Raw genomic sequence first — 57,207 nt, 5'->3', positions numbered from 1 at the left:
TAAAAAAAAGTAGACGCAGAAATATCAAGGCAATGTTTATTTAATGTATTGTAGCTGTTGCCAGAAAACGGATAAATAAGTAATTTGGGGTGCAAGTACCTGCTTTTTCACATGCATTATTATGAAGTGGAGAACATCATTTATTTATCCGTGAGAGCCCCAAGACCATTTCTGGAGCCATCCTGGTTTTGGGATGTTAGCCCATTACATTTTTAAAGAGTATGTATATTTTACATGTGATAAACCAGAGTATGCAGACAAAACCTACCATGCATACGTGGGGATGACACTAAGGGCTACACGGGTTTTATTCACGAACCCTGGATTTTGTACGACCATCTGTCCGGTTTGCTTCGGGAGTTTCACAAATATGCATCCTCTTCCAAAATGCTGCATCCACATTGGATGTGCCACCACGCCTGGTTATTCAATAGTTGATGTGGTTGGGTTGGCGTGGTCCCAGTAACCTCGCATTGGTGATGTATCCCACCTCCGATCAGCACGGTGGGCTACGTAACACGCGAAATAAGTTCAACATACCCCTGTGGGCACACGGGACCCGCTCTTGTGACCATGCATAGCCGGTAGCGACTGCAGTGGGGGTCATGACCACGAGATGCCCCCATGGTGCATAGCTCCTTAAGCGCCACTTGTTCAATGATTGATGACGTTGATTACCCTTTCCACAGTAGCCCCAGTAAGTTGGGCATCGTTTAGTCTGCGCCTTGCCTTTAATTATGTATACCTTCCTATTTTATTTCCATCTTAGTGCGGCCGATGTCTCCGCAAACTGCCGGCAGCTTAGCGGCGGGCGGGATGTTCATTTAGTTTTCTTTGTGGAGTGCAGTCGGTGTGTTTTTGAGAATTGCTGATTATGCTGCAAAGGCAGGTTGCAGGTAGGAGCTGTGGTGTATTTATTTCTGTAATAAGGCCAATTGCAGCTAAATAAAAATTAACCCGTAAAAACAAAGTTTTTCACTATAAATCCTTTATATGCGTGGCATCGGGGCGGCTAGAGTCCTCTCGTCCTCTGGCTTGAGATGGCTGCCACCTATGGGTCAGATGATTGTCTGGCAGCATTAAACAATTGGTAATTAAATATTTTTAAAAAATTCCCTAACAGTAACATTTTGGAGAATTTTTTCACGAAAATGCATTGTCACGCACAACGAGTCTTGTGTGCAAAATGTCAGCTCGATTGGATCACGGAAAGTGGGTTAAAAAACGACCGAAAGATTTGCACGGTCCTAAGCAAGCAAGCGAACTTAATATAAAGAATTTAAAAAGGGGGATGCGTATCATTGTACGAGTCGACCCAACCTGCGTATAATTGGGAAGTGTTCCGTTACAGCTTCGACTTCCGTCGTGATGGGTAAAGCCACTTCCTCTGCAGAGAGGTGAAATCGGGTCACATAAAAGTGGCCACTTCAGACAAGTTGATTCCCATCGTAGGCGCGGTTTGTGCATAAAAGACGGTGGCATGTGTGGGCAGCTCTTTGCCAGTCCATTGCTGGTGAGGTCCCCCATCCTGTGCTGATCGTCGGGGCTGTTTGACTATACTTCGCACTTTCACTCTGGTTCGCCTGCGTTAATGAAGGCAGGGTGCCCAGACAATAGTGCAACGATTGATTCTTGTGCACTGTCCCTCTGCTGAACAACGTAGCCCCGCATCAGCCGACAAACACATGATTATATGCATGGCAATCGCCCATCCAAGCACTCTGCGGGGTAAGAACCGATTTAGCTTGTGAGTTGATTTAGTCATAGGCGTATACACGTGGTATACTAGCCTGCACCACCCCCCCTCTCTTTAATATTTTAATTAGCGTGAAAGCAATTGGGATAGATATACCAATCAGGAATGCGCGTTAAATTCGGTGATCCGTGACACCTGATTTTCTAAAAGGGCAAACTGCATGGGAGGCAGAAACGCACGGAACGTGCAAAGGGTGAGAGGGTGAGAGGGTGGTTGTGGCCCGTGATACGACGCGGAACATTCGACGAGGCGATGACCTGACAATTAAAGAATCGATATTTTTTTAGGGGGGGGGGGGTGTAAGTTAATATTGATGGTGTTTCCTTACCGTAAATCCTGTAGTAGGCACTCACTCGAGTTGCGTGCGTTCATAGAATATACGGATGTGATCGATTGTTTAATCTATTAACAAGGATACGTAACCTTTCTCACAAAACGTTACGTAATTATGCGCGCGCGCATGTAGGAATTGATCATTTTATTCCAATATGTTCCAGTTTGGATGCTTTTGATGGTGTAATAGTGAGCACATACCAAGGCCGTAGCCATGGAGTCAACATTGGGGGGGACCAAATCTTCCAGGGGGTCTGGGGGTCCCCCCTAAGAAAAAAAAAAAATCTAAATTTGAAAACGAATTTCCTGCCTAAAATATTAAAAAAATTCACTAACATATGGGATGAACTTTAAAAAATATATTTTTTGCAATAATGTCTAATAGTGTATTGCATTTCATTGCTGTTTTTGTTATTTTTTACCTTGTTTCATTGTATGTAATGGCAGAGATTCGGGATTAATAAAGTACAACCATAACCACAATCATATAAACATAAATCTATTTTATAGCAATATATTGGGGGGGGGGGGACATTTTGAGCATATTTGAATATTGGGGGGGGGGGGGGGGGGGGTGTCCCCCCCCCCCCCCAATATATATTGTAATTACGGCCTTGGCACATACAATCCAGAGGTAGTGTGTCAATTTAAACAATGGGCACTTTTCTTATCCAAACTGGACGAACCCGGCGACCCGAGTTCGATTCCCGCTCGCGGCCACCAACACCCGGTGACGATTATCTGCACCGGTCCTGAGCCTCAAATGAGTGCCTGGTTCGGTGCGTAGACACCGCCACGGGCGTGGTGCTGGCCACCCACCCCCTCGTGTGCCGTGCCGGCCTTCATAGGTGCTGCTCGCTAACAGCACTTGCCCCAGCAGTCTGTTAAGACTATACGGGGGAAATCTTTGTCTTTGTCCTCCCACCTCTTCCCAAGCGTCCGATCAGCGTGTCAGAGTTGGATAACTAGAGCGCTTCTAGATCCCCCTCTAGTGGAGTCCCTTCTGCCAGCAGTGGCGTGAGCAAGCCAATGCAGGGCTGCACCTTAACCTTCTTATTAACTTTGTTGTTTGCAATGGCATGGACACTCGAGGCCTGTACTATCACCATAATGTTACACTGTTAGTGGAGTCATTACTGTGCCCATTTGCGACAGGTGCCAATTATTACACCTTTAGTGAAAGGTACATTTTTAGATTGTCAACCAAAATTCAATCATAAATTTAACCATAACTTACAAATACAGTAATTAACAGACGTTTAAATATATTTATCACAATTATACTGGTTTTGGTGAAAAATAATGTGTCGACATGCAACCGTCTGCTTAATTAATGTAGTCTTTATTGAATGTACGGGAAGAGTGAGCACTTATTTGCATTGTAAATCCTGGAAAATCAAGAATAACGGTGATTAATGATGAAACTGTCAAACCGAGCACGCTTAATTATTTAATCGCTTGGCTACCGCGTGGGCGTGTTAAGTTATTTGTAAAAGCCACTGGTGGTTGCTCTGCTCCTCGTCTTCATAAAAGGTGGGTTTCTTGAACTCTGATGGAACGCCATCCAACAACATTAACAGAGCACGTCCGACACCCCGCGGTGCAACGAGTTGCAACCACGGGGCTTCGCGCGGGAATTCCTGTCACTTTGATTAAACGGGAATTCTAGTGCAAAATAAATACATAATTGGGTTAAAAGTGTGCATCTGCTGTCTTGGAGTGAGTGGGGATTGTTATTATTTTCTGCGCGCGAAGTCGTAACGGCGTGCCAGTCCTCGTGTGTTTTTAAATGCTCGGTGAAATCCTAAAATTGTATCCACTACAACCGTAGCGTCATCTTCAGCTGTGGTCTATCCACTGCTTGACGCAGGTCTCTCTGAGCCGTCGTCAAATGTCACGATGCTACAACCCGCCTGGCTCCTGCACACGAGGCGATTTCAAAACTCCGTCTACGCGGTATCGCATCCCGTTGGATCGTGTGACCTCTTTCGGTTGCCACTCCGCCTCTGGTCCACCCTTGCACATCACCGCACGTATGTGTATGTGTGTGTGTTGAACTTCTTTCGCACCGTACGTAGCCAACCCTGCTAATATATACTGCACAAACTCGTTACGCACCCCGACTTTGGGTCATTATGGCTAACATCATATATGATCAGAATTCCGTTCTGTGTCTTCACATTTCCATAATACAATACAAGATCATTGTATCAATCGTAGAGGGTTATGGGTTAGATCGCGTCAATATAAATGCGTCGTTAAACCCGCAACCACCCGACACAGCCAATTAGTAAGGTTTGTCACGTAAATAAAACATGCTACATCGTTACGAGTACAGCACACCGGTGTGTTGATGAGTAAACTCACAACATTTACAATTCGAGTGCAACGTTTCGCCAGTAATTACAACTAGCTTCACCAGGCGACAGCCAGATGATATTAGACCATCAGTCGATTGTCTATCAAGACCAGTTTTATCAAGCAACATTTGTGTCAAGCAAGAAATCTCTGGACCAGTTTCAACATTATGGATCTCACCAGAAGAGTCGAGTTTGTTGCACAGCCTGTTAAACTCTGGGGAACTGTTACTGTATTTAAATGCGAGGACAGGATGGAGTTCTGCAAACGCATGGCTTAAACCGTACACGCACAGCGTATTGCCAGGCGCGCGTGCATCAGTCCATGTGACTCTTTAGTTTCTGGCAGGCCAAAGTCGACTCGTTAACGAGGAGGCCGCGGTGACCCGTGACACGTTCACAGAGCATCGTGTGGCGAGGCGCATATTTTACCCGCGCGCGATCGCATGCCGTGTCAACCCACGCGGTTTGACCCCGAATTCTTGTCCAGGGAAATTGAGTTTTCAAGTCCATACGGCGTACAGCCGTTTCAATACGAGCAACAATTAAATAGTCTGTTTGATTGTGTTTCTCAGTTGTGATGGGACTTTGTGGGATGAACGTTGAGATTTATAAGAGGCACGGGAGGTGACCAATAAGGTCTGAGTTGGTCCGTAATAAGTTAGGCACCGATAAGGGGTTGACAGGTATGAGATCGTCCGTTGACACATCACACACCCGGGAGGAGCGGTCCAGCATTTTCTTCAACGCTTTCCAACTTGAGAACGAGGGCCTTCTGTGTCTGTTTCGTTGCGAGGAGAGGAAGGGAGTCGCCCTAACTCGTAAATCCGCGAGCCAATATCGGAGAAATATTCGTACAACGTTACGTGCCTCTTCTGAACTGTACCCTAAAAAGTTGCCCAACATTTTCGATACAAACCAGCACAAAGGAAATGTTTTCCAGACACTCACCAATAGCCGTCAGCCAATTATCAATGCCCGACCTTATCACAAACCAATTCAGACCTTATTGGTCACCGCGTGCCCCTTATACATCACAACATTCATCCTACAAAGTCCCATCACAAGAGAGAAACACAAACAAATAGACAATTTTTTTTTTTTGCCCGTATTGAAACGGCTGTACGCCGTACGGACCTGAACAATCACGTGGGTTGACAGGTATGGTCAACCGTCGGCTCCTGTACTGCTAACCAAATACTGCCCTGTATCTACAAAGACAACCAACAACACGTGTTGGAAAACGCGACAAGAGAGGGCGCCACGGTGGCAAGGGAGATGTTAACTACCTCGCCTGGTGTACAAGGAGGCCGTGGGTTCGATCCCGACCCTAACGCATGTATATTTGGAGTGTGAATGTTCTCCCGGTGGTCGCGTAAGATTTGTATTTTCCGGGTCTTCCGGTTTTCCCTCCACAGTTGGAAGCATACGTTTATCGAGTACAGTATTTGGCCGCTGTAAATGTCCACATGATAAGCCACTTACTGGAGTTGAGCAATCATTTGTGGCCAGCTGGCTTCCGGAAGAAGAACTATATAGCTCAGTGGGCCTTACCTGGTAAACGTAATAAAAAAGTTTCATTTAGACATCCATTGGGGCCGTCCATAAATGACGTCACGCACCTGGGGGGGGGGGTCAGACATTTGTGACGATGTGTGACGAGGGGGGGGGGGGTTGAGAAATGTGACGTCACGTAAAAATGCGCAACTTTAAATAAATATAGACAACACGTTCTACTAAATTAAATAGACTTTTTAATACATTTTTCTCCTACAACATCAGAGTGCAGCGCCACATTAAATACGCACTACAATGACAATAGTTTAAAGCGATTTGAAGCATGTTTTTTTTTGGGGGGGGGGGCAGAGCTTTGTGACGTCATATTTGAGGGGTCGGGGTCTGACTTTTTGTGACGCCGTGTGACGAAGGGGAGGGGGGGTCAAAAATCGTCCAAAATCGCGTGACGTCATTTATGGACGGCCCCATATGTGTGCATTCTTTTTTTATGACTTGTTTGGAAGTGGACTTACCGGTGAGACACGTGCTCTGTTATCGTTTTACGACGCGTTAATCATTACCGTCCGTGTACAACTCCCAGGTGAGCGCCGTGCGAACTGCGCAGTAGGCGAAGTCGCCTCTCGAACGGAAATGTTCTTACCCCGTACACACACAGAGAGAGAGAGAGAGGGGAGGGGCACATTGAACTTCTTTCACACCATTATGAGGCCTCCTTTGCCAGTAGCAAGATATAGTAATAATGTTGTGGTTTCACGCTTCAACACACCGGGTGGGCTAAAGCAGTGAACTATTTGTCTTTTCTTCTTCTTGGTTCTTTCGTAAAGTCACGTAGAATGGAAATAATAAAATAATAAAAATAAAACATTAAATCATTCTCACGACGTTTCGGGCACAACGCAAGCAGCCGTCCTCAGGTGGAGAACAGGTCTGTCTTCTGAGACAGAGTCTGACTCTGTCTCCTGAGGACGGCTGCTTGCGTTGTGTCAGAAACGTCGTGAGAATTATTTTATTATGTTTTATTTTTATTATTTTATTATTTCCATTCTACGGTACTTTACCGAAAGAACCAAGAAGATGAATCCCTGCAGTCACGAAAGCTTTAAATCGATATTTGTCTTTTGTCAATGTGACACTTTTTTACTGATTGGCCGTGTCGGGTGGTGGAGGGTTACGACACATTTATAAATAACGCGATCTAAACCCAAAAACGTTGATTATAAATAGTAATAGGGTTTTACCCTTTTATCTGGCACCAAAACTGACACCTTTATACACGGGATCATGTTTGCAATAACCACAACACAAGCAGTCGAAATGCAAACAAGAAGAGACAACTCTGATAATGTATGCACTGTCCTTGAAATTGATTGGTCCACACCCGAGACGGCTTTTCTTAGAGCCTAGTCTCCACTGGTGTTGGACCAGATGACGCCAAAAGGCGTACAACTCAAAAACAGCGCACTATCAGAGTATTGAGAGCTCACAACCGTGCTTATCGGAGGTGAGGAGGGGAAAGGACAACAAACTAGAACGCAACGACAAGCAGTTCTAAATAAATTAGTTTTCAATCGAGATGATTTAAAAAGTGTACGTAAGGCCCCAGTGGATTCCTAATATCGGAAGGAAGAGCGTTCCAGACGGCCGCAGAGGTAGCGATGCCGGTGACCGGAGGTCACGTGATGGTGCGGGGAGCGGTGGCGCCGTGGTTAGCGCACAACGCCACGGAATGAATCGCGGGTGACCCGAGTTCGATTCCCAGCCACGGCTAACATCAGTGGCGAATGATATCAGAAGCCGTTCTGGGCCTTGCCCCGAAGGCGAGTCCATCCTCAAAATGGGTACCCGATGCGGTGTGTAAATATCAACACGGGGGGGGGGGGGAGAGACAAAGGCGGGCGGGCGTGGTTAGGGGCCGTCCATAAATGACGTCACCCCCCCCCAGCCTCGTCACACGGCGTCACAAAAAATCAGACCCCCCCTTAAATATGACGTCACAAAGCTCTGCCCCCCCCCCCTCGTCACACATCGTCACAAATGTCTGACCCCCCCCCCCCCCTAGGTGCGTAACGTCATTTATGGACGGACCCTTAACCAACCAATACACAACCCTTGTCGTGCACCGTGCGGGCTTTGACAAGGTGCACTCGCTAAACAGCAACTTGCCTTGGGCAGCCTGTTGGAGGCTGGAGGTAGGCTGGGGGCGCTGTTTGTCTTCGTTGGTGTTTGATGGCCGAGGGGGACGCGAGGGTGGAATGGAGCAGGCGACAGGGCTTTGAGCCCCCCCCCCTCTCTTCGACAACCCACCCCTTCTAAAGGCTCAGCCCCCCCCCCCACCTTGATATATCCTTAGTTGATATCGGGACAATAACACCAGTTATATGGCAGTATTTATTTATAATCAACGTTTTTGGGTTTAGATCGCGTTATTTATAAATGTGTCGTAACCCTCCACCACCCGACACGGCCAATCAACAAAAACGTGTCACGTTGACAAAAGACAAATAGTTCACTGCTTTAGCCCACCGGTGTGTTGAAGCGTGAGAACACAACATCCACATTTATAAATAACGCGATCTAAACCCAAAAAACGTTGATTATGAATAATATTGGTCGCGAAACGTGTTAAACTAAGTATTTATTTAGTTTGGAGTTTCACACTTGCGTTTAACGTTTGTTTAACACTTGTTTGACATTGACCGTGACCCACCCCCCCCAAATATATTTTTAAATATCTCCCCCCCCCCCCCCATTAAGCAAACTCGTGCTGCAGGGCTGCTTGAAGGGAGTCGGAAGTCGGCTGACAAGGTGGGGGGGGGGGGGATGGTGGCGACAGGGATCGTAGAGAGGGCCAGAGAAGTGAATGAATGGTTGGTTTGCGTGGGTGGAGTTGATGGGTTGGGTAGGAAGAGGAGGAGGAGGCAGTCACTCTAGGGGAGGGGAGGGTACGTGGTAGAGAGAGAGAGAGACTGACGGTGTGGGTTGGGTCGGTGAGTGGCTGAGCGAGCGAGCGGGGGGGTGGAGAACGCGAAGGAATGTGCACACGCACGCGGAGCGCACTAAACACGCCGCGGTCACATGACAGCGGCGCGCGCCGATGCGAGACGACGCCCGTGGAGCAAGTCTGTGTACCGAACGGTCGTGCGCTCCACGGAGCAGCAGCAGCAGCGTGCTGGCCAGACTCGAGACCAGGAGCAGCTCACAAGCAGGAGGACACGGGCAAGGCGGCAGCGGCGGCGGCAGCAGTCTCTCTCTCTCTCCATCAGTGGCAACAGTCATGGCGACTTGCGGTGTCGGCGTGATGCCGAGGAGCGAGTTGCTGGAGGTGCTCGGGCGTGGAGGTCGCTGGGGCCGCGTGCGCGTGACGCTCTCCCGGGACGCGCTCACGCTCTCGGGACCCGAGGAAGCGACGACGGCACTCGTCAACGGCACCGCCAACGGGGGAGGCGGCACGCCGCCGGTCCCCTCGCCGGGGACCGGTGGGTTGTCCAACGGGATTCGGAGCCCCAACCTGAGCCCCAGCCTTAGCCCGAGCCCAGGAGCGGTGGCGTTGAGCTGCGTCGGCGAGCCGCACACGGAGCAGAAGCGCGTCGTGCGCGTGTTGAAGCGAGAGTCGGGCGGCTTGGGGATCAGCATCAAGGGCGGCCGTGAGAACAGAATGCCCGTGGTCATCTCGAAGATCTTCCCGGGTCTGGCGGCCGAGCAGACGGGAGCTCTGCACGTGGGAGACGCGATCCTGGCGGTGAACGGAGCGGACCTGCGGGAAGCGACTCACGATCGCGCGGTGCAGGCGCTCAAGACGGCCGGCAGAGACGTGCTGCTGGAAGGTGCGGCGGAGAGGGATGGGGGTTGGTTGGTTGGTCGTGGTGGTCGTGGTGGTGGCGGTGTTTGCCGGTCTTGTTTTTCTTGTTCGAATACTCGCCGCGAAATGTTGCCGAGACGTGCCCGAAAAAAGTGGCGTTGATTTTGGGGGGAGCTGGTGATCGCTACAAGTTGTAGCCAACTTAGCGATGTTTCGTCGCTAGTTGAAAGCGACTTTTTTAATGTGTGTGTGTGTTCGCCCTAGCGGCTGTGTGTATATTTTGCCAAAGCGATGAGTGGTGTCGGCACGTTAAGCGACTTTGGGAAGATTGATGGCAGATGTGAAGTTTGGGAGCGATTCCAGATTTTTGTGGCAAGTGTCTTCATGATTGTAATTACAGCACCAGCGCCGCGCGGAGTTCTCTCTTACCGGGTATATATTTAGAATGTTGCGTTGGATTACGATGTTTTAATAGTGGCAAGTTGCCTCGTGACGCAATTCCAGGTAGTTGTATTACGTGTCCTGTTTAAGTTGACAGTGTGTAATGCAGTTTACGTACTTGGCTGTCGAGTAACATTAATCCGCTCTACATTACTCACCCTGTATCAATTCACCACACCTGTCAACCCATACGGAATTACCCCGTGTTCTTGTACCTACGTGACTTTACCGAAAAAAACCTAAGAATAGGGAAATGGAGTTTGCAGTTCCATACGGCCTACAGCCGCTTCAATACGGGCAAAAAAAGTGTTTCTCCCTTGCGATGAGACTTTGTCGGATGAACGTTGAGATTTATAAGTGGCACGGGGTGACCACTACGGTCTGAATTGGTCTGTAACAAGGTAGGGCAATGATGAGGGGTTGACATGTGTGTTCTGCTGTTAATACTTGGCCAAACTGTCCGTGGCGTGCGCTGTAATTATTCCACCGGACCGTGGCCTCTTCCCAACCCAACACCATCCAACGCCATCCAGCGTGAGAATATTGCTCAAGAAAAGCAAAAGCGAACCTGTGACCGGTTTCGATCTCCTGGGGCGTCATCGGCAGAGCCGGGCCTTGTTCAAGCAAATGCCACTTTGTGGGTTGGTTCTCGGCCGCCGTTCAATCGAAAGTTTAAAGTAAAAAAAAACCCACTGGCGCTGGGTGTGGTCAAAAAGTTTTGAGAGCTTCAAGATCTGACAAATCTTCTCTTGTCGGGCAACTTGTGATGGACGAGGCTAGCATCGCACGTGGTGCTGCCGTGCTCCCAGCACTCACGATGCCCGCTTCTCTGCAAGCGTATAGGTTCGATTCCCCGGGGCATGCGATTTTAAATATCAGTGGGAAGTTGAATATTCGAACCTGACCTGTGGCGCTTATGCCATCGTGTGCGTAGTCCCCTGTGTGTGTGAGTGTATGTATCTGTGTGTATGTGTGTCTGTATGTATATATGTGTCTGTATGTATCTGTGTGTATGTGTGTCTGAGTGTATGTATATATGTGTGTGTGTCTGAGTGTATGTGTGTGTGTTGGTGGGGAGCGGTAGTGTAGTGGTTATAGCGCTGCGCTACGAATCCCGGCGACCCGAGTTCGATTTCCGCTCACGGCCAACACCAGTGACGATTATCTGAACCGGTCCCTGTGCATCTCCTAGGTCGACTCGGCCTCAAATGAGCAACCGGTGCGGTGTATCAACATAGCCATTAGGGAGACAAAGGCGGCCGAGAGGGTGCTCGCGAGAATCACTTTGCATTCAACCTTCCGTTAAGGCTATACGGGGGATTTCTGTCCTTGTTTGGGGAGCGGTGGTGCAACGGTTAGCGCACTGCCAAGGTCAGCGTGAGTGGCGAAGTGGCACTGGGCCGCTGATAGGTCGCCCCATGCGGCGTGTGAAGACGTCGGCAGTGGAGAGACGAAAGCGGTCGGGCGTGGAGATCCCCTGGCCGCAGCCACCTCTGTTTGGGCTGCACCACGAGGGGCCGTCCCGAGCCCGCGGCTCGGTATGCAGAGAGTGGCTTGGACGTTACCGACTCGGTGGGGAGTGGGTGGGTGGGTGGGGGGAGAGAGATCTGTGTGGCCAAGTGTTTCCTGTGTGTGGATGTGGGTGGGTGTTGTGTGTGTGCTTGGGTGCGTGCGTGTGTTCTTGGGTCTGTGTGTGTGTTCTTGGGTCTGTGTGTGTGTGTGCTTGGGTCTGCGTGTGTGTGTGTGCTTGGGTCTGCGTGTGTGTGTGTGCTTGGGTTTGCGTGTGTGCTTGGGTTTGCGTGTGTGCTTGGGTCTGCGTGTGTGTGTGTTCTTGGGTCTGCGTGTGTGTGTGTGCTTGGGTTTGCGTGTGTGTGTGTTCTTGGGTCTGTGTGTGTTCTTGGGTCTGTGTGTGTGCTTGGGTGTGCGTGTGTGTGTGTGCTTGGGTCTGCGTGTGTGTGTGTGCTTGGGTCTGCGTGTGTGTGTGTTCTTGGGTCTGCGTGTGTGTGTGTTCTTGGGTCTGCGTGTGTGTGTGTTCTTGGGTCTGCGTGTGTTCTTGGGTCTGTGTGTATGCTTGGGTGTGCGTGTGTGTGTGTGCTTGGGTCTGCGTGTGTGTGTGTGCTTGGGTCTGCGTGTGTGTGTGTTCTTGGGTCTGCGTGTGTGTGTGTTCTTGGGTCTGCGTGTGTGTGTGTTCTTGGGTCTGCGTGTGTGTGTGTTCTTGGGTCTGCGTGTGTGTGTGTTCTTGGGTCTGCGTGTGTGTGTGTTCTTGGGTCTGTGTGTGTGTGTGTGCTTGGGTCTGCGTGCGTGTGTGTTTTCGAGTCTCTCTGTGTACTCGAGTCTGTGTGTGTTGAGCAGTTAAGCAATGCTTTGAGCACTTGCACTAAGACCCCGGGCAACCCGGGTTTAATTTCCTTCGGTGGCGTAGTGACGACATTATCAAGCTCAGGGGGTGCGGCGATCGGCCCCAATATTTGATTTGTCTCGCTCGGTCGCACCTAGAGGCTATTTATACATCGCGGCTCCTCTTGCCCTAATCGCATCGTCGTTACGCTCACGGTCTCGAACATTTAGCGCTGTAGGGGCGCTCCGTCTTCGCGGAATGAGAGCAACGACAGCTCCGTTGGTACCGCTTTGCAAGATTACGTTACCGCTCGAACTAAATTAAAATGAAACGTCGAAACGTTAAATGAAAGTCTTTTAATGCAAAATAATTTAAACCGTGTTTAACATTTTTTTGTGTTCTTTTACACTTTTGTTGATGGATAAAATCAATGGCGAGTGGTGCCAGAACTCTTTTTGAGCATACTTTTCGATCAGCACCTGATGTGATGCGTGTGACCATCAGCACTGGGGAGACGACGGCGGACAGGTGCGTTGGATATGCGGAGTTTTACTTGACATTTCTTTAAAAAAAAAATTTCTTCAGAACTGCCTTTTCTGTGTTTAGTTTGTTGTCCTTCCCCCCGCACCTCCGATTAGCGCGGTTACCTACAGAGCGGTAGAGCTTTCCAGACGGCCGCAGGAGCGCATCCGAAAGCGCGCGACGTGGTGACGGTCTTTGCTCGATGGCCAGCCAGAAGTCGCTGCCGTGGCATCATGGGTGGATGGATCAATGCGTGCTAGGAATAGTGAACTAACGCACACCAGGGGCATCTTGTCGACCGATTTGAAGTCGTGTTAGGGGGCCTTTTAGCAGCGAAAAGTTGGTAACGGGACGGTCGCCAAAGGATTGGGAGAGAAAACGTGACCGGTGGGGGGGGGGAAGGGCACGGCCACCATAGAGACGGAGCGATGGGGTCGGCTCACGTGCAGCAGCGAGATGATGGATCCGTGGCATTGTGCTTTCCCTTATCTACTACTTCCCGATGATGAAAAGGCTTTTCGTCCAGCAGTGGATAGACACCGGTTGAGGGTGATATGTAAATGTATAAATTATCGATGCCATCGGCAAATAGCGAACTGAATGAGCTGAGCTTTTACGATCGTGACCGACGTTTTCAAAACCTATCGTGGGCTTTTCAGAAGCCTCCCTTCGCGTTAAACACGGGAGGACATCGAGAGCCCAGCTTGTTTTATTGTGTCATGATTACATGGAACGGTTTAAAGTAAATACAAATAAATCACAGTGGTCAAGCAACTCGATTACATTATAGAACGCCGCTCATCTCACTCTCTTGCAGCTCGTACTCCGCTGTGGAAATCTTCACATTCCCTTGATGGAGCCCGAATTAGACATAGGCATCGCCTGCGAGTTGTGGAAAGGAGTTATTATTATATTGGAGCACGTCCATCGTGGAGAAGGAGCGATGAGATCGGCTCGTGTGTCAGTGCCGGGCGTTTTGTCGCACCGTGGGACCGCGAGGGAATGGCTTGAGGAGGCCTTCATCCGGCAGTGGATTGCTCATGACTGGTGTGGTTCGGTCATGTGTAGAGACAACAGGGAAATTATGTGGGTCAGAAAGTGGCGAGTGATGCAAGCGGAAGGAAAGAGATCAAGAGGAAGGCAGCAGCAGAAGATGTGGGGGGTGGGGGGGGCGATGTGGGGCTATGGGACACGGTGGCCCGAGGAGTGGGAAGAGAGATGGGCGCAGGACAGGGCAGAGTGGAGAAGGTTGGCAAAGACAGCGGACACACACCACGTGAGTGGGACAAACGCGTGCAAGAAGAAGTTGTAAGATTGGTCGTGGCTGATGATGACGATGTTGACGGTCACCGCATCGCGCGCTTTCAGATGCGCTTCAACGGCCGTCTGAAACGCTCGTCCTTCCGACATGAGGAAGCCACTGGATCTTTTAAATCTAGATTGAAAACTAATTTCTTGAACTGATTTTTTGTGTGTGTAAGCTTGTTGTCCCCCACCCTGTCCACGCACCTCCGATTAGCACAGTTTGCTACGTACGGTGCGATAGAAGTTCAACATAAGTACATGCGTACATACGTTGAGTCCGGGCCGTGACGAGCATATGGCTATCGATGGGCACTTAGGTTTAAGCGGTAGGCAAAGGTCACGATTATATCAATAAAGGTTGGATAACGTCAGATTTTGCCAGGATCCAATTCCTGAGCAGTGTTTGAGCAGCGTTAACATTACATTTGTTTACTTTACCGAGATGGGCTCGGGACGGGTGCAAGCTATCCAGTGTGTAGGTGTCGCAACTCCAACTACGACCCACGGGGCTACAGGGAGCCCAGGTGCCAGGCCACGCCGGAGTTATTTTGGCAGGGAGGGGTAGGGCGGGTGGCCAGGTTGGGGCGATAGGAAGGGGAAATTGGACACGAGGTGCCTAATTCTTAACAAAATATTTATTTTTATTTTACCGGGTGAGGCCCCACTGAACTGCATAGCTCTTTTTTTTTTCAGAAGCGACCTGGCCATCACCATGTATGTCATCATGTGTAGATTTATAGCAGCCAAATACTCGATTCTAAATGTGGAGGGAGAAACCGGAGGACCCGGAGAAGAATCCACACGACCACGGGGAGAGAGAAAATGCACAAACTCCAAGTGTACAGGCATCAGGGTCGGGATCAAACCCACGGCTTCCTGCATTCCAGGTGAGGAGGTTAACATCTCGCCCACGCCAGCCACGCCACGCCACGCCAACCCGGCCTCATCATTCGCACAGCCACTCTGATCATTCCATCTCAGCGTCTTGGCATTGTGTGTCCAATGATGCGCTTGCTTGTGGAATTTGTGTGTGGGGGGAGAATGAAAGCTGGGGCGTGGGGGGGGGTGGCACCTGAGCCCCCCCCCCCCCACTACATTCGTCGTGACATCGTCTAATCGATGCGCTCGATCCGTCCTCCGTGTGCGCCTGCCAGACCGCGCGAGATGAAATCACGCGGTGCGGCTTGAGATGCCGTCGATTTTTATTTTATTTCCCCCATATCCGGCCGCTGCGCGGTCGTGATGTTTGACACCTGCGACGAAGGTCAAGGATCACGACAACGATGAGTGAGTGAACGTCATCTACTCCCCTGCACGGCACTGTGTCCATCCTCCGCTGAGTCGAGGGGCACGCCGGTGTGGTTTTTATGGAGAGGAGCGATCCACGAACAAGCCTCGTCTTGCTGGCGAGGCTCGGTAACGTTGAAACTGGTTCTGCGGAACGACGGGGGAGTGAGTTTAAGTCTTTTTTTAAATCCTTTATATTAAGTTCGCTGGCTTGCTTGCTTGCGCGCTTACGACCGTGCAAATCTTTCGGTCGTTTTTTAACCCACTTCCCGTGATCCAATCGAGCTGACATTTTGCACACACTCGTTGTGCATGACAATTTATTTTCGTGAAAACATTTTTCCAAAATTTTACACTTTTTAGGAAAATTTTTTTTATATTTAATTACCAATTGCTTAATGGTGGCAGGCAATCATCTGACCCATAGGTGGCAGCCATCTCAAGCCAGAGGACGAGAGGACTCTAGCCGCCACGCATATAACGGATTTATAGTGAAAAACTTTGTTTTCACGGGTTAATTTTTTTAAGTGAGACACAACAGGATTAAGAACTAGAATGGCTCTCTCATCTCGTCGTAATATCAGGGCGATTCACGGGCTATCCGACGCACGTTACAAGTGAACGAACTGGCCTGGCAGACCATACCAATATTACCAAACAGCATTTGTTTAAGCAAGCAAACTCTGCACTGGTTTTCACCTTTGTTGGGGGGCAGGGGTGGCGGTGTAATCAGCAGAGCCACCCAAGCTTGTTGAGTGCCTCACGTGAAATATCTGTCTCTGAAACTTCATACGGAGCGCCCTTGCCAATAACACGTGGGAGTCCAGCAGCATCTGTTCATGGCAGTGTTCTTTACACATTTTCAGAGGCGGGGGGGGGGGGAGGCCCACTTTCGCCGATAAGACATCATCAGTGTGTGAGGGCCGCCACACATTCGAGACCATTGGGGTTCGGCAGCAGCACGATGATGGGGTGGGTGTGTTCACTCTGTGTGTGTTGTCGGGGAGGGGGCCGCACTAAAGGCCACCGGTAAGGCCCGCCGGTGGCCCCGCGTGGCCTTGCAACGAAGACCACTGGTTTATGGCGTCCACCTCGGAGAGGGAGCGATGAAACCGGCTCGCGGTGCGGGCGCTCAAACGGCGCGTCGCTTCGCACGCACACAAGACGTGGAGCGAGGCCCTTCTGCCAGCAGTGGATAGATCACCACTGACGACGATAATTATGGTGAAGATGTATTGCTCGGGGATGGTGGGGGGAGGGGCTTTGGGGCGAGTGACAGCTATGGACAGGGCTTCGGGTTGGGGCATATAATCAGAAGCCATGATTATACCAATGATCGGATGTAATTACATGACGGGCCGACGGTGTTAATTTAATAAGCACGGGATTATGTACGCCGCATGCACATTCATGCAGCGGCTCTCGTCAATCTCCCTGGCTTCCTTCTGGGAGAGGTTTGTGGGTTTCTTATGGAGGGCGGCGGCGGTGGGGGGGAAGGGGTGCCTCCTTTATTTCTGCCTCTCGCTCCGCTCCCTCGCTCTTCACGAAATCCACCTCCTGAAGGTTCGTGCTTCTCAGAGTCTAATCCCCTTCAGAGCTGCCGGGGAGGCGTGATAACGGGGCGATCCCTGTCTCGCGCCGTGCGTGTGGCATTTCGGAGCGAGTCTGCTCGGTCAGTGTGTTCACGTGTGCGTGTGTGTGCGCGTGTCATCCCAGTCAGTGGACCCATGGCACCTGGGGTCTGTCCCGTGACCTGCCAGCGGGCGTTCGACACTTCACGTGGCCTTAAAGTGCACGTAGCCTGGCACAAGTGCCGTGGTGACGTCACCGTCGCTTAGTGGTGAATGGCGGTTGTTGTTGTTGTTGTGTGTCTGTACACAGTGGGGAGCGGGAGTGCAGCGATTAGCGCGCTGCACTGTGAACCGGCGACCCAAGTTCGATTCCCCGCTCCAAGCCAACACCAGTGGCGATTATTTTAACCGGTCCTGGGCCTCCCCTAGGTCGACTCGATCTCAAATGAGTACCTCGTGCGGTGTGTAAGCATCGCCACTGGGGAGACAAAGGCGGCCGGGCGTGGTGCTGGCCACCCCCTCGTGTACCATGCCGGCCTTCATAGGTGCTCGCTAACAGCACTTGCCCCAACAGTCTGTTAAGGCTACACGGGGGATCTTTGTTTTTGGTGGTCATGAAACAGAATTTGCCCCAACAAGTCTGTAATTACGAGAGAGAGGGCTATCTTGTTGTCTATCTGCGTGCGCGGTTATATTGGGGAGCGGTGGCATTAGTCAGTAGCGCACTGCTCGACGGAAATCGCGACCGACCAGAGATCGATTCTCGCTGACCTCCACCACTCACGACGGATGTCCAAAGCCAGTCCTGGGCCTCCCGCGAGTCGATTACGGGAAGTAAACATTCGGTACCCGTGCATACTGGGAAGACAAAGGCGGCCCGGCGTGGGGCTAGGCATTCCCGGCCGCCTCGTGTTTTAGTTGCTCGCTGACGGCACTTGCCCACAGCAGTCTGTGTGGCCACATGGGGGGGGGGGGGGGGGGGGCGATGCTGCGGGGGGGATCTGCCTTTGATTAGGTTGGCAAAAAACGAAAAGTCAAATTCTTCTGAAACATTCCTTCATGTGCTGCCTGGGGGGTTCTCAGAGACATTCATGGGGGGGAGGGAGGGGGGCAGGAAAGGCTAGCTGCCCCCCCCCATCGCCCCCCCCCCCCCCCCCATCGCCCCCCCCCCGCCACCTCTCCTTGCCTTGAGACCAAAAATGTTGCCTCGCCTTTCTCCGGCTATCACGAGGAGTGAATCAGAATCCGAGTCTTTATTTATCCTGGAGAAATCCGATGAGCTATGAAGCTCATTTTCTCCAAACATGTCCAGTAGTTTCACAGATATTCTTATTCTTAGGTTTTTTCGGTAAAGTCACGTAGGTAAAACATCAAAATTAATAAAAATAAATAAAATAAAACAAAAATCACGACGTTTCGGAGGCAACACAAGTCTCCGTCATCAGGTGGGACCGATGCCCGGGATTGCACCGATGCACGGATCCACCCGTTAATGTTGACTCGGTGGCGTAGTTTTGACGACATTATCAAGCTCAGGGGGTGCGGAAATCGGTCAGTTGAGGCCCCAATATTTGATTTGTCTCGCACGGTCGCACCTCGAGGCTATTTATACATCGCGGCTCCTCTTGCCCTAATCGCATCGTCATGACGCTCACGGTCGCGAACATTTAACGCTTCAGGGGTGCTCTGTTTTCGCAAAATAAGTTCTTCTTTTTTTATTCTGCTGTTCAAAACATATCTCACGGTATTTGTCAAGGGGGCAACTCGTAGCTTTGGCTACTAAGGGGGTGAGGGGCCCAAGGCACCCCCTGCCCCCACGCCCATTCTAACGTCCACGACGCGCGTACGTAGGACCCCGTGTTTTCACCGTCCGTGCAAACGCCACGCGAATTATTTGCCAATTTCTGCATTTCGGCCGACGGAGTAAACGTTGACGACGCGCAAAACGCGGGCGAGATTGCGGAATAAAATGAGACGAAAAGATTGCTTCATGCGATTTGCAACCCCCCCCCCTCCCCCCCGAACAGCCGAGGGGTTTGATCGTTGCACTCCGAGTTACCTCCCTCAGGAGGCCAGAGGGGTGGAACACGTGATGGTACAAAAGTTTACTTGTAGGCCGCCAAAGGCAGAATTATGACCAATCGATTGATCCTCCCATCCATGCCTCGAATGTCACATGACCTCGCCGTACCGCGTGTGCAGTGCACGCGGCATCGTTTTAGGACCATCATCTGCCAAAGGGTGAACATTGTGGCCATGCGATTTTGGACGGGAACGGGAAGGTGTTGACGCAGCTGTAAACTGGTTTCGCCCTCTTTTGGGGGAGTCATCATTCGAGCACGGCCGTCGTTGCCTCCTGCTGCTGCCTCGTGCGTCGAGGTCTCCCTGCGGAACGGCTCTTTTGTCATCGCTCCGGGCACGGCTTTGGCACTGCTTGAGGGTGGCAAAAACGTTCTAACACGTTTTGTAAATTAATGGAAAAAATTCATCGCGTAGAAAAAGTGTAATAATTTTGCTTTTTTTTTTTTCACGGCACCACTCGCACTTTTTTCCCCCCCGTCCCCCGGGTTTGTCGTTCGTTTTGCAGAAAGCGTTCGAATTGCGCTCATCGTCACCCTCAGCGAGGTGTTGGACGCTGCGGTGGCATCTCCCAGAGCGAGGCCTCGCAAAGCCACTCTGCGGGACCCCCTGCCGTCCACACCCCTAAATATAGGTCCCCTCCGACGGGTCTTCCTTCCCGAAATAAAATCTTTCGGTCGGCCAAATGGAATGGTTTCTCGGTATGAAGGGGTTCGGCTCGCGTGGCAGATGCAGCCTCCCGCTGCTGCTGCTGCTGCTCGTGAAGAATATTATTAACCAGCCCAGAGGCTCCGTGGCACCACCAAATGAGGCTGCCAAGGGTATGGAGGCTTCTGCTGTTCGTTCTCCAGTTATATTTTTTTCCCCGACGGAGTTCCGAGCGCGCGTAGCGAAACGTTGGACATCGCGCCGAACAGCACGAGCCATAGCCCAGACACACGTCGGGGGAGCTGTAACGGCACAACTGCGGAAAACCTACGCAGGAGGGAAATCAGAAATGGTCGAACGTCTTTCGATGCCGCTATGGGTGGCAGGAGCCGTTGCCCTGGAGACCGGGAGATCGTTGATCGAGGTTTGGTGATCGCCGGGGCTGATGACGCCATTGGTTGTGATTTCTCACTTCAAAGAGTGGGGCCCGCCTTCCACTCCAAATTCATCGGGAAGTAATTTTCGGCAGGCCCAGGATCTATTCGAATATCACTCTCCATTGGCGCGAGCCGTGGTCAGCAATCGAACTTCAAGACGCGGGGGTTCATAGCGCAGCATGCTAACCACTGCACCACCACTCCACCCGCACGCTGGTATAGTTCATGGTACAACACACAAACAAACAAATAAAGGAGGAAATGTTCACGCTATCTCGGCAAAACAAAACAAACGCCATCTGAAAATAGGATATTAAATAACAGCGGCAGGCCCAGCGGGATTTCGACAGGTACACATACATATCGTTTGGCAGTTTCATTTTCGTGCCATGTTATATAATTGAAAGTGAATTATCTTTTTTTCTTCATCAGCTTTTGAGGACGCGTATCATCCGTGCCCTCCTCCCTCCTCCTCAGGGTCATTCGCTTATTAATTACTCGCCCCGAAAAGTGTGAAGAGAAGAAGCGTCACGCACGCACGCACACACAACAATAACCGCCATTCGCTTCGCCCATTGAGGCTTTCATTGGTAAATAATAATTATGAATTTTTTTATTTTACCACCTAGCTGTGTAGCTCTTTTTCAGAAGCGACCACGCCAGAAATGATAGCTCCACGAAGTGGCTTATCCCGTGGAAATGCACGGCAGCCAAATGCTCTGAACACGTGACGTTGATTCTAAATGTGGAGGGAGAAACCGGAGGACCCGGAGAAAAATCCATGCGGCCACGGGGAGAAAGACACAAATTCCAAATATACAGCAGGTGTCAGTGTCGAGATCGAACCCACGACCTCCTGCATACCAGGTGAGGCAGTTACCATCTCGCCACCATGGCAGCCCTGAAACTCCTTGCTCAAACCACTGCCGTCAGAAAGGGCCTCCAACAGCGAGACCTCGAAGAGAGAAACCCTCTGGAAGGTAACTGTTGCGTACTGGCCAGATGCCTTGTGAGAGATGGGAGTCTCCCCACACTGTGCCCCACCAAACACGTGGCCTGCCGACTGACTAATTCGGCAAGTAAAAAAAACACAATCGTGATCAGCCATTTTCAATCCATTGCTGAACGAAGACCTCGCCAATTCACCACCACATCCCTAACGATCCTTCGTCGTAACGACCCACCTCACCACCTGCGCATGACCTCATCTCTTCGCTCCCATCTCCTCGGCGGAAGGCACTTTCATACTCGAAATGTACATCTTGGGCTGTGTGTGTGTGTGTGCGTGCACGCCTGCACAGCCGATTAACCAGCCACTCGCTTGCGGGATTTTGCCCCGTTGCGAGGAGGGGGGGGTGGAGCTGTACCGATTACAGGGGCATTGGACCACCGTAAACCCACACCGTTAGCCACCAAAACAGCACACGTAATGCCCGTTAAATTGGGATCATTTTTAAGCGCCGTGATAACTCGTGGCACGTGCCTCTGCGTGAGAGAGAGAGAGAGGCGGAGGAGGTTTTGAGATGCAGCCTCAATCTCTGGGGCCCAGGGGATTGTGAGGTGGTGGTGCTGGTGGGATTAGCGGTCGTGGTAGCGGAGGAGGTAGTGGAGCAGAATGTGGAGTGGCGTGAGCTGATGAGGTGGTGCTTGTGGTATGAGTGGTAGTGTAGCAGTTGGCACGCTGCGCTACGAACCGGGCGACTCGAGTTCGATTTGCGATCATGGCCGACATCGGTGACCATTATCTGAATCGGTCTGGGCCTCTCCTAGGTCGACTCCGCCCCATGAATACCCGGTGCGGGGTGTAGACATCGCCACCACGAAGACAGAGGTGGCCGGGTGCGATGCTGGCAACCCACCCCCTCGTGTGCCGTGCCTACTGTCATAGCTGCTCCGCTAGCAGCACTTGCCCCAACACTCGGTGAAGGCTATGCGGGGGATCTTTGTCTTTGTATGTGTGGGTGTGTATGCAAGCGTGGGATGCGGTAGCCTCGTGGTTTGTGGGCTGAGCCACGAAACCCGGTGACCAGAGTTCGATTCCCGCTGACGACCGGTGGAAATATTTTATCTTGTCCTTCGCCTCCCCTAGGTCGACTTGGCCTAAAATGCAATAGCCGGTGTGGTGTGTTCAGGCTACACGGGGGATCTTTGTCTTTGGTGGTGGAGGATGTGATGGCATTCGTGGTAGAGGAGGAGGTGGTGGTGGAGAATGTGGTGGCATTAATAATGGTGGAGAGGGGGAGTTTATTCTTAAGATATCAGTGGTGGTGGTGGAGGAGGATGTGATGGTATTAGTGTTGGTTGGAGGTGGTGATTGTGTGGTGTATTAGTGGTGGTGGAGGAAGTGGTGGTGGTGTCTGTTACTAAATCCCCATTGCGGACGGTCGATTTTTGTATCGCCTTTCCCACCGTAAATTTAACTTAACTATTATTACATTTGTGATGGGGTAAAACATGACAGGAAATCGATGCGTCAGCCGTACGCGTGTTGCTGTGCACTCGCGCCGACACACAGTCGCCCTCGTTGTGAGGGCATAAAACAGACAAAGGTCCCCCGTGTAGCTTTCAAGCATTGTCGGGCACACAATGGATGTGGTGTGAGCTGCCCCACGCCTGGCCACATTTGTCTCCCCAGTGCTGTTTCCACACTGCATCAGGTACTCGGTGAAGGCTGCGTCGACCTAGGCAAGGCACACTTGCCGCTGAATATTTGCCATCGCCGGTAATCAAGACTCTCGAAACGCAGTGTTTGTAGCACGGTGTGCTAACCGCTGTGCCACCGCTCCCCGCCAAGTGGTGAGCACAACACACAAAGGTAAAGGTTATCTCTATAGCCTGCACAGGCTGTTAGGGCAAGTGACGTCACCACGGCACTTGCGTCAGGCTATGTGCACTTTAAGGCCACGTAAGTGTTTGAACGCCCGCCGGCAGGAGGTCACGGGACAGACCCAGGTGCAATGGGTTGCCTGACTGAGATGACTGGCAGATGCACCCATGATGGCTGGAGGCAGAGCCATTCCACCGGAATTCTTGCTGTTTGTGGACTTTAAAAAATCCCAGGTCCCACAACTCTCCGACGTGTTTTCAGGTCGTGCCACGTGTTGCTTGGCGAGATGTCCGATGTTTCGCTGCACGTGTTGGGAGCTTCGTCAGTGTTGGGTTGCCTGAGGAAGCTCTCAGCATCGTGCCGAACAGCACGCGGTACGACCCCGAAAACACATCGTTGAGCTGTACAGCAGCACGACCGCGGAAATGTACGCAGGAGAATTTCAGGTCTCCTTTGCAAAGTAGACCCGCCGTCTGAATCGTTTCTCTCGCTTGCTCGTGATTTGTTCATTTCACTCGGAATTCGACGAACGGCGTAGAACGTCTCCCACGTGGGACTTTGACATCCGCGTGTGATCGCAGCGGATTCCAAACGCCAATCACCGCGATCCATCTGCACGGTCACCGACCTCTTCCCAATGCTAGCAGAACGTTGGGACGACGGAGCAGATCGCCCGAGCTCGCGTGCACCCGAGCTTTGGAAATCCCACCCAGCCTCCCCAGCCTCGCCACCCACCCCCGTGTTGCGAAGTCGTGAACTCGCAAGCGAAGTCGTGGGCTCGCCGCGCCTCCGTGGAGCGTCAGATCCAAACGGCACCGCTGCGTCGACCACACGTCCGTCGTCGGCGTTCATGTTGAGACCCCCCCGCGAGGTTTTTTTTTTATTTCCCGCTGCCGTCGGCCGCTCGTTCGTTCGCAAGAGGGGGGCGGCCGGCTCCAAATTCGCCAAATTTGGGAAAAATTACACCGCAAAAGACTCTGAGCAATCATTGCCCCTCGCCTCCTTCCCCCCCCCCCCCACGACCTCCCACCCCCTCCTGGCAGCAGGGGGTGGCTTGGCGGTTGCGACATCATCACTCTCCGGGTTTTGTGCGAATAAGCCGTGCGCGTCTGTAGGAGCTCGTGGGTCCGTGCGCGATCGTCAGCCCGAGGAATCGATGGGCTCATCAACCGATCGACGCACTCCCGCACCGCCTACTCCGTTGATGCGTCGCTCGCTCGCCGAGGGGCAGTTCGGCATTCGAGCCCTGATCCTCGCACTTCCCTTCCTGGACCCCACTAATGTGGTCATAATCACTTTGTGCGGTTGTGATTTAAGAGGAGGAGGAGGAGGGAGACACGTAAATGGGGGTTGGGGGGGGGCATTGCGGGGGAGAGTGGTAGAGTTAAACAAAGACAGATTCCCCTGTGTATAAGCCTTGTATGTACCGTGACCTTAACTGACTGTTGGAGCAAGAGTGCTGTTCGCGAGCACCTAGTGAAGGCCGGCACGGCACACGAGGGGTTGGGTGGCCAGCAGCCCCGCACCAGACCACCGATGTTTACGCACCGCACCAGGTACTCATTCGAGGCCGAGTCGACCTGGGGGACGCCCAGGACCGGTTCGGTTAATCGTCGCTGGTGTTGGCCGTGAGCGGGAATCGAACTCGGGTCGCCGGGGGGTTCGTAGCGCGGGGTAAACGAACCTCGTGAGCGCCTCCGTCATCACGCAGGGAGGCCACCACTTTTCCCCTCCAGTGAGAGCCGTGAGACCAATTCACATTGTGAAGATTGGCAAACCTGAAATGTCAGACGCGTTGGGAGGTGGAGGAGGTCGCTGCGGCTGCCGCCATGATTGCGATTCGTGACAGTTTACTTATTGCCCCAACAACAACAACAAAAAGTGACTCTTTGGTTCTTTCGGTAAAGGCACGTAGAAAGAAAAAGAAATTCAATAATAGCATACGACGTTTCGATTGCAACACAAGCAATCATCATGAGGTGCGAATGAATGAGAAAACAAACCGAGTAAACTTGGAAATATAATGCAATACAACACAGAGAGTCCGCTAACACAATAGTCAACACCCTAGCTGGTTGATTAACGTTCTTCCAAAGATTGCTAAATTTGAGAGAGAGAGAGACAAAACACAGACACGGAGACACATAGACAGACACATAAGCAGAGAGAGAGATAACAGACACACAGAGAGAGACACACACATAGGCACACAGAGAAACAACGCCTCTGTGTCGAGGCCTTAAATAGAGAGGGAGGGGGGGTAGAGAAATTAGCGTGTCAATAACAGATTTGGAGCTTTCGTGACTGCAGGAAATATTAGAGCGACAACACGAGGACACAGAGAGAGAGAGAAAACATAAAGTGGTTTGGGTCACGGCGGTGTCGAACGGAATAACGCTGATTCTGCGCTACGAATAACTGCAACCAGCACGGCGAAGTATGGACGAGCAACCACCCCGACCGAGGCACGGACGTGGGGAGAGGTCCTGGGCCAGTAGTGGACTTGCGCGATGGATCGGTTAGGCACCGATTCCTAAGCTGGTGGTGCGGCGCGTGCGACGAGTCGTGGTGCGCGTAAACATCGGCGCGGACTCGACGGTTGTACGCTCGTGGTTCCATTCGGCCAGTGGCACGGGCCATGCAGACGGAGGCTTGAAACATTGATTCTTGAAGCAACCTCGACCCTGAAACGTGACAAGTCGTAGAATTTGCCGAGGTCCGGGTTGAATTAGTGCAGCTACACGCAAAACCTGATTCGCGTGGGAGTGAATGGCTTCGCTCCGTTTCATGATTTATTGAGCACGATTGATTTAATTACTGGCGACTGCTGATTTGATGATGATTCTCTTGGGGAGCATTCGGTGATGCTGGCAATTCGCTGATGACGACGACGACGATGATGATGACGGCTCGGTGGAGATGATTGATTCATTAATGATTCGTTGCTTCATTTGTGATAATAATCGTGGAAGATGATTTCGGGATGGTGATGACCGTCGTGAAGTGTTACAAATTGTTTGGCTGCCGCTGCCGCTGCTTGCGTTGGCAGTGGTGCAGAAGCACAAATAACAACAAACAAAAAACTCAACATATTTGTCAACAACGCTGTTAACCGCTTTTTGTGTTTAGTTTGTTGTCCTTACCCCCACACCTCCGATTAGCACGGCTGGCTACGTACGGCGCGAAAGAAGTTCAGCGTACGTACATGTGGCCTTGAAAATCTATAACGGGCGACGTTTCGGGCAACGGCTCTTCTTCACATCACATGGAGAGGCCAGAGAGAGAGAGAGGTCTGTCCATGACTACTTGGCTGCGATGAAATCGCATCGGCTGCCACGTTGCGAAGTTTCGAGAACGCCCTTCGAGCACCGTGCGTGACCTCGCCGTGAAGTCGCACGTTCGCACGCTTTAGGTAATCGCACACGGCAAACGCTTACATTGTTGGTCAATGGGCAGCCTGGTCGCTGTTCACCCGGTGGGCTCGTCAGGCGGGACAGAGGCCCAGGAAATGCCAGTGGTTTGGGCGAGGCTCTCAGAAATTATGTTTTGGAGAGTGTGCGTGTGTGCGTGTTTGTGTGTGCGTGTTTTGTGTGTGTGTTGTGGGAAGCGGCAGTGTAGCGGTTAGCACGCTGCGCTAAAAACCTGGCGACCCGGGTTCGATTCCCGCTCACGGCCAACACCAGTGACGATTAATATGAACCGGTTCTGGGCCTCCCCTAGGTCGACTCGGCCTCAAATGAGTACCTGGTGCGGTGTGTAAACATCGTCACTGGGGAGACAAAGGCGGCCGGGCGTGTTGCTGGCCACCCACCCCCTCGTGTGCAGTGCCGGTCTTCATAGGCGCTCGTTAACAGCACTTGCCCCGACAGTCTGTTAAGGCTACACGGGGGACCTTTGTCTTTGTATGTTTGGGTGTGTCTGCAAGTGTGGGATGCGGTAGCCTCGTGGTTTGTGGGCTTAGCCACGAAACCCGGTGACCGCAGTTCGATTCCCGCTCACGGACCGGTGGCAGTATTTGATCTCGTCCTTCGCATCCCCTAGGTCGACTTGGCCTTAAATTAAGTAACTGGTGCGGTGTGTAGACATCGGCATGGTGCCGGCCACCCACGCACGCGTGCGCTCGTCTTGATGAGCAGCGCTCGCTTGTCCCCATGTCTGTTCAAGGCTACTGCGGGGCGGTCTGTTTCTTGGTTGTGCCTGTGTGCGTGGGTGTGCGTGGGTGTGTGGAGCGATGTCGCGGTGACTCGCGCTACGAACCCGGCGACCTGCGTTCAAATTCTCTGCCACAGCCAACATCAGTTTCTCGAGATATCTGAACCCGTCCTGGGCTTCCCTGAGCTTGACTCTTGAGTTAAATGAGTACCTGGTGCGGTGTGCAAACATCGCCATCCGGGTAATAAATGTTAGCCTGGTCTTGGTCTTATCCACACCATTTCGTGCTCTGTGCCGGCCTTAATAGGTGCTCGCTAACATCACTGGTCCCCAACATCGTTTTCAGGCTTCGCTGAATATATTTTCGGGGTTTATTTTTGTTTTACACAATATGCATGCCATGTGCAGTATGTACGTTGTTGAACTTCTTTCGCACCGTACGTGGCGCAACCGTGCTCATCGAAGGTGCGGACGGGGCGGGGAAGGACAACAAACTAACAGGCACAAAAAAAATAGTAGAAAATCATTTAGGGACGGCGATGACCACAGTGATGTTTACACAAATTATTTGGGTGCTGCTGTTGCCAATGTTGTGTTGGTAGCGGTGCAGAAGCACAGACCATCAAAAAATAACTTAAAAAAAACTCTTTCGTAATTAGTGCTGCATGTGGCCTTAACAATATATAATAGGCGACATTTCGGCCAATGACCCTTCCGCACAGCACACGGAGAGGCCAGATAGACGTAGAGTCTGTAATGTGTGTAGGGTTTGCTTTTGAACTTCTTTCGCACCGCACGTAGCCCAACCGTACTCATCGGAGGTGCGGCAAGGGGGGGGGGGAACTAAAACACAAGCAGCTCGAAAGAAACGAGTTTGTCAATCTGTATGATGATTTAAAAGCGCTTCGCTCCAGCGGCTCCCTAATATCGGAAGAGAGACTTTCGCAAGGTCTGCTGTGAAATTATTCACATCTCTCTCTTCTAAGTTTCGTTTGTGGGCCACCGGGTCAGCCTGGCAGTGAGCCCCGCGGAGCGAACCGGTTTTCTCGTAGGCGTAGGTCGCATCCCCACATCCGCCCCCTTGAAATTTGCCCCGACGGTAATTACGAGCGAAGTGAATGAAGTGCTGTGAAGTGGAGCTTTACAAAATGCCCCCCGCCCCCCGTGCCGTCATCTCTCACGAGAGTGCACGATCGTGCGCCCGACTAAAGCCCAGACTCGTTCGTGCGCCCGCAGAAATGCCTCGCGAAGTGGTAATTTTTTGCCCTGAAGCCCATCTACGTGGGTGCACGGGTATCTCTTTCATAGTCAGCGCTGAAGATGAAGGCCTCTGGTGTGAAAGTCCGCAGCCGCTCCTATTGCGTGGCACAACCCTTACGCCGCCTCCTCCTCCCCGCGTCTCTCCCTGACTTTGGACGGCATCTGTAGATGTGGCCGCGTTTAGACGAGCCAATTGGTTTGCACGTCCACAGGGCTTTGGTCAGTGCACCGCTGTATCGAGGGCCTCGCCACGTGGTGCAAATCACGAGGGCGGTTGTTTGACCGTACTTCGGTGCGGCCCGGTGAGAGTAGGGAGCATAGATGTGGCAACATAGAAGAACGGTACAACAATGGATGTTGCTGCAATGCCCTTGAGGCCATAAACCCATCTCTATTTTACCAGGGAAGGCCCCACTGAGCTATGTGGCTCAACGAAGTGGCTTATCACGTGCCAATGTATAGCAGCAAAAATACTCGAAACGCACGTTGATTCTAAATGCGGAGGGAAAATACCGGAGGACCTGGAGAAAAGTCCACGCGACCACTGGGAGAGACACAAACTCCGAATATACATGCGTCAGTGTCTGAATCGAAACAACGACCTCCTGCATACCAGGCGAGATAATTAACATCTCGCCACCGTGGCGCCCTAGCACAGCCCCTGCAGTCAACTACAACAACCAGGACCCACGTCCATCAGCCATCCAAGCACTTGCCAGGCTCGGTCCAGCTTAGCTTTGCTTGCGAGATCTTGACGAGACTGGGCGCATTCCGGGCGGTTTGATGATCGGCGTAAATCCAAAGTGCGTTGTTATTAATCGTCTGCCGCGCGGTTCCATAAAGGATTTCGGTCACGTACTCATTGATTGCTTCATAAATAACGATGACAAGCTGCGTAAATATCTCTTGCGCAACGCATTCCACCTCTCTCTCTCTCTGTCTCCCCCGATAGGCGCTCGCAACTGCGGTGCCAAGCGCCGAGCTGCGAGTAATGCCAGGAATGATCCTTGCAGGTTTAAACGAGAGCCGCAAAAAAATTGCAATACAAATCACGCATTTTAAACAAGACAGCGTGGTTCTTTATTAATAGCGATGGTAATGAGAATAAGAATGTAATTCACGCCGCACAGCCAAATTGCCACCTGATGTTATCCAGACAGAACCCTGCGAGATAGCATTGCACAGGTTCTGTGCAATGCACACTGGCGATCACGCGTTTTCGAACTGCGAATTGTGCGCTGCGCAACAAATCCGGCAAACCGGCGTTCGATTCCAATCGGCGGCGAGTGACAAAGAGCCTCGCGATTCCGTCTCCCTGCCGAAGCGGATGCTCCCGAATCCACGAGCTCCTCTTGCCTGGAGTTGTGCAGGGGCGTCACCCCGTCGTCCGAGACCTACACACCCGTTCGGATCTCTCGCAGAGCGGTGCGGTCCTACACGTGGCAGAGCGTCCCACGGAAGCGAACGTCGCAGGGCCACCTCCTGAGATTTGCCCCTTCGAGCGACGTCTGGTCCGCAGAGGATGGCACATTCCCCGACCGCTCCGAGTGACGTTCACCGCGTCGCCTTTAACCGATAAACAACTCTCGGAGATGGAACTCGTCTTGATTCAGAATCGACATATTTTATTATGGATGTCCACTCGGCACTGGTCAGAAGGTTACAGCAACAAATGCTGCTGTAATGTTGATCCGAATTAAATGTGGATCCAAACATGCGGCAATGACCATCCGCAACCTGCTACCCGAGAGCTCGCTGCATTCGAGAACCCAGTTGAGTCACGGGCGGCCGTCTTGAATTCGTACCCTGCATCTCGGCGCTCTGACCTCCGAGCCGTCCGGCCGCTCCGTTCCGCCCCGCGTCGTATTTGATCGGCGCTCGCGGACAGCACTGGGCCCCCCCCCCGCTCCTACTCGGAAGTCGTTGGCTTGTTGTACGCTCTGACAGCTGAGAGAATGGGGACACCTGGAGGGGGGAGGGAAGTGGAGCTTTTTGTACACCATCGGGGTAATTCCATCATTTCCCCCTCCCCTCCAAGCCTTGCAATTCTACACACACTTATCTAGCACCCAGCACTGCGGATTAACTTACTCGGCGGTAGGGAGGGGTGGAAAGGATGAAAAAACCGAATTCAAATTCATCTCAGATGGCGGTGGCAGCCCGTGTGTGTGGTGCATGCGTGGGATGTGTCCATGCATGCGGTGTGTGAGTGCGTGGGGTGCTTGCGCGCGTGAGGTGCGTGCGTGCGGTGCGTGCGTGGGGTGTGGGAGTGCATGGGGTGCGTGCGTGCGTGAGGTGCGTTCGTACGTGCGTCTGGGAGCCAGGGTCCCATCGCGTGAGCGGCTCTCCTCCAGCGTTCGTGAGCCATCGGCCACCTAAGCGTGCGTGCGAACGATGCAGATCGATCAGTTAATTGAAATGACTTCGCCACGTTCGCAATTATCGCCGCCTTGGACATGTAAGGCGCCGCGGTGGTGAGAGGTTACCGCCTCGTTTGGCATACAGGAGGTCGTGGGTTCGATCACGACCCTGACGCCTGCTGTATATTTAGAGGTTGCGTGTCTCTCCCCGTGGTCGCGTGGATTTTTTTCTGGGTCGTTTTTGCCTTCAAATTTAGAATAAACATCACACGTTTAGAGTATTTTGCGGCTGCTATACATTTCCAAGTGATAAGCCACTTCGTTGAGCTATCATTGGTGGCCAGGTCGATTCTAAAAAAGAGCTACATAGCTCAGTGGGGTCTTACCTGTTAAAATAAAAAAATAATTTACAGTTCGTAAATGTACACGGGCGGCCTTCTTTGTCAAGTTCCATCGCGGGATGAGTGCGGGTTTGGTGAAAGCGGGGAATGTAGACATGGGAGCTTAGAAGTAGAGTACAATGCGGGTTGACAAGAACGGTGGGGGGGGGGGGGCAGTGCCTGTTGATGTAGGTGCAAAGGAGACGTGCATACCAAAAACATGGAAAACAGTTGTCCGAAAGTTGTAAAGCCAGTCTCTCCATGAACACGAGTCCTGAGATTCAACGAGGCCTTCGGTCAGCACGCCTTATAAATCTCCTGTTTGTTTTGCAACCGCGCTTATTTCGAATGCTGGCATTGCAAATCCGCTGCCGGCGTCGCGAACCGTCTTGCGAGCGTTCGTCAAAAAAAAAAGGCAACCCCAAAAGGCCGTTCGCCTAAAAGGACCCAAAAATTTGATTCTGCGGTGAGATATCGCACGGATATCGATTACGTGGTCACTTAGCTCCAGCGCCCTGGCTTTCTGCAGCAGCCCCCCTCCCCTCCCCCCTGCCCCCCCCCCCCTCACTTCTCACACCATGCCTCTCTCTCCCCACCGTGGACAGCACCTTGGTAACCGAGGCTGAGTTTGCGTGCAGCGCCGAGACTCGAAGACTCACAAGTCAGCGCTGTAATTGAAACAGGAGGGCGCCGAGTGAGATTGATGCGCAGGCAATGGCTTTGGAAAGGGGGGGGGGGCACACTGTGGGCGGTGATGGTGCTGCTGAGGGATGGGATGGGCGGGGAGGGTGGGTGGTGTGGGAGGGGTGGGGGCTCATGTGGGGGCAGTGGCCAGTGGAGAAGCCGGAGAAATAAACAAATATCTTTGGAGGGGTCAGAAATTGTTTTGCTATCAGATCGGGGATACGTTTTCCCAAGTCTGTTTATTTCGGCTGAAAACTGCCATTCTGTGACGGAATGGTGATGCAAAATAAAACGTGTAAGTCACTTAGACATTTGGTTTTGCAATTGTGACAGAGCTCAAAAATAATTTCGCCTGTCAAAGCATGTTGGCAGGGGTGGAGGGTAGACGGACGGGGGGGGGGCGACTCGTGCCCCTTCACCCCAAACCACTCGGTTAGCCCCCCACCCCCATGTGGAGTAGTCGGTTCAGAGCATGGTGATGGAGGGAGGCCCTTGCCACGGGGGGCCCTTCCCGAGGGGGGCTTTGGTGGAAGGGGGCCCTGGTGGAGGGGGGCCCTGGTGGTTGATAGCGTCCGTGGGGGGGTTGGCGCCACCAGGGGGGGGGATGTGGCAGAGTGGTGACGACGGTGTCGCCGTTATTTGCGCAGATGAGCAAACGGCACCCCCTCCCCACCCCTCCCCCCTTAGTCCTCGGTCGGTCTCTCGTTGGAACCGGGCAATTCCCGAGGAGCTGGGGAAAACGCAACGCCGGCGCTACGGCAAACAAAGCCGCGGGCGCTTAAGTGGCGGCGTTTACGTGGCGGCGTTTACGCGTGCGTGTTGCTCAGACCTCGTCCTTGCGTTCAAACTTTAAGGGGTGGGGGGGGGGGGTGAGCCCACGACCTCCTGCATACCAGGCAAGGTAGTTAACATCTCGCCACTGTGACGCCCCCATAAGACGATAATTCACAGAGCATCCAGCTACCTTTCTGGCTTGGCAGATGGTGATGACGGTTGCAGGGCAGAAGAGAGAACGAGAGGCGGAACGTGACGCGGGGGGACTTTGGATGCGACGAGGGAAGAAGCAACGAGTGGAAGTCACGTGGAAAAAGGAAATGTGAGCTGCCAACCACGTTTGGCTGAGAAGACGGAACATAAGGAACCGTAGTTGGTTTTGGCCGCGGGGGTCGGCAAAAAGCCTCCTGGATTATTCATGCGGGCAGCGCGTGACCTTTTCCGCCTCGTTCAAGTTTTGCACGATCCAGAAATAAGGCTCGGCAAAGGTCGCACTCGCCAGCAAGGCGGACGGGATGGAGGAAACCGGACAAGCTGCAGGAGACACTCTGAAGGAGTGTTTTTTTTATGTATGTATGTATGTATGTTGAGCTTCTTTCGCACCGTACGTAGCCAACCGTGTTAATCGGAGGTCCGGGGGGGAATGGCTCCAAACTTAACGCACAAAAAGCGATTTCAAAGAAATTAGTTGGTCAATCTAGACGATTTAAAAGTGCACAGCTCCAGTGGCTTCCTAATATCGGAAGGCAAGAGCGTTCCAGACGGCCGCAGAAGTGCATCTGAACGTGCGCGTGAGATGCATCGACCGTCTTTGTTTGATGGCCAGCCGTCGGAGGGTAGATAACGGTGTCCCGGTGGCAGGCCGCTGGCCGGCGGGTGCTCCCGCTTTTGTTCATTCGGATTTACGGGCAAGCGCTGCGACTTTCTTCGGCGCGGAGGTCACGTGCGGAGCTTACCGCATGAGCGACTGGCGCCGTCGCCGAGATGAGCCGCCGCTGCTGATGCTGCTGATGCTGCTGATGCTGCTGATGATGCTGCTGATGCTGCTGCTGATGCTGCTGCTGATGCTGCTGCTGATGCTGCTGCGAAGGAGGAGTGGGAGGACCCGACAGATTCCATCGATTAATCAATCTCGACCTCGTTGTGGAGTGGCATGTGCAAGCTTCGGCAGGGCGGCACCGTTGCATGAAAGCTCACGACGATGTGTGCATCATCGCACGTGTGTATACATATATATACATGTAAAAACTAAAACAAAAGTTGTATCGTTGCACACCGACTATCGAGGCTCCGAAAATCCCTGCTCGGCTTCCGAGGTCTGACGAGATCGGGCTCGCCCGGGTACATGGAGCTCGTCGCCACTCCCGTGTGCTCGTCGTTTGGCCGTGCAGGAGACGGCGGCTAAGCCCATTTAATTTTCGTTCCGCGTAACCCCTTGCTGAAGGGAGCGCGGTCCGCTGCGTCGGATGTCCGACGTTTTAACCGATCTGCGGAGGCCATTAGTGGGTTGGTGTAGATCGGGCGGCACGTTCTCGGCACAGCCGCATAATTGGCGGCCTCGGGGGAGGGAGGGGGGTCCGATGTTCACGGGGGGGGGGGGGGGGCAGCACACAACGTCGCTGCAATGGCCACTGCTGCCCTCTTTGTGCAGAGTTCCCTCTCTCTTTGACACCTACTGGATGAGAAAAACCTGAGCTTCAGTCACCCTTTTTTTTTTTTTTTTTTTTTTTACGATCAGTGGAAACAAGAAGATGCTCGGTGTATTCGGCACTTTGTTTCGGTCATCATTTCGTAATTTTTTTTTTTTTTTTTTTTTTTTTTTTTTTTTTTAAAACGGGGCTTTATGTTGCCCTCGCTCGCTCGCTCTCTCGCTCACTCGCTCTCTCGCTCGCTCTCTCGCTCGCTCTCTCGCTCACTCTCTCGCTTGCTCGCTCTCTCGCTCTCTCTCACTCGCTCTCTCTCTCGCTCATTCTCTCGCTCACTCTCTCGTTATTTACGCCGCCCCCCTCGCAGTCCTATGGCCTCCGACGGGTAGCTCATAACAGCATGCAGAGCACCCTAAGCTGACACCAAGGGCTTAATCCCGTTTATGTATTAGAGCTTGGTTCCGATTGGATTCCAGATAACTGGCTCATAGGTGATGATGAAGAAGGCTGCTTACCATTGCTGCTTCCCATATATTGAACTGTTTCGTGTGTATATATCCACACTGACCAGTGCGGTGAAGTATGGTGAAAATAAACAGCAGTGACTGACATGGTGTAGGGAGGCCTTCATCGAGCAGTGGATGGAGAATGGCTGGAATTTATTTGTGATTTTTTTCTAAAAAAACATTGTGCAATGGTCATGAGCGGCTGATATAAATTATGATGTTCAATGGGTGTCTACGGATTGAACATTAAAAAAATAAGTAGAAAAAAACCACTAATCTAAAGTAGCTTTTGACCTCCCAAACGTCAAAGGATTTTTTTTTTTACTTTTAACTTTTTCATTTCTGAACCAAGGCCAACAAAATTTGCCGTCTGGAAGTTTGTGAGGGGTGATAAGTACAAATGTGGCATCGGATAAAAAATAATTCCAGCATTTTCTATTTGAGATCTCCCCAAAATGGTTGGTCAAAGTTGTATTTATATAACAAGCCTTTTGCCCGTCCAAGGACGGGTGTATTGCAATAAATCTGAAACTTGCAAACAAAAAGCAGACAGCGACGTGATATATTAATTGCATCCATTCAAGGGCAGTTTGTAAAGCCGTGGTGACACAGACTTATTTCATTTAATGGCTATAATCCCTTGTTCATCATGACGTCCTCTTTACTTCGATGTTTCAACAGCGTTACGGAGATCGCGTGACGTGAGCGTTCCGCCTTTGTAGTGAGGGTTGTAAGTTGATGTTGAAGAGGGGCCTCGCCCCCCCCCCCATGTGGAGTGACGTCACCCGCTAATTATTATTAATGAAGCTGGGGGTGTCCATTTGGAGGACGTCACCTGTTCATGATTATTAATGAGGGGGGCTGGGCGACGTGGAGTGACGTCACGCGTGTTACACACTGACATTCTTGGGTAAAATATAGTAGTCAATTTTTGAAAACCTAAGCCTACGGATCTTTCTTTCTTGAATGCTTTGAATGGTGAAGATGAAAGCAAATGTGCAGCCCGCCGTTGCTCGCTCTTGCCACTGCTGGTAGAAACGCCTCCGCTCGAGGGAGCTCTGGAGAGTCCATCTAAGAGGGTATTTGGCCTACTCCTCTACGCTGGCCACTAAAGGCAGATAATAATAATACAATATACCGTAACTCACTTTAAAAAAATCCTTTTTAAAAGACTACAATGCTGGCACATTGACAGAATGTGGGCAAGGCCCCACGATCGATTACAGTGCTGGGATACAGAAGGGAAAAAAGCCCGTTGCGGTTTGTGCAGTTAGGGCCGAGTGGAAAACCGGGGACGGGAGGGACCTCGTTGATAGCGGAGGCAGAACATACAATGGAACGCCGTGATTTCAATGGACGGATATTATTTGTGGTTGATTAAACGGGCTTAGAGGAAACCGCGTCTCTTCAAAGGAATAACGTGACGCTGGGAAACGTTGGCTCTGCAGGGAGCTTGGCAGCATTTCACAGGGACCGTGTCCCCGCGAAAAAACATGGGGCAAGGGTCTTGGATGAGCGGGAAGGATCTGCTGCTGGGATGATAACAGCGCGAGTGATCCTGCAGTGCCACAAATTAGGCGACCTCAAGAGTCGTGATTTTAAAATGCTCATCGTTTAATGATCTTGATAATGATGCATCCATGTTGTGGGGAGGCAGGCAAGCAAGCACCTGTGTATGTAGACAGGCGAGCAGTGTAAGTTGGTAGGTATGGTACGTTTGAGCCAGGTGAGAGCCCATCGAGTGAACGCGTGTCATTGGCACAGAAGACACGGGCCTGCTGTGCACTTGTGACAGGACGATGTCCATCCCACGCGATAACTTACCCAAGCCATCATCGTCATCGACACTATCTTTACGTATGCATGTAGCCAACCGTGCTAATCGTGGGTGCGGCGGGAGGAAAGCAAGCTGAACACAAAAAGCAGCTCTAAAGAAATGAGTTTTCAATCGAGATGATTTAAAAATGCACAGCTCCAGCGGCTTCATGATATCGGAAGGAAGAGCGTTCCAGACGGCCGCAGAAGCGCATCTGAAAGCGCGCGATGCGATGACCGTCTTTGTTCGATGGTTAGCTAGATAGCCGCTGCGATGATGATGAGAAGTTTGCGTGATGGTTTATGCTCCTTGACGAGATCAGCGAGGTGTCGTGGTTCATTTGTGGCAAGCACTTTGTGTGTAACGAGTGCGACCTGATAATGTGTCCGTTCGGCAAGCGAAAGCCAGTGCGGCTCGGCGAGCACTGAACGGACTTGGTCGCATCTTGCAGCGCGCCTCGTGACGGGCACTGCAAGATCCCACCATGTCCGTCAGATGGCCGCAGAAGCGCATCTGACAGCGCGCGATGCGCGGTGACCGTCTTTATACCCCCGATGCTGACCCTGCTGACCCCCCCCCTCCACCTCTCTGCCCCCCCCCCCCTGCACGTGGCTGCAGTCCAGTACATGCGCGAGTTCTCCGCCTTCTTCCACAAGGCGTCGCCGCTCTCCGACGTGGACTGGGCCGACGGCGATGTGCCGTCGCCCCGGCAAGCGCGTGTCGACCTCCGCCACGGCACGACGCCGGGAACGCCGCCGGGCTCGCCGGGCTCGCCGGGCTCGCTTGGGGGCCAGCGCCACAACGGCGGGGAGCGGCGCGTCATCGCGCTGCGCATGTGCTACGTCGCGCGCAACCTCAGCATGTCCGACCTGGAGAACAGGTGAGTCGGAGGCACGCGGCGTTGTGTTTCGCTCGCGGAGACGCCGTTGGTCGGGCGGGCGGGGGGGGGGGGGGCGGGTGGGAGAAATTTTTATTTCGGGGGAGTGGGGGGGGTGGCTTCTTCCCTGGCACACGGAGCGAAACGTCGGACATCTAAACTAAACTATTTTTTATTTTACCGGGTAAGGCTCCACTGGGCAATGTAGCTCTTTTTCAGAAGCGACCCTGACTACCACAGAAGTGGCTTGTCACGTGGAAATGTAAAGCAGCCTCAAAGTAGTCTCGAACCGGAGAAGACCCGGAGACAAATCCACGCGACCATGGGGTGAGAGAACACGCAAACCTCCAAATATACAGCAGCAGGCGTTAAAGGTCTCGATCGAACCCACTACCTCCTGTATACCAGGCGAGGTGGTTAACGTCTCGCGCCCGCACTTGGCGCCGAGCGACGCGCGGCACGACCTGACGAAGCGTCGGAGGGCCGCGGTTGTACACAATGCTTGGCGGGGGAGGGGCCTCAAATAATTGCATCAAGAAATTCTGACATTCGTTCAGAGAACGTTCAGAGGTCACACGAGCGGAGACGGAACAAATGTTGTCAAAGAGTAATCCATTCGTGAATTGAATCTTGACTTCCCAAGTCACGGCAATTATTTGAATTGTGGGCAGTGGGGCGATCGGTCTTTGTGCCTCACGGTGTCGTTTGCAACCGAGTGCATTCCCTTCAAAGCAAAGTCAAGTCAGAATCAAGATATTTATTTATTTAATATACACTGCTTCCTCTGTTTGCGTGGGGCTGTGTGATACTCTTATCGAGCTCGCTGCTACAGCGGATGAGAGCTCGCGGCTCGTAATGGCAAGGCCGCAAGTTAAAGTCCACGTTTTTCGGAAGCGCAACTGACTCCATAATACAGATTTTTTGGGGTCTCTCAATCTCACCATCCAGGGTCGATAAAATAAACGCTACCTCGTGAGAGTGGAGCGGTCCGTGCGCTGCCCCCTGAACCCACAGACCTCGGTTCTAATCTAAACTGAAAACGAAACAATTGTATTATTCCAGGCAAGGCCCCACTGCGCCACGATTATTTGTTTCAGGCGCGACCTGGCGAAATGATAGCTCAACGAGATGGCTTATCATCGTGTGGAAATTTACAGCGACCAAGAACTCTAAATGCGTAACGTTGATTCGAAATGTGTAGGGAAAAACCGGAAGGATCCGGAGAAAAATTTACGCAACCGCGGGGAGAGAGACACTTAAGCTCGCAGGCGTCATGGTCGGGATCGAATCTACGACCTCCTGTATACCAGGCGAGGTAGTTAACATCTCTTAGCCACCGTAGTGCTCATTCATCTTGAGCCCGGCGTCGCAGGCTTCATCGTCAGCTTCTTCGGTCGGCGCTTGCTTGGAATCGTACCGGATTTCCATTCTCGACAGTGGCACACACTGACCTGGTGATGTTATGGATTGTTTGGTAAATAAATAACATCAATCGGCCTTTTACACTCCTTGAAGCGCCTCTTAAGGGCGGCACAGCAGCGCAAGTGGGTGGCATGGCCTTTGAGGCTGCACGCACCTATACACACGTAAGACAAAGATCCCCCGTGTAGCTCACACAGACTGTTGGGGCAAGTACTTTGAGGTCGGAACAGCGTACGAAGGGGTAGGTGGCCAACACCACTCCCAGCCGCCTTTATCTTTCCATTGCTGATGTCTAAACACCACACTGGGTGCTCAATTAAGGCCGAGTTGACCTAGGGGGATAGTCTCAAGACCGGTTCATGTATTTGCCACCATTATCGGTCGTGAGCGGGAATTGAACTTGGCTGGCCTGGGTTCGTAGTGCGGCACGCCAACCGCTGCACCGCCGCGTGCGTACCCACGCACGTGCACGCACGCACGCGCACGCACGCACGCACACGTGTGCATACCCACATGTGCGCACGTGCACGCATGCACACGCGTGAGCACCCACGTGCACACACGCACTCGCGCGCACGCGGTTGAGATGGCACACTACAAAGCGTGACGCGTCGCTCGCCCGCCCGCTCGCCCGGGGGATATTATTAGCGTTCGGATACTGAAGAGCAAAGTGGGAGAGGGAGGCAGCGGTGAATCGGAGCCAACCGCTAATGAAAGCCCTTTGATTGGAAAGAAAAGAATGCCGGCCGGGAGGAGAAAGAAAAAGGAAATGATGACAGTGTGAATGAAGGGGGGTGTAGCAGCAGTTCTCGTTTATGTGTGGCAGCTGAGCGAGCCCCAGATGAAATATGCGTCGCGTACAATCACCGGTTCCCTTTGCCGCCAAATCGCCCGGCATGCACCCGACCATTGTCGCATCTCGGAAGCTCAGCAGGTTCGAGCCTGGATAGCGCTTGGCCTGGCGACCTTCCCTCGTGACGCGGGTTGTGTTGGAGGAAGTCGAGGGCGGAGCGGCAACATTCGTTGTTGGACACTGCTTCTGTGCTCTCCATGGATATGCTCGCTTACGCGCACTGACCAGTGTGGAAAAGTACGGCCAAATAGCCCCCGTGCCCTGCACGAGGAGGCCCTCATCCAGCAGTGGATTGATAGGAGGGGCTCAACACGCACAGATAGACATTGCTAGGGCTTCACATTCGAACCCTGCTAAGCTGACTTGGAAGTTGGGATTATCAGTGTAAGGCACTGCCACTAGATTACAAGGTACACCTGTCCACAAGGTGAAATCCTATTTTATTGTACCGTGCGTTCGCACAATCCCGAGAATTGGTTTATAAAGGTCGGGTGCATAGACGCAGTTTGACGGGGCACAAAACGAGGTCGTTGCGTGGGGCCGAAACACCTCCCCTGGAATAGCACTCCGGACTGCCAGCTGCACAAAACCTACAAGGAGGCCATGGCCAGTGCCGGATTATCCGAGGAGCAAAAGTAGCTACATGTGTAGTAGCTACATGTGGAGTAGCTACGGGCCCTGCACTTTCAAAGGCCCCGCGCTAAATGCTTTCAAGCTATCAATTCCGGTTCAGTGGTTCTGCACTTGCTCTATTACTATAGTACTATACTGCCTTCAACTTTTATGAACGACTAGATTTGTCGTATGATCTGGCTGTATAGCATTTGAAAAAATACAATTACTTTACTACGCAAGTTAAAAAATTGTGTTTGAATATTCACGTGGTGTTTTTTTTTTATTTAGGGCCTTTTTATAACATATGCTACAGGCCCCGCACTAGCTTAATCCAGCACTGGCCACAGCGGTCGAATATCCACTGTGGGGGGGGGGGGGGGGGGGGGTTGCGTTTGACGGCGACGGTGCCAACGTCCGAACGCATCGACGGGACCCGGGCCATTCACACGCCGATGTTGCGACGTCGCCGGGGGGGGTGGTGTGCCGTTGACGGCGGCGATGACGACGGCGGCGACGTTGGCCATTGTTGTGTTGTCAGCTGCACTTGTCGCGTTGTCGTGCCGGCGCGCGCGCGGGGTCGTGCACCGACGCCGGTGAGGGCTTCGTTTCTCTGACGCTCGAATACCCTGCTGGGACGCTCGCCGCAACCGCTTCCAGTGCCCGTCCTCTTTATCTAGAATGCTGCGCGATAATTATTCAGCACCCCCCCCCCCTTGCCTTACCCCCCCAAACCTCACCTACCACATTCACGTGACAAGAGGCTGCCTGGGGCCATAGGGGTAGAGAGTCAAAACTTGCAGCTTCCTCACTCCACTGCTGGTGGAAAGGCCTGCACAAGAGGGAGCTCGAAGTAGCGCCTTCTCCAAGTGATCTTTGGGTTTGCTCTGCCGCAATGGCCAGGAGTGGTGGCGGGTGTAAGGTGGCGTTCGGTTGGTTTTTTTTCTTCTGTAGCTCCGAATTCTTATTTGCCTCATTGCACACCTTCATTTTATTTCATCGCTTTTGTCATTTCGGCGACCCGGGGTCACTTTGGCAATGAAATCTGGTGAATTCCCACGAGGTTAAACTAATAAAAATGTTACCTGAACCCACAGACTTCATCCCCCACCACACCCCCAACCTGCCCATCGACCCGAGATTTTAAGAAAACTTGCCCCACTGCTTTCAACCGCCGCGCCGGGAGATAGACACCGGGCCAGTGCATCGCGCGTTGACCACGACACCAACACTGGCGTGGATTCATATTGATTCTGAAGCCTTCAAAAACCGTTGTGGATAATCATCGATCGAAGTTCATTCGCCGCCGGATGTGTTGTGCTGGCCCCCCCCCCCTCAGCAAGCTGATTGAAGATGTTGTGCTGCCTTCCTGCCCCTCCCCCTCCAAACCCCCCCACCGCCCTCCGTGTACGCAGGCTGATTGAGGTTCACTCTCCGGACGTGTCGCGCTGCTTGGTGCTCCGCGCGAGGGACGCGGCGTCGGCGAGCTCCTGGTTCTCGGCGCTGCGGGCCGCCACGGCGGCGCTGGTGCCGGCGGCCGTTGCCGAGGCCAACGAGGGGCCCCTGCACCACGGCGGGCTGCTGCACTCGCGAGCGCTCGCCAACCTGGGCTGGCTCGCTGAGCAGGTCAGAGGGGGGAGCGACGAGACGAGATTGGGGAGGAGGGCGATGGTTTCTTCATTTTCCGGTGTGCCGCGGTTGGCTGTGGCCCGAGACGCGTTTTTTTCTGTTTGGGGCAACGTTTTCGTGTTAACATTTTTTTGAAGCACCCTGTATATGCCGCAATGGCTGGGGAACAAAAGGCAAGCTAGAAGGCAGCAGCTGGGCTGTGAGCCGCCGCTACCAACAAATGCCCAGGCTCTGCAGTCCTCTATATATGACAATGTTTTCAGGCCAATTAACGGGTATTTCCACATTCTTGGTTCTTTCGGTAAAGTCACGTAGAAGGGAAATGATAAAATAAAGAATTTTTTTATAGTGCTTTATTGTATTATTTTATTATTTCCCTTCTACGTGACTTCACCGAAAGAACCAAGAATATGAATCCCTGCAGTCACGAAAGCTTTAAATGTGGTATTTCCACATTTCTGAGAAACACCGGAGCAACCGGAGAGAACCCCCACGTGCGGAGAAACCCCACGAGTGCGAGGGGGCAACGCTCTATCCCGTACAGACGGGACAGATGAGAGCACGCACTTTGCTGTACCGCCTTCTCCGGGCGAGCCAGGGTGCGGTCACCTCCTCGACGCTCACGGGAAAGGGGAGTTTTTCACCAACCTCTCGCTGCTACCACCACAGTTCTGGATTACAGCGAGCCCCGTGCAGCGGAGCTGCCACCACCACACGGCTATAGACGCTGTTCGAGCTGAAATTGTATTGTGGCCTGTCTCCCGAGTCCATTGGTCACCTGGCACGTGAAAAGTATATATTTTTGTTATATGGTTATCTTCCAGATAAGGTTTTTGATCATTAATGTATGGGCCCCTATTTAAGGTGGTTGCAATTTCAGGACCGCCCTCGCTTTGATGGGAAGTTTCTAGATTGCTATCTGAGCCGCCCTTTATATAAATATTTATTTTGGTCAGTTAAGCCCGGTTCCCAGGCCACGGCCGACGTTTGTTGACGAGTGAGCTCTGAATTGGTCCTGAACTCCCCCCCTCCCCCCATCCCCTACCTTTTCTTCAACAACCCGTGGCACTCACTCACCAGTGCGGTGAAGTACGGTCAAACAAACCCCCATGACCGTCACGGTATGGGGGGGGGCGGGGGGGTGCGGGCGGGCAGCCTTCCAAACGAAGTGGTGGGCCTACAAAGGGGTTGTCCACTAAAATAATGTTATTTTTTAAACGAACTACAAGTTTCCTAAAGCAAATAACACACCACCACCGCCGCCGCCTCCTCCTCCTCCTCCTATCCGTTGTTGCTCATTGTGCTAGCGGTTTTTTATTCCTGCCATGCGGGTCTTTCCCTCCACTACTCCCCCCGTGTTTTTTGTTATTGTTCCCCCACTTCCAGAAATATGTCCGGTGCTTGCCGCCGCCTCCGCAGCCGTATAGCCTCCTCGCATGGGAATGTAAACACAGATTATATCAGGAGGCCCGGACCACATGGGTGGTGGGGGTGGCAGAGTGAGCGAGCTCTGTGCTGCAGCTCTGTTAGTTGTTCAGTCTCTCCTGTGGATGTGTGTTTACCATGTTCTGTGAATTCTAAGGCACCACGGTGGCAAGATGATAACTACCTTGCCTGGTATACAGGAGGTGGTGGGTTTTGCATGTTCCCTCTCCCCGTAGTCGCAATGTTTTTTGTTCTCCGGTTCCTCCAGATTTTCCGTCCACATAGAATCGACGTGCGTTTTGAGTATTTGGCTGCTATATATTTCCACGCGATAAGCCACTTCGTTGAGCTATAATTTGTGGCAGCCAGGTCGCTTCTGAAAAATAACTATGAAGCTCGGTGGGCTTTACCTGGTAAAATATAAAATAGTTTTGTTTTAGTTTAGTCTCAGCAAGACTGCACCCCAGACTTGTGCCCGGTATGAATTAAGTTATGCGAATCCCCCAAGACCCGCGCGGCCGGCGTAGGGAGGCCTGTCATCTAGCAGCGGAGATTGACGCAGACGGCTGCATGTGTGTACGAGGAGAGATAGACGCTCAGGCCCTCGAGGACATGAACCCAGGAGGAGCTCGGGGTTGCTGGTTCGTTGTTCGGGGTCGAACTGGGAATCGTCGTGCTCGCGTCGGCTCAAGTTGCTCACAAACGACCCTTCTAGGCCCTCGCACCGGACGCAAACTCATTTCTTTAGAACCCGCTTTTTGTGTTTAGTTTGTTGCCCTTCCCCCGCACCGCCGATTCGCACGGTCGGCTACGTACGGTGCGAAAGAAGTTCAGCGTACACACGTCACACCCCCCCACGTGCTCTGAGCCCTGTCCTGACCCCATGACCCCCGACCCCTGACCCCAAACTCCCCACGCAAGATCACGGGGGAGACGGGGCGGCAGACGTGGCGTCCGACGCTGGTGGCGCTGACGGACACGGACATGCTCCTGTACCACGCGCTGCCCACGACGCGCGAGGGCTGGCAGGCGCCCTACCGCACCTACCCGCTGCTCGCCACGCGGTGAGCACCGGCAACGACTCTCATTGCCACCGCCACCAACGACCAACTCCACCGTGACCACCGCTGTCATTACTACCGCCACGACCAAGACGATCATTACCACCACGTCTATCATTTTTTACAAACGTCATAAGCAGGACGATCGCTACTCGTACTACTATCGCAACAACCACCCCAATGACTACCACGACAAGTATCATTACTCCTGCCATTGCCCGAATAATGTCTTTTATATATAAACATCTTGACTTAAAGCATTCGTGACTGCAGGAATTCATATTCTTTGGGTCTTTCGGTAAAACCACGTAGATAGAACAAATAAAAGATATTAAAAATAAATAAATAACAATATCATATTGTTATTATTTTTATTATTTGTTATATCTACGTGGCTTTACTGAAAGACCCAAAGAATATATATATACATGTTTATACTTTAAAGCAGTGTCAGTAAAAAGCAGGGCTAAGCCAAATTTTGCTACAATTTAATTGTGTGTGCAGTGGCTTCCTAATATCGGAGCGGTGGAGCTTTCCAGACGCCCGCAGAAGCGCACCTGAAAGCGCGCCATGCGGTGACCGCCTTTCGTTCGATAGCTCGACAAAAGGCCACTGCCGCCGCGAGGATGTCCGTTGCGTTGCCTGTGCGCCCATGCCACGGTGGTGCGTGCTGCGCTGCCCGCGGTGACGCGTCACACGGCTCGCCACTCTTTTCGACATACATCCGTACGTGCGCTCCCAGGCTGGTGCAGGGCGGCATTCCCCGCGATGCTCCGACGCAGCCCGGCGCCGAGCTGTGCCTGGTGCTGCGCTCGGGGACCCCGCACGGCGTGGTGACGCACGTCCTGCGCGTCGAGACGCAGCGCGACCTCGCGCACTGGGGCCGCCTCCTCGTCGACGGCTGCCACGGCGCCGCCGCGCTCATGCGCGAGGCCACCGTCGGTGAGCGGCGGCCGCGTTCGTCGCGATCTTTTTCTTTTTACCAGTTCACGGGGGGCGCGCCCCGGCGGTGAGATGTTAACTACCTCACCCGGTGTGCAGGGAGTCGTGGATTCAATTTCTGACTCTCCGCACATGCAACTTTTTTAGTTTGCGTGTTCTTCCCGTGGTCGTGTGAGTTTTTTTCCTGGTCCTCCGGTTTTTCCCTTCGCATTGAGAATGAACATCACGCGTTTAGAGTATTTGGCTGCTCTAAATTTCCACGCAATGATGAGCCACTTCGTTGAGCTGTCATTTTCTTTTCCAGGTCGCTTATGAAAAAGAGCTGTATAGCTCAGTGGACCCTTACCTGGTAATTTCTTTTTCTATGTAAAAGTCATCCTCATCTCTCGCAGACATCCGCAGAAGCGCATCTGAAAGCGCACGAAGCGGCGACCATCTTTGTTCGGACGCCGGCCAAAAAACCGTCGCTACTGCTGCGAGGACGAACGGAGCGAGCGAGTGACGCGCCGCTGCCACCGCTGCCCACGCCGCGCAGAATAAGTCGACGATATTTTTTAAAAATTAGTTAGTTTTCCGTTCTCGTGACGAGCAAGGTGTGTCGTCGCACGCCACCTCGGTTGCGCTACGTCAATCCCAGCGCGTTTCGCCGAAACGCCATTCCTCGTGGCTCACCACAGACCCACCCCTTCGCGATCACCAGTCGTTTACGTTCAAGTAGCAATTGAGTCGTTGCCCTGCACACATTTGTTAAACGGTGGCCCCATGCGACGGAGAACATCTACAACAAAAATTGATAGAGATCTCGCGTGTGTGTGTGTGTGCGTGTGTGCCCCATGTAAAGTCGAGAATGCCGATTCAATTTTGAGATTGTGTGTGTACGTACGTGCGCGTGTGTGGGGTAGCGGGGGTGGTGCAGTGGTTAGTCCCGAAGTGCTGGAAACCCAGCGACCCGAGTTCAATTCCCGCTCGCGGTCAATACGTGTGACAATTATCCGAACCGGTGCTGGGTCTCTCCCCTAGGTCGCCTCAGCCTAAAACGAGTACTCGGTGTGGTGTGTGCAAAACATCAGCACTGAGGGAGGCAAAGGGGGCCCCGCGCGGTCGCTCGCCACGCCACCCAGTTCGCGTGCCGTGCCGGCTGTCACCGGAGCTGCCAAACGACACTGGTCCTCAACGGTCTTATTTTAAGGCTATGCGGAGGACCTTTGTCTTTGATAATAGAGGGGTTTTTTTTGTTGTTGTAAATATATCAATGTGTCGCTAAACCCGCCACCACCCGACCGGCACAGCCAACTAGTAAGGGTTGTCACGTAAACGGAGCATGGCAATTCGTTACTAGTACAGCACACCGGCGTGTTGGAGAGCCAAGCCACAGCATTTACAATCTGAGATCGACGTTGTACGTGTGTCCGCCACATGAAGTAGAGAAGGATGGATTAAAAGTCGGCTTTAAAGACCTTGGGTGTGCGTGCGTGTTCCGCACAATGTAGAGGGGGGGAGATTACTCAAATTAAGATGGAGATCTCTCGCACGCGCGTGTGCGTTTGTATAAACGTATGCCTCCTATGATGTAGAGAACGATGACTCAAATTAAGATAGCGATCTTGAGTGTGTGTGTGTGTTCGTGTGCGCTTGCGTGTCCGTCCCATGTGATGCAGAGAGCGCTGTGAACTGTAATCGGTGCTCTCCACATCATGTCGGAGCTGTCGTTTAGCAATCGTCGGGCTCGCGCGGCTTGTGACAACGAATGTTGCCTTTGAATGGGAAAGTTTGGGTGGTATACCTGGACAGGTGAACAAGTAAGAGTTTGGGAAACCCTGACTTGTACAATGGTCATATATCATCATCATTAGCAGCAGCTAAGCTCAGTCCACTGCTGGATGAAGGTCTCCCCAAGACGCAACACTTGATGTAACTCCACGGTGCGTTCCACTCCTTGGGCTGCTCTTCCGTTGCTAGTCTCGGCCACTGGTCATCGTTCTCTAGAGACGTGCGCTGCCCAAGGGCCCTCGTAAGAAAACACGGTGGTCAACTCTCTGTTATCCGTGGGCGGATTATTCGTGTTGCAGGTAAAACATGCTGCTGAAGGTGACTGACCGCCAGTGAGTGAGTAGCAGGAGTGAATTTGTGATCACCTTTTGCTCAATAACCATGGCTCAAAACCATGATATAATAATAATCGAGAGTTGCTATGATCGGCCCCGTCACATTGTGTTTAAAAAATTAACGCGATCAACACCTCGTGCGTCCCCATTTTCGTCGTCGTCATTGTAATTGTTATCATCGTCTTCGTCATAATCGTCGTCATCATTGTCGTCGTCATTGTCATCATTGTCATCGTTGTCGTCGTCATCGTCGTTATTGTCCATCGCCATCGCCGTTGTCATCGTCGTCGTCTTCATTGTCGTCGTTGTCGTTCGCCGTCGGCGTCACTGTCGCCGTCCTTGCATCGCGTCCCGGCGCAGCGTGCGTGTGGAAGGGTACCGACTGCCGACTGACGGTGCACTACGAGAGCGGCTTCACCCTGGCTATGGACCCGGGCCCCGGGGCGGCTCCGGGCGCCGCGCCGGCCGTGCTGCTCAGCTACCCATTTGACCGCCTGCGCCGCTCCACGGACGACGGCGTCTCCACGCTGTGCCTCGACTTCGGCGGCCACGAGGGGGAGGTGGTACGTACTTTGGGCGCCGCGGCGGCTCGGAGATGTTAACTAGCTCGCCCAGTACACAGGAGGTCGTGGGTTCGATCCCTGACCCTTGACGCCTGCTGCTGTATATTTGGAGATTGCGTGTCTCTCTCTCTTCACCTGTGGTCACGTGGATTTTTGTCCGGGACCTCCGGTTGTTCCCCTCCACATTTAGCATCAACGTCACGCGTTTAGAGTATTTCGGCTGCTATACATTTTCACGCGATAAGCCACTTCGATGGGCTATCATTTGTGGCCAGGTCGCTTCGGAAAAAGAGCTGCCATAGCTCAGTGGGCCTTACCTGGTAAAATAAACATAGCTTCGATTTAGTTTATCGTTCGATTTTTTTTTATTTCGCTGTTGCTAAGCGCAGGCCCGAGAGCCCCCCCCCAAAATGCCAAGCGGTCAGCAACAAACGGCACTGTCAAAAGCTGTAATGAAACGTTCAGGTCAAGGTGCAGCCCCTGCAATTGCCTTGCTCATGCCTCTGCTGGCCGATGGGTCTCCACCGGCGGGCGTTCTCAAGAGCCCCCTCTGCGGAGGGTACTTGGCCTACTCTTCCACGCTGTGCCTTGACTTCGGTGGTCTCAACCAGGGGAGGCGGAGGCGTTAGATGTCCTTTTTTAAAAATGTTTTTGTAAAAAACAATAGATATATGTAAAACGTTCTTCGAGTACTGGCCCTTGAGGACCAAAAGGCCACACGTGAAGCGACAAACAGCACTGTTGAATGTGTAATCAAAGGTAAAGGTGCAGCCCTGCAATGCCTTGCTCACGGCCCTGCTGGCGGAATAGGCCTCCGACCACAGCAAGCTCTGAGAAAGCCCCTCTTGATGGTGCTGGTGCAGTTGGAGCCTCCAGCGCACGCGACAGCCATGCCACTGGACGTGGTAATGTAAAGAGTCGTTTGAGAAACGCATCCGTCATCCCAATGTGCATCTCCAACGAGCACTGCTGTCTGGTCACGCTGTGTTCATGACATACATTTTATACGGCTTCTCGTATAACAACAACAACAACGATGAGATCACCAGACCTAAGGTGTTATCGTTGCCGACCGTTGGCGACGGGCTCGCGTAAATCTGAAAAATAACGGCAATGCCGTGCCATGTACAGTATCGGCACTTGTATACAGTCAGACAGAGCTTATAATTTACACGCCGTGAAACCGGACGCCAATTAAGGGTGCAACAAAATAATAATCTCGTGTTGGGGTGAAAGAACCCGAGGGATTTGACATCAGATGCGGTTGAGTGAACTTACCTCACCCACCGCTCATTCATGGCGTGCCAACTCTCCGATTCTCTCTCTCTCTCTCTCCGCTCGTCTGTCTTCTGTCTCTCCCCGTGCGTGCAACACCGCGCAGCGCATAGACCTCAAGGCCTGCCCCAAGCCCCTGGTGTTCATCCTCTACTCATTCCTCTCGGCCAAGGTGGCCCGCATGGGCCTACAGGAGGCGTGACGTCGCCCGCAGTGCCGCCCCGGGGGCAGCCCACGTGACAAGACTCTCGCACCTGGCAGCTGACTTTGACCGGTGCCGGTTTCTTCTTTAACCCACGCCTGGCCTGTCCACCACGCTTGGTACGGGGTCGTAGCTCACGGTCGATCCTGGAGCAGCAGACGGCACCAGTCCCCCTCGAGCGTCCGCCCTCGTCAAAGGCTAAAAAACGGCGGGGGGCGGGGGGGTGGAGGAGGCTCAGGTTTGGAGCTCTTTGCGACGGATTCCGCCGCTCCATTCTGCAGCGGCCCCTAATAAGTGATGCAACTCGGTGGCCCAATGATCGGTGCCGGACAGACAAGCGGGGCTCGGGTAAAAGGGAAAATAATTCCTCCTGGGTGAGGTGAGGGGAGGGGGGTGGGGGGGAGGGCTTGGAGGCGAGTGAGTGCAGAGTTTGCGGCGCACGGTGCCCTCCTCAACGCCTCCATGTAGCGGGGTTCATTTCGTCAGCACCTTCGTGTTTTGAGTCGGGGTCTCGTCGACGACAAGCTGCGGAATTGTAGGCACGTTTGAATTTGTGGATTTAATATAGTCACGAAAATTTGTATTTTTTTAACGCTGACATAATTCAGACACGGTGTTTGCCGTCGATTTTAGTCGGCGCTTAACGCCTGAGCTAAATCCACGGGCCATCGACTCGACTAACGTTCCACAAGATTGTCATCGACATACGAATATGGAAGAGACTAAAATGCGGACTAAATGAACCACTGTGCCGGGGAGGAGACTTCGGCCTGCATGGCCGGGGCCCTCCCGCCACGGGGCAGAACTCTCCGCGCTCATAGAGCCATGGGACTCGCAAGAACTTGCCCTCCCGGAGGTTGTTACCGGGTGCCGTCGGATCCGGACGGCGCCATTGCCGTTGTGATTGATTGCCTTCTTCCCCCCTTCCCCGTTGCACCCATGTGGTGCCAAACTAAACACGAACTGCTTGCCACTGATGTTAGCCGTGGCCGGGAATTGAACTCTGCGCAATGTGCTAACCGCTGCACCGTACTTCACTCCCATTGTTACATAGTCAGCCCCATACCTCCGACACCTCAGATTAGAACGGTCGGCTACGTACGGTGCGAAAGAAGTTCAGCATACATATACGTACATTTGTTTCTGGGTAACTGTTGGCAAATTAAATTCCCAGGTTGGGAGGGGAGGGAGTAACTTGGCCCATTATTCTTCGGTGGTGGTGGAGGAGGCAACACAAGGAGGGCCCTTCCACTTTGTGGAAAGTCCACGGCGGTCACCCTGTGGATTCAACGTCCACTTACAGCCACTCCTAACCGCATTATAAATCGACATTGGAAACTCATTTCTTTCGGCACGGCTTTTCGTGTTTTAGTTTGGTGTCCTTCCCCCGCACCCCCGATGAGCACGGTTGGCTACGCCACGGTGCGCAAAGAAGTTCAACCTGCGTACGCACAAGCCCCCCCCCCCCCCCCCCCCCCCCCGAGGACTGCGTGCCACTTGTCTTTGGCACCCGTACGTGTATATAGTGTTTTAAGAGTCATTTCCTCGGCTTCATCGTTATGGTGACAACTTCTCGTACTTTTCTTTGGATTCTGTCATCGGGGGATTTTGGGGGCCTTCGTTGACGGGGCCCAAAGGCTGTCGACCTCCAGAAAAAAACCCCGCGTCTGCTGAGCACAGCGTTGAGCCGACGTTGCATTTCAAAGTCGGGAACGTTTCTCAAATTCCAGCCATATCGCTTTTGCCAGGTTCAACCGGGTGTGCGCGTCACGAGCAGCGGCTTTGATTTCCATACTTCGATGGAAAAGATTGGCGAAAGTCGACAAGGTTGGACCCTGAGATGTTACTCAAGGACTGGATTTTGCAATCTGCATCCACTCGAAAACTCCCGAGACCCTCCGGGGCCACCCGCAGGCTTTTAAAGGGAGAATGTGTTGTGCTCTGCATCTACATCAGCCACGCGAAAGAAAAAAGGGGAGTATAGGGTCAGGTGGACGGCCTTAAAGTTGTCGTGTTGCCGCCGTGTCGTGGTTCACGGTGGCTTAGCCCTCCAGAACGTCGCCGGATCGCGCTGCTCGGTGCACGATGCCCCGACGTTTCGCCCGCCTGCGCGTTACCGGAGCCGCATTTCGAGCTCGGCGGTCGCTTCAGGGGGACTCTCTCTCCCGAGTCACCGAGGAAACTCCTGCAGTGTGTGGAGCGAAACGTCTGGACGTGGGCAGCCGAGCGACACGCGGAAACGACCCGAAAAGACATTGGGGGGAGAGCCGTTACGGCACAAGCGGGAAAACCCACACGGTGACCTTCCACGGTGGTGTGATGCTGCGTTGATTCTGCGGTGCGTATTGTGCCGACGAGTGTGGGAACTCTGTGCTGCATCGGTGTCCAAAGAACAACTGCCTCTTTACATGGCGGCTGGCAGGGGGAGAAGGTTTAAAAATTGCCCTATAAATGGTGCAAGCACGAAACTAACAGCAGCACTTGGGGAGATCCGCCTGGGCCCCGCGTCCAGTGACAACAATTATCCCGCGGTGTCGCCGCATAGCCGGCGCCTCCGCCGGGGCCGTGGTGAGACGTCGTGAGGTCGGCACAGGCGAAGCGTGGCGATGGAATGCAGCACTCCACTTGCGGAACAGCGCGAGTGGGTGACAGGCTGATGGACACGGACTAATAGACTATAAAGCGGAAACACTAACGTAATACAAGTCTTAAGCCTCCTACTTATAATGACAATCTTAAGCATAATTCTAGTCCTATGGCCCTAATTCTGAACCCTTACCCTGAACCCTGGCCCTAACCTTAACAATAACCGGTAGCCTCTTAGTCTCTTTCACATCTTGTGATCCTAATCCTTAACCGAACCATGACCATAACTGTACTGTTCTTAGCCTGACTAATATAGTCCCGATGACCCAACCCTAAACCAGAACTCTGGCCCTCTGGCCCTAACCATAACAATAGCCCTCACTCCTACTAATCAGCCTAATTCTAGTCGTAACTTAAGTCCTGGGCCGAACTCCTGGGCGAATCCAAGCAATAGCGGAAGCCTGGTCACAAGCTCGACACGTGGGGCATGTGTGCAGTGATGTGGATTCTCTTCCTCGCGACACATGCAGCGGGACCGCGTGGGAGAGGAACGATCCCGCTCGCATTTTTTTGCGATGTGCGCGATGGAAAAACGCCGGGGAGAAACTGAGGCAAGTGGAGCGGACAGGATTGGTGCAAACGAGAGACGGAACAATCGAGAAACGATACGAAAGAGGTGGTGGAAAAAAAACCGAGGAATTTATTTGTGAATAGGATCGCAACGCCTGATTGCGACCAGGTCATCGAATCGCGGCGGGTATTCAGTCCGTGGTGACTTGTCACAATGCACCTCTGCCCAACGGTATCCACGCTCTCAACATACCGTGTCAACCCATACGGTTTAACCCATATTCTTGTACAGGGAAATTGAGTTTTCAGGTCAATACAGCGTACGGCCGTTTCAATGCGGGAAAATTTAGTTTTGTCTTGTTTGTGTGTTTCTCCCTTGTAATGAGACTTTGTAGGATGAACGTTGAGATTTAAGGTTTTAATTGGTCTGTAATAAAGTAAACACTTATAAGGGGTTGACAGATATTCCTCAACCAAAACCCTTACACCCTGTGACCTCCTGTTCCTAACGCTGGCTGTTAAACGCTAGGCTACACAAAAGCCGACCAATCGAAACTTTTGAAAAATCTGAATCGACGACCTGGGGGGGGGGGGGGTAGAGGGAGGTGGACAACTACAACGCCGCCGCTGCCGCACTGATGCCACGTTGAAAGATGAGCGAGCGAGCGGAGCCACCAGCCGGAGGACGAGGTGTGGAGCAGGAGGACGGGGAGAGGTCGCGTGGGTCACGCTCGACGTGCCGAGGGGAGTGGCCGTCACCCCCGGGGGAAGCGTCGCCGGCGCTTTTCTGCTGCCACAAAAAGCCACGGACCAAAGTGGCCTTACGCTCGCCGGCTACGCGTGACCGTTGCTGCGTCGCGTTGGATCCGACAAGCGCCAAGCGGCCAGTACGCTCGCGTCTGTCGCGCGGAAGGACGTTTCGAATGCGGAATGGTTGTCGCTGCCCGATGCAAGTGCTCATGTTTCTTGAAGGCAGATTATAGTCGAGTGTGTGCTTGTACGCGCGCCGCAGGAGCGGCGGCGCAGCGGTGAGCACGCCGCGCTACGAACCCCGCGACTCGCATACAATTTTCGGCCGCGGGTTGACAGGTGGTGACGATTTTACCCGAACCGGCCCTGCGCGTCTCGCCCCCCCCCCCCCCCCAAGGTTGACTCGGCCTTACAAAAAAATGAGCACCTGGTGCCTCGGCGCAAACGTTAGGCACTGGGGGGGGGGGGGGGGGTGGTGGAAGACACGGCAGTCGGAGCGTGGGGCTCGCCGCACCCACCTCGTGCACGCCGTGTGTCGGCCTTAATAGGTGCTCGCTAACAGCACTTGTCCCCAACTGCCTGTGTGGGCTACGTGGGGGGGATCTTTGTGTGTGCGTGTGTACCGCTCGTGCAGTGCGTTACCTTGAAACTAACCATGCTCACGGTTTTGGGGAATTTTCTACTCCTAATTTAGTATTTTATTTTGTCTGGCTCTGTATTAAATGTTGGTGCGCTTGACTGTTGTTCGCTGCTGCTGCTGCTTCTCGAAGTATGATGATGGTGATGACGAGGGCGGCGGTGCAGGTACTTGGCGACGGCGGGGTCTATCGACGCGGTATTTTGATTGTTGCGAAAAAAATCAACAAACGGCGGAGGGAAAAGGGGCGGACCGCGAGGAACACTCCAGTGGTGATGGTGCAAATGATGATGATAATCACGGTGGTGAGCTGTTATTTGAATGTCAAAATGAGGCCTGGGACAACACTTACATAATTACACGTGCGGAGAAAGGACCGTTTTATATTAAAACGTTCAAGTATTACAACCGGCACACACTTTTTTTTTTCCAAAAGCTTTATTCGAGTTTCGTTTTTTTTTTTTAAGTACACCCATATAATATTGAGATTTGACATCGCACTCGCATCCTTCCTTATGTTATAATAATAAACGCAAGTGTATACGGAGAGTTGTATGCCGTTCCACGTGAACCTTTGGGAAAACATTGTTCGCAGAGGATGTTTGTTGGTTTGTTGCGGGGAAATGTCGAGTAAATACAAAGCGTTTACTTGAAAACACTGGAAAATAAAGATTTGCTGGGAGGTGGGGGGGGGGGGGATCGGGGTGGAAATAAAAATGTATTTTAACTACTAATAAATTAATCCTAGTTTTTCCTTGTCTCGCCACCGAAAGCCTCGGCTGAGTCTCGCGACTTATTTTCAGGAGGATGCTGCTCTTGAATGCTTTGGCAGTACTATTCTTTTTTTAGCGCTGCCATGTCTGCTTATGAGTTAATAAGTGGATATCTCTGAGAAAAAAACTATGCTAATGGGGGGGGGTGGGGCAGGGGGGGGCGGTGGGGTTAAATTGTTCGGAATTTCACATGCAAAGCTAAGCGGCCCACTTGCTGAACTGCCATCTGCTGACACAAATCCGAATCTAGTTTCCACGCGTCTGTGGCGGATCCATTGCGGCTTTTCCAAATGCCACCTTGCCCTGGGCCGATGCGAGAGATTTCGGCCATTTAATCCGGCTCAAAGTGGCGCCTGCAAATCCCGTGGTGGGTTCGTTTAAAGTCGAACGGACCCTTGCAGTAAATGCAAATGTGTAATAGACGTGCCCACAAATGGTGTAGATATTTTGGTTTTTTCTACAGGATCTAATGTATAAGTGTGCCGAGCTGTGAAGGTTCACCCTCCCCCTATATAGTCTTAAAGTCCACACAGCCATCTTCTTGGTTGTTTCGGTAAAGTCACGTGACTTTACCGAAAGAACCAAGAAGATGAATACCTGCAGTCACAAAAGCTTTAAATCGAAATCCAACACAGCCAGTTAAAGAATTCCCTTGCACACATCCCACACACACAACCCTTGGCTTCGTGTTAACAGAGCCAGGCAGGTGTGATGTGATGTGATGATTTAAAAGGTGTGCAAGACGACGGGGGTGCGGTGAGTCGCACGGCGAAGTGGTGACCGGTGCTAAACTTATCCTTTACAAGATTGGTGGCAGTCAGAGCAAGATGGCTCGTTGCCACCTTCAGGCGTCAGTGTCGCCCGTATTCAAGAAGACTTGCTTGCCCTGGTGTGTGACGGTGAGCACAGTTTGACCTCTAATGCAGAGGTCACCGGTATGACTCGATCTTCCGGCGCAGGAGTTGAAGCAATTGGCACGTTCCAAAAATCATGTCCGCCTCTGTCCACCCCTTCAGTATAAATGGCGACACCAAAGTCGATCGGCAAGGCCGCACGTGGTGGCTAAAGGGGTGGAAGGGTAGGCCCAAATACCCTCTAGAGCAGTGGTTCTTAACATTTTTGCTGCAGCCTGCACACCCCTTGGGTTCTCAGAAAGGGCATCTCCAGGGGGTGCGTGCACCCCAGGTTACGAACCCGCTCCTCTAGACTCGAGAGGGACCTCTTTCAGTGGAGCTCCGTCTCGTGGAAACCCTCTCTCTCTGGAAATGGTGCGGGCAATAAATGTGCAGGGCTGCCGACTTTAGATTTGTTTTTGTGTGTGTGCGTGTCTTCTTTATTCAAGACTCGAAACGCTCTTGCTTTGCTGGTTCTCTGGCGCGCACTTGCACTCTGTACAAAGTGTCCCGTCGTCCCATCGGCCAAGGCTTTCCACGCCAGGGCTTTGCTTCTGCTCTCGCCCACAACAAAGCCATTAGCCGGGGCAGCTTTTATAACGTCTTATCGAACCACCGTGACGAGGTCGCTACGATACCAGAGTGGCCGTTTACTTTTTGCTTTTTTTGCCAAACGACGCGTCGTTGGAGGACCGATGTCGATTGCAATTAAAGGGCGGCAGAGTGTTGATTGGTGGGTTGTTCGTCTCGCGCCTCGTGTGTCTTTTCGGAGGCGGCTTGAATTTGCGGTGCGCGCACCACGAGGCCACGCGCGATCGCGTACGAGCGTTGGGGAGCGCACGTGTGCGCTTACGTGCAATGTGTTGGGGGGGGGGGATGTGTGCGCACCAAGGCCGTAATTATAATATAGGGGGGGACACATCTCTCCCAATATTCAAATATGCTCAAAACGTCCCCCCCAATATATTGCGATAAAATATGTTAATATGATTGTGGTTATGGTTGTACTTGATTAATCGCTAATCTCTGCCATTTCATACAATGAAACAAGAAAAGGTTACAAACAGAGCAATGTAATACAATCCACTATTAGACATGATTGTAAAAAAGAAATAAAAAGTCCATCCCATGTGTTAGTGAATTTTTTTATATTTTAGGCAGGAAATTCGTTTTCAAATTTAGATTTTTTTTGGGGGGGGGGACCCCCAGACCCCCTGAAAAATGTGGTCCCCCCCC

At 52.5% G+C, this 57,207-nt stretch overlaps 1 protein-coding gene across 1 annotated transcript; it reads left to right on the top strand.

Annotated features, from left to right (window-relative positions):
- The first annotated feature begins 9,013 nt into the window (after positions 1-9,013).
- Positions 9,014-55,206, top strand: LOC133350921 (beta-1-syntrophin-like). The gene is made up of 7 exons (XM_061565762.1): positions 9,014-9,788; positions 37,415-37,676; positions 41,976-42,186; positions 44,536-44,678; positions 45,418-45,617; positions 48,083-48,285; positions 49,667-55,206. Exons 1-7 carry the CDS (start codon positions 9,059-9,061, stop codon positions 49,760-49,762), a joined length of 1,845 nt encoding a protein of 614 aa, XP_061421746.1. The 5' UTR covers positions 9,014-9,058; the 3' UTR covers positions 49,763-55,206.
- Positions 55,207-57,207: the final 2,001 nt, after the last annotated feature.

The sequence above is a fragment of the Lethenteron reissneri genome, chromosome 35 (genome assembly GCF_015708825.2).
Source record: "Lethenteron reissneri isolate LAM-NWPU_2019-01 chromosome 35, ASM1570882v1, whole genome shotgun sequence".
Taxonomy (NCBI): domain Eukaryota; kingdom Metazoa; phylum Chordata; class Hyperoartia; order Petromyzontiformes; family Petromyzontidae; genus Lethenteron; species Lethenteron reissneri.
The sequence above is the reverse complement of the archived record's forward strand: the minus strand, read 5'-3'. Positions and strand labels throughout refer to the sequence as shown.

Coding starts and splice junctions, on each gene's coding strand:
- LOC133350921 (XM_061565762.1), top strand. CDS start 9,059: ATGCGAGACGACGCCCGTGGAGCAAGTCTGTGTACCGAACGGTCGTGC. Junction 9,789..37,414: donor CAGAGACGTGCTGCTGGAAG/GTGCGGCGGAGA, acceptor ACGTGGCTGCAG/TCCAGTACATGCGCGAGTTC. Junction 44,679..45,417: donor TACCCGCTGCTCGCCACGCG/GTGAGCACCGGC, acceptor GTGCGCTCCCAG/GCTGGTGCAGGGCGGCATTC.